General features: G+C 45.7%; 2 long non-coding RNA genes across 2 annotated transcripts; one reads left to right on the top strand and one right to left on the bottom strand.

The window, feature by feature from the left end:
- The first annotated feature begins 14,444 nt into the window (after positions 1-14,444).
- LOC148007798 (uncharacterized) lies at positions 14,445-42,695 on the top strand. The gene is made up of 3 exons (XR_015647446.1): positions 14,445-14,680; positions 15,455-15,580; positions 40,000-42,695. It is a non-coding gene; the product is annotated as an uncharacterized LOC148007798 (long non-coding RNA).
- On the bottom strand, positions 17,110-30,280 carry LOC102547978 (uncharacterized). Its single transcript, XR_015647443.1, has 3 exons — positions 30,193-30,280; positions 29,630-29,786; positions 17,110-17,554 (listed from the first exon to the last, which is right to left on the bottom strand). It is a non-coding gene; the product is annotated as an uncharacterized LOC102547978 (long non-coding RNA).
- Positions 42,696-62,757: the final 20,062 nt, after the last annotated feature.

Raw genomic sequence — 62,757 nt, 5'->3', positions numbered from 1 at the left:
CCTGTCAGGCTTCTTCCTCAGAATACTGGAAAGTTCTGATTCAGTTGCTTCCCTGTGGTCTAGAAGTGTTCAGGTTTCAGCACATAGTCCCGTGGTATTTATTCTAGATTCCCAGAGGGTGCAAGTCCAGGGAGGGTTCGGAGCCACAGAGCCACTGCCTCAACCCAGGGATTTTTAAAAACGATGTCTTGCCCCACTTTGAGAGACAGGAAGAGAGAATTCCTGTTATCTCTCCTCCCTCCTACTATACTCAAACTTTGCCTCTCCCCCCCCCCCACTCCTTTTTCCCCTCTGTCTCTTCAAAATGTCTGTTACTGGGAGCTCGGTGCCAGTTTTCCATGGCTCTGGTCCCTCCCTCTCATTAAGAAGGTTGAGCTTCCCTGAGCACACCAACCACTCAGGAATCGTCCCTTTTCCTGTTCTGGTCTATTTGATATTGCAGGACATAGAACATCTTATAATCAACTATCTCTTACATAAATACATAGTACAAAATGTGGGGAGTGCATGTAGAGCCAATTTCAGACATTACTGGAGCTTGTCTTAATACCAAGCCAAAAATCATTCTAGATTTTTGAATTATTTTTAAACTCAAATCAGAAACTCAAATCGTGATATTTTTATAATCAAGTAGTTTAGCACACTATAATCTAAAGATATACTTACTTGATATGTGTTGAAAAATGAAGCTAGGGAAATTAAAAGTTTTTTTTGGCATACTTAAGCCATTATGTTTCTATAAGAACAGAAAAGTTTGTATGTACAGTAAAAGCGCTACAATTCATAGCCTAAGTCTTTTAAATGTCTATTTATTTTTGTGTGCTTGTGTCCAGGTGTACTGGGGGTCAAGCCCCTGCCACAGTGCACCTGTCAAGGCCAGAGGACATCTTAGAAGTCGGTTCTCTCCTTCCACCAAGTAGGTTCCAGGAATCGAACTCAGGGCATCAGGCTTGGTAGTTTGTGTTCTTATCTGCTAAGCCAGCTCACTCCCCTCCCCAGTGCAACTACCTTAAATCTGAACTGAGGTATTGCAGGCAGGCATTACTGTTAGTGAGAAAGCCTTCTAGAAGAGACTATCCAGACGTCATAAGACTATAGATGCCAGTCTCTCTGAAGCTTGAGGTACAACCCAATGCTGTGTCTTACTCCTAATGTAACAATACGCGTATTCTTAATGTAGCACTTGGGGTGGTGTAAATGAGTGTGGGTGATAATAAAATATATGGCAGGAGTGAAAGACTTCTGAATGTGCCATGACAGAATTAATTCAGGGTCAAACATGGGACGATCCCACGGTCACACAACTTGACTGCAGCCTCAGTTTTGAACGGAGAACATGTGAACTATGCAAGCTGGGTATGAGCTCTGTTTCTTACCTCATGGGTCTCTCCAGAAAGCTGCCAAAAGTTCTAGAATTCCCCACCCCAGCCTGCACCTCTGGGACTGCCTTTCCCAAAGCCAGTGACCAAAGCTGATGAGAACATGATGGAGCCAGGCTGTATGTTGTAATCTCACTTGGAAATGATATTCACAACTTCTCATGTGTCTTACTGGGCAGGCCAGGCAATCATGGTACACCCAGGGCAGGACTACACAAGAGTGTGAATTCCAGGAAGTGGGGACTCATGGGGAGCGTTTTGGAGGTAGTTATCATAACTTGATGAAGCCTGGGACTTGCCCTGGGGTTTGGGGTGGGGCCCAAGGCTTTTACTAGCAAGTCCCCGGGTGATGCTGACATTATTCAGCTGGGAGCCATGCTTGGAGAGCCTCTGGTTGTACTTCATGAATTCAGGTCCCACAAACATGAGCAAAATGAGGAACAGGGGGAAATGTACACAATGAATACTTAGAGAGTCTCTAGTATGTGTTAGGCGCTAGGTGGGGATCTCTGCTTTTGTCTTCTGGTTTTAGAACAACGAACCCTATATGTTTATCACTCACCATTTATGGATGACAAAATTAAACCAAGAGAGAAGAGGCGGCTTGCCCAAGTTCATCTGTACAGTTATCAGAAGGGAGAAGACTGGAACCCAGCTCTTTGACTGCCAAGCCAAAGTGTTCTGCACAGCCCAGTAGCCCACAACATTTAAAAAAAATTCTAAATAGATTTCCCCTTAAAAGAAGGGCACTAGTTGTGTTGCCGTGTCCCTACCATGGTATAATCATGCTCTAAATTGTGCCAACTGGATCTGTGGCTAAAACGTAACCTTGGTTTCACTTGAAGAAAAGAAGCACAGTGTTTCTAAGCGCAATGGAATATATGTGATATATGCACAGCCTTTTTGTTGTTAATTGTTAGAGACAATGTCTTACCATGTGACCCCCGGTAGCTTTGAATTTGCTTTGTAGAACAGGCTGGCCACAAACTCACAGAGATGTGTTGTAAGCAGTCCTTTGCAAAATGCTAAGAGCTTTTATTTGCCGGGTATCGTGGTGCGTGCCTTTAATCCCAGGATTCAGGAGGCAGAGACAGGAGGATTTCTGTACATTTTGGGTCAGTCTGGCTACATGGTGAGTTCCAAGTCAGCTAGAGTGGCATCATGAGGTCCATCTCAACAAACAAACAATAGGAACCCTGCTAGACATGGTGGTATCCACTTGTAATTCCAGAAACTTGGAAGGCTAAGGCAGGAGGGACCAGTCGAGGCTAAATATTGAGACCCTGTCCCTAAAAACAGCCAACCAAAGAAACTGATAGTTAACTATTAGTGAGAGCTGTCTGGACTCCACTGAGGGGAGTAGGAGTTTTGTTAGTTTTTTATACACTGCTTTCTGAACAGAATTAGCTTCAGAGTAAGAATTTTTAAAAGGATCAAAATGAAGAAAAAAAGGGACCAGGGCCCTTATCTAGATACAGTGTGTTTATTGACTTTTTGTAGAAGGAGCTGAGGGTAAAGTTGACATGTCAGTTTTAGAGTAGAAACTGAGGACAGAGGATGAAGTCATTGGTCTAAGTAGGGGGGCCAGGGTTTCACTTTGAGGTCCCTTTGTCACAGAAATTACATCTCTGTAAGGTAGGCAAGCTGGAGCCTTCCAGTTTTGTGGGATGCATCTGCTGTGATGACTGGCAGCCTATCTCGCTACCAAAACATTTGGAAAGCTGCCGAACCAGGAGGAATGACAGATCCCTCTTTCTCAAGATGGGGCACGATAGACAGACTGGTAGAGAGGCCAGGAGCAGGAGGAGCACAGGCTGATGATTCCTGTTACTTGGAGGCTGAGGCAGAAGGATGGAAAGTCCAAGGCCAGCCTGGGCTACAGGTAAGTCCATGAAATTTGGGCAAAAAAAAAAAAAAAAGTAAAATGTGAGGGAATAAAAACGGTGACCTTAGGGATAAAGCTCAACGGTAGAGCGGGTGGAGCGCTTGCATACTCGCACACTCCCTAAGTTCAACCCCCAGTATTGAGAGGAAACAGAAGGAGAAAAATCAACCAATCAATCAATTGATCCAGATCCTGATATAGAGTCAGATTGTTGAACTTTTCCTTTATTGCTGGTGACGGGGGGCGGGGGGGGGGATGGTAAAGAGGTGACAGTCACTTCAGAACACTGAGAAAATGCAGCTGTCACTAGGAGGCAGCATGGGTCAATTGGGAGCCCGACTGGGAGTCTGGAGCATCAACCTTGTAGATTAGAAAACCGTCCTCAGAGTCGTTATAAGAGACCTATATTTGATGGTCACAAACTCTTCTGAGCTAGATGGAGAAAGGGGGTCTACACATCGAGGGGACTTCATCAGCTGGTTGACACCCAAGGAATCACTAACCAGTGAAGCAATCCTTGACTCTATACTATGCCTTTATCAAGTGAAGAGACTTTTGTTAGCTGAGCGGCAGACAGGACAAGTCACCTTTGGTGCATTCCTGGCAGATGAAGTCTGATAATAGGCAATGGGCTTGTTGACTGTTGGTTGACTGTGTAGAACCAATGAGTGGAAGCCACTGAGATATTTTAGCTCCCCCCAAGGGTGATAGCCTTAGGAGAAACTGGATGGATCATGAAGTAAGTCCTTCTTTTTGAGTGTCAAGAAACAAACAAACAAACAAACAAAAATGTATGCTTCTCCGATGAAGAGTGTTGGAGTCTCCAGCACAGCCAGTGCTCTGCCCAGATATCCCTGTGTCCCTTTACTGTTTGTCAAATGCCACTATCAGCTTCTGCTCCTGAGGGCATGACTGCTCTAAGTAAAGGGTTAAGGTTTTTAGTTTTTTGGGTGTGTGTGTGTGTGTGTGTGTGTGTGTGTGTGTGTGTGTGTGTGTGTATGTATGTATGTATGTATGTAGAGGCATCTAGGGGAATTCAGAATAAATATAGCCTGACAGAACTGGGCCATGTGAGGAGAGATGGGGAGGGAGAGCAAGAGAAGAGGCTGAGTTACATGTGGAAAAGCAGTTGGAGGAAAGGCAACCCAACTCCTGCTCTGGAAAGGTTTAGGGTAGGAGGCAGGGTATGCCAGCTAGGAGGTCCCAGCAACAGGTAGGGACTGAGGGATTCTGGGAGAACCAATATCAACTTTGATATGTTAATAAGCACCTTAGCCATTTGTCCTGGTTTGAGACCTAACAGACATCAGCTTTCTGCAGATAAGTAAGACAAATTCTCAGAGTGTCATCTGTCTCTCCTTGACTTTCTGTCATCCCCTTGGCTTTGCCCTACTTCTCTTCCCCCCTTTTTCCCAGTTTCTCCTGAGGGTATTTAACTCAGGTGCAGACAAACCCTGCTCTTTCTAAAGAGGCAGACACAAGCTGTTGGTAAAGAATGCATGGATCCGCACTCACCCACAGAGGGCTGTTTCCAATGCAGTAAAACAGTAAAGGACTGACCTGACACACCTGAGGCTGCTGTCACCCCAAAATCTTCAGGATACTCATCCTGACCTGTCTAAACTCAGGGTTCACTGCCAAAACCTGAGGAGGTTGAGCCTCAGGTACCCCGGGATTCATCTGCAGACAAAGGAAAGACATGGAAGGGGTTGAACAGAGAAAATGACAGTGTAGACACTGGTCTCCAAGCAAGCCAAAAAAACAGAGCAAGTTAAAACTTCACTTCCAAACCAGAAAACAAACTGCAGCCTCCCCACCTCCTGCTGAGGGGAACTTGAAAACACATTAGAAGCAGCACCAAGGTTTGGTGAATTTAGTTCATCAGCTGGTGTCATCCAAGGCGAAAACAAGACAAAACCCAACCAGCAGCAACAACAAAAAACCTCCCGTTGGCCGCATATTAAAATCGGAAGTGTGGAGTGTTGTGGTTTGGGGAACATACCTGATTCCACCAGAAGTGTCCCATGCTGGACTTACTGAAAAGTAAGTTTAGCTTCTCGTGCCATTTCAGGGTTTCATGTCAATGGTGAATAGTTTTCTAATAGACTCCATGCTCTGGTTGGGACTGATATGGGGCAGGGGGGTACCAGTGAGGACAGCTGTGTGCCAGGTGTACAAAGGCTACCTTCACAGCCCCCAACCTCCCTACCCCACCCCATTCTTATAAAATCCTGTGGAAGAGATAGCATTAGTGTCATTTGGATTTGGAGAACTGAGCTCACGGAGGTGACCCTAGGTCATGAGTTAAGGTATAATTCACACACTTCAAACAATAACTGATTGAACAACGCTGTCTGTGTCGGGGAAGTGGTGCAAACTGAACTGCCACAGAGGTGTAAACAGAAGAGGCAAGGCACTAAACCAGTTTCACAATGGACGAAGAGCAGTCAGTCAGCTTGTGGGAGGCCCCTCTAACTCCAGCTTCTTGGGAAATAGAACATTCCTTTCATCCGAGTACTTTTCTAGGCAGATATTCTAGACCTTTCCTTGATTATTCCTGTAAGTTCTCCATGTGTCGTGTGGCAGACTAGGAGATAAACCCTTTCATTCTTTTTATCTAAATGAATCCTCTCAATATCCAAAGATATTGAATATAAGAAAGGTGTTCATCCTTTTAGTTAAAAAGTGATGCCCGTTTTTTTGTTGCTATGACCGCATTACTGGTACTGGATAATTTATTTTTTAAAAAAGTATTTCTTACAGTTCAAGAGGCTGGGAAGCCCAGAGAATGCTGCTGAAACCTACCTGGTAAGGGTTTCCCTAGTATGTACCCCATTCTGTATCTCAGTTGGGCCTCTCTTCCTCTTCCTAAAAAGCCGAGACCAGTTCTATGTACAGCTATAACTCGGTAGGCTCCTCTGGTCTCAGTCACCTTCCAAAGGCCCTACCTCCCGCCCTACAGAGCTTGGAGATTCAGTTACATTTATTATTATTATTATTATTATTATTATTATTATTATTTACACCATACTGAGTGGAATACTGATAATCTAAAGTGTCTCTCTCTCCCTCTCCCTCTCCCCCTCTGCCCCTCCTTCCCTCCTCTCATTTACAAGCTGTCTACAACCTCGAATTCTCTAATCCTGAGTCTATGTGTAGAAATTATTGTTTACTTACATAGCCAGTAGATTAGTCTCTGACTGCTTGTCTAGCTGGGGAATTTACTACTTACTTTGTGAGTTTGCTACTCAGAGCAGAGCATGGTGCATGATCATCTGTGTCCTTGGCTAGCACAGATAGCCAAGCAAGAAAGCTTGGGTGGAAGGGTCTTTGGGACTGTGGATCCAGATGAATGGCTCATACATAAGAGAAACAGATCTTTTCAAAGCCCCAAATAGTGAGAAACACTGCTCTATTCATCCAGTACCTATCCCATCTCCCAGGAACAACCCATCTATTCCCTACCCCGCCGTGGCTTTAGAGTGTACAGACTGTGCTTACTGTAGCCAGAATAGTGGGTTAGGAGTAGGCATGAGACAACACTCATGACAATTAAATCAGTGCCCTGTGATTTTCTGAACTGGAGCTTGTTAAGGGGTAAATCTCAGCCTGCACCCGGACAGAACACACCAAACCAACATGGCTCCATGTGGAGAGGTTTAATGAGAGAAGAGGGGGATAAGTAAAGGAGGCTGGCCATGGGCACGTGGAAGGAAGGGAGGGGATGGGGAGAGAAGGAACGGGGAAGAGGGCAAGAGCAGGGAAGAGAAGAACAAAGAGAAAGAGGAGGGGCAAGCAGCCCCTTATATAGTGTCAGGCACAGGTGGCTGTTGCCAGGCAACTGTGGGGTGGAGCATACCTGGCTGTTGCCAGGTAGCTGTGGTTGCCAGGTAGCTGTTGGGGGAGGAAGTTTTTCTTGGGTGATATGCGCAAAAGGCAGGAGTCTATAACTTCTGGGAGCATTGATCAATTCTTGAAAGAAAATTATGTTAAGGCAATGAGGATATAGAAACAGAGTCAACAGGTCTAAAGGAAATTCCAGTTCCCCAAGCCCCAAAGGCAGTCCAAATACCCAGAAATGAACTAAATCTGGCTTATAGGAGGAATTTTGATGGTTAGAGCAAAACCAGCATTCCTCAGGACCATATGAAGCTGGCTCCCACCTGCCAAAAGCAGTCATCCTCCTTACCCCTGCCAGAAGGACACATCAAGGTACATGCTGGCCTCCAGACTCCCTCAGTAACACAAGTACCTGAGACACATTTCAGAGTCATCCAAGCATCCTAGCCCTTTCCAACTCCCCACAGCAGCAGGTACTCCCTCTCCTTATAACTCTGCTATTCTCAATACTCTCTGTCATCCTCTCCCCCACAATTCCCGTTTCTTTCACCATGTTTTCTTTGCTCTCTCTTCCCTGCTATCTCCTTTCTCTCACAGATAGCCCGGGCCATGTCTAGTCTTCTGGCCATATTCAGTCTACTTCCCCCCCACCCAACCCCCCACTCTAGACTCTTCCAAATGCCTCTGGCTCTTCTCTTTTTCAGACCTATAATAAAAGCCTTTCCATTAACCATACCACGCAGTAGTCATGTCATTAGTTTACACAGGTGATGTAGTACTGATGGTCTTAATATTTCTTATCTTCTACATTCCATAGTTCAGGTCACCCCTTGGTTATGTGAACCAAAGACTGTCCTTTTATTGGCTTAAGCAAACCCAGATGATTCTTCTGTAACCTAAACCAAGCTTACATAATATAATCTATTTTTTCCTATTGTTTCTTCTCAGCTTGAGATGTAGACGGTAACTGTATTTATTGTTTTTCTTGTTGCTGTGACAAAAACAACTTAAGGACAGAAAATTTTATTTTGGCACACAGTTCAAAGATACGGTGTATCTTAGGGTTTCCATTGCTGTAAAGAGACACCGTGACCAAGGCAACTCTTATAAAAGAGAAGGATTTCATTGGGGCTGGCTTACAGGTTCTGAGGTTCAGTCCATTATCATCAAGGCAGGAGCATGGCAGTGTGCAGGCAGGGATGGCACTGGAGAAGGAGCTGAAGGTTCTACATTTTGTTCTGAAGGCAAACAGGAGAAGACTGACTTCCAGGCAGATAGGATGAGGGTCTTAAAGTCCATGGCCACGGTGACACCCTTCCTCCAACAAGGCCACACCTCCTAATAGTGCCACTCCGTGGGCCAAGCATATTCAAACCGCCACACAGTGTATTATGGTAGGGAAGATGGAGGCAGGAACAAGAAGGAGTTGGTCACATAGTGTCCACAGTCAGGAAGCAGAGAGCGATAAGTGCTCATATTCATCTTGCTTTCTCTATATTATTCAGCACGGAAGTCCAGCTTGCAAGATAGCACTGCCCACATTCAGGGTGCGTCTTCTCAATCTAGTTGAGAAACTCCCTCACAGTTCTCCCAGATTATTTATTTGTAACATCACACGTGTGGTGTGTGTTCAGGTGCTCTTACCTCTGCAAACATGTGTGGAGACCAAAGGATGATGTTAAGATATGTTCTTAAATCTCTTCTCTACCTTGATTTTCAGACAGGGTCTCTCACTGCACATGGAACTTACTGTCTCAGATAGACTGGCCATCAAGCCTCGGGGTGATGTGCCTGTCTCTGCTCCCCAGTTCTGCGTTACAGAGGTTGACCTCTAGACCCTAGGTGATTCAGATTGCCAAGTTGACAATATTAATCACTACAGTGCATGACCTTAAATTAGCAACTTTGATTGAAGCTTGGTCCCACATAATTGCTGAGAAACAGACTTGAGCACATCCTTCAGGCTGGAGTGACCACATCCTGTTATGCTCAAGACACCTCTAGTTTACATTTGTTACCTTGGTGTTGATATTTGTAGGGTTCCTTTTCAGTCTTTGTAGGGCCTGGCTTGGAAAATAATAATGTAGCTACGTGAGCTACCTGAAAAGAGTTTCTTTCAACTCTTTTCTTCTTGAAAACTATTAAAATGCCCAACCTCTTTCCATATCCTTAGAAGGAGTCCTTGGAAGATGGGGGTGAGATGCAATGTGTCTGTATGTCTGGTCCAATAATCCTGGTATGGCATCTTACATTTATTTATGGTGTGTGTATGTGTGTGTGTGCGCGCGCACACGCGCATGTGGGTGTGGTGTGTGTATGATGTGTATATTTGTGTGCATGAGTATGCATGTGTGCATGTGTGTGTGTGTGTGTGTGTGCATGTGTGCATGTGCATGTGTGTGCGTAGGTGCCACAGTGCATGGATGGAAGTCAGAGGACAACATGAGAGTGCCACTTCTCTCCTTCTACCATGTATGTCCCAGGAATCAAACACAGGGTCTTTGGTGACAGCTGAGTTCTTTCTAACCTTTATATTGCGTCTTGCCACAATTGTTCATGGTTTTAATGTTCCTTTTTTCTTTGGGACAGGTAATTTAGAATCACTGAGACATATTAGTCATTTAGTGTGATTTCCTTGATTAAAAGAATTATAAGTGACTATTTGGAAAAAACTCAAGGAAGATTTCGTTCTTGGATTAATGTTAAATAAAACATGTACTTATGACTTACCTCTCAAAGCAACTGGCTATTCTTTAAAAGTTCAAACACAGTAAGAGGAGAATAACCACATCATTAGGGCTCAACTAGCAGGGGGCTCAGGGTGTGGGTTCACCTGACCACGAGGGCAAGAAGGGTTTTTCCTCATAGAGCAATTTTGGCAATGTCAGAAAGATGTGCATGCCAAAAATTTTTATCCCTGTGGATTGCAAATTGCCTTTATAAAGACATGACGTGTTAATTTCATGTGCTCTGAAGTCATTTAGTCAGATTGTGTTCTGTGTGTCTCTCTAAGGTGTCATGTTTTCTTTGTTTTGTTTAGGAAGATGAAGTAAAGCAGATTGTCTCTCTTACATGCCTGAGGTTCACAGAATCAACCAGAGGCCAAGTCTGGCAGGCAGCTGCCCCTCCCTGTGGTGGTGGAAACTGATTGCCATCTTGACAAGCTCTAGGATCGCTTATGGGACAAACCTCTGGGAGTGTCTTGAGGAAGTTTCTAGATCAGGTTAATCAGGACAGGAGAGTGGCTATAACTATGGGTGGCCTCATCCACAGATTGGGGTCCTGGGCTGCACACAAAGACCCAGTCAAACTTCCTGACTACAGGTACAGTGTGTCCAGCTGCCTAACCCTCCTGCCACTATGCCTTCCCCACTGGGATCTTAGCTAAAACACACCCTCCATTCCTTAAGCTGCCTCTACCATAGTAAAGAGAAAAGCAACGATTACACAGACTGCCTCTCACATCATTGTCTCTGTACTAGATCACCCCCCCCACCTCCCACCCCACCCCCATCCCCACCCCCAGGCTAGAACATAACTCTTTCTGGATCAGCCAACCTTTGGACTTGAACTTGGGTCTCCAGGCCTCCAGTTTGACAACTCAACCTGCAAATTTTGTTCATCATCCTCTATAATTTTATGAGCTAATACTTTATAAAAATATTCACACACACAAACACACACACACACACACACACACACACATACACACACACACCTATTGTTATTTCCCCTTTTGGATAACAGACTAATAAAGAAAGAATAAGAAATCACGCATCTGCTTCAGAATGAAGGCACAACCCTTTACACACATCTGCAGGTAGTAAGAAGCCCTGGGTCCGATAATGTTGGCTTTTCACCATCAGGAGATGTAGGTTAGGGGTCGTGTCTTCCTTCTGTAACAGATGACTATGCTGAGAGAGACACAGACAGACAGATTTGGGGTCTTTTCATCTTCTCAGAATGTATTGACAAACAGTAAACTCACAAGTTACAACTGATTTGACCAGAATTCACCAGAGAATTCTGATTTCACTTGATAGCGTGACCATTGGCAATCACAGGTTCTTGATGCCGATCTTAACTGTTAATGTTAGGTTGCGGGTCACAGTTAAGCATCACACCTGATGTCCAGATTGCTACAGAACAGCTGCTAACGAGTGAAAGCCCCTTCATCCCCTGGAGACCACAGGAGGCAGAGGCAGAGAACAGACTCTGCAAAGAGAGTCAGTGTAGGTGGTTAGGTAAGTTATTGAGGACTCTGCCCAGAGCTGATGGAGTCAAAGCAGGTTCCTGGCAATGGAAGGGAGGGAGGCCAGGCGAAGTAGCAGTTCTCATGTGCAGAGCAGCTGGGTCTGTGTGAACTACAATATGAACGGGCTCTGTCAAGCAGGGGACCGCACTGAGCAAGGCCTGGGACAGGGTCTAGAGGTCATTACCCATCATTCTTATCATCTGTGACACACACACCAACTGGCCTGATGACAGATTTAAGGTACTGCCACTCCTCAGCACTAGGCTTCTCCTCTTTGACATGGTCCAGGTTCTCCTTTGTGTTAAGATTTCTTAAGAGAAAACTAGCCTAGCCTTGTGGGTATTAGGCCAGAACACCTGCCCCAGACTCTGGGGAATCAGGGCCCCAGGATGAATGAGGAAGGACAGATCTCAGGCCCAGGTCTGGACAGATGGCAGAGAACTAGAGCTGTGTGTTCTCTGCTATTTCTTCCCATGCCTCAACCCTTCTCTCATCTGTACTCCATGAATGGGAAGAGGTCTGCACATGAGCCTTCCTGGAACCGTAAAGAGAAAGCCCACCAAGCCATCAGATGCCCTTGTTTCCCATTTGTCTTTGCCACTTCCCCCCTCAAATGCCTGTTAGACTCTGTGCCTCAGTTCCCTGCACGTGAAGCACAGCTGTCAACTCTGTTCTCTTTCCTTGCACTGATATTTGGAGATTCTACAGGTCAGATGGGCCAAATCTCCTTGAAGTACAGTTAGAAATTACTGGATTATCTTCTAGAAGTGGAACCATTCTACATGGCCGTCACCAAGGTTCTAGAAGTATGGCTTTGCATTGAGAGGGGAGCTGGAGGGAAGGCAAGAGAGATCTTTTCTCAGACGTAACACTTTGAGAGCGCTTCCCACAGCCATCCAGAGGAGCCTCTCTCACATTCCCAAACTCTGCCTTCCCAGAATAGAATTCACTTTGGAGGCACACAGACGGGTGCTGTTCTTGGCCCTTGCCTGCAGTAGAGTTCTCAGTGCAGAGTAGGGGCTGTCAGGTGAGAACAGGGGAGCTGAGGTCTCCACATAACTGAGTCCTTGTGAAAGACCTTGTATTACTCGTCCTTTCCTGCTGAGTTCTGGAGTAAACTTTAATCTCAGCCACACACTATTGTTTTTCAAAGGGAAGTGGGTAGTGTTATCTGCATCTGTTCAACTTGTTCATAGGAAAAGATGCTAGATAGCCTACTGTTGCTGTCTTGCCAACCAAGAGCTTGTCCTGAGGGAAGTAGACACCCAGGAGGAGAGGTGAGATCCTGGGTGAGATCCCAGGTTCCTGCTCCTTGCTCTGCTCTTCTTTTCTCTTCCACCACCTCCTCAGGCAAGCCCTGCAGTCTGCTCGCCTACCCTTAGCTGGAACCTCCCATCGTCTGTGAGGTGTGGCAGGCCATCTTTAGGAAGCCTTCCTTCACCTTGAAAGTAGGTTCCAGCTAGATAACCCTGGATCCCTAGACGGTTTCTTAGTAGCCCTCCTCGCCATTCACTTCCTTCTTTTCCTTCTCCTTTGGAATGCTTTTTCTTCCTATGGCTGACACAGGCTGAGCCCGTGACTCTTCTAACAACGGGCCCTGTTAGCACTGAGGGAAAGGAGAATGCAACTCCCAGGGGCCTTCAGGGGCAGAGGCCATGCTAACTGTGTCTCAGGACATGCCAGTGGGCCCACTCAAGCTTTCAAACATACGCAGGAGCCGGTAACACCAGTTATTAGGATGGATTCCAGCACGAGAGGGAAGCTAGCTATGTGTGGACGCGACTCTAGGGAAACACAGGCTGACACAGAAAGCAAACCATATGCCCTCTTGAAAATGGGGTGTCCAAGTGTGGAGAGTCCTCCCCCCATCAGAGGTAGCTAGCCCACCAAGAGCCAAGAGTCCATAAATCTCCCCTACTTTTTTAGTCTCTTCCACCTGCTAAAATTTTGGTTTACTAAAAGGCCCCTCCATATCCCAGAACTTCCTACTCTTTCCTCTTTCCTTCATTCCCATGGCTTCAGTTCTTTCAAAACTAACCAGTCGTGCCACTCTGAGGTCAGAGCCCAGCCAATGGGAAAGAGTCATAGTCACCACCTGTGTTAGAATATAAAACCAGGGAATGTCCTCCCTGCCCACCCCATCTCCAACCCGTGTGCTTGCTAGCATGTGCTTGGGCGGTGGTGTGACCTTTTTGTAAAAAGAGATGGCCTTGTCAAGCTTTGTTCACTTTGCCCCTGTGTTCCTCCTTGTTTGTTTCTAACACAGGAGAAGCTCTCAATAATCGAGTTTATGTCAGAAAAAAGATTTCTTTGATGGGCTCTCCTTCCTGTTCTACCACCTCCATCTCCTCTCCTTCCTCTTCCTCCTCTTGCTCCTCCCACTTTACAACTACCACCCCCGCCTCCTTTTTCATATCTACTTATGGTATTCCTAGTTTTAAAAATTAAATTGTATGCATTTGTTTGTTTGTTTACCGCTTGCAAGCCTAGTACCCTCAGATCCAAAAAAAAACCGTGTTGGATCCTCTGGAACTGGAGTTATAGACAGCTGTGAGCCATCGTGTTGGTGCTCGGAATTCAACCCAGGTCTTTTGGAAGAGCAACAAGTGCTCTAAGTCACTGGACTATCTTTTGAACCCTTCCTGGACCCTCCTTGAGAGTTCCACGCACCAGCCATGGCTCTTGATAGGCCTTCTCCTTAGAATCCTCATATTGTCCACCTGCCTTCCTCCATAAGTTAAAACTTACCACAGGAATCCCGGTTATCTCTTAGCTGCTAGCTCTCTGTTGTATCTTCACTTACTGCTGGATTCCACCCTCTACAGCCCCCACATCAGATCTGCTAGCTATTGTCCCCAGGTGTCCCCAGTCTTTACCTCGTCTCCAGCATCTTCCCTGTCCAGACAATAGAACCTAGGGCATTGGACTCTTATCACAACACCCCCAGCCCACTCTTCTGTCCCCACCCAGTACCAGCACAGTGTGGAATGTGATTGCGACAGAGAGTTGCTTGGTTGCCCCAGCACCGACTCGGGCACGTCCAGGCAAGCCTAGGCAGGTCATCAGGGGTTCTGTTGACATGAAGGACAGACAGCTTTCACAGAGAAACCACAGATGGAGACATGGCCATATTAGAAACCAGATCCTTACACTGTTGTCTTCAGGGTTTAGAGGGATGGTTAGTTTGAGGTTGAATACTCCTTCGGGATGCCAAGGCCCGTTTGTCAGTATATTTGGAGATGGCAGTGGGGCACAGGAGTAAAGTCCTATCAGGGAGTGAAAGGTCATGGGGAAGAGGAGACTTCAGGAACCAGTCCTGAGGTGAGAAACAGGCCTCTGTAGCCTGCCTTCTCTCCTCCTCCAGTGTCTCCTTGGGCAAGCACTGCAGCCTTCTAGACTGTGCAAGGGCCACTAAGCTGCAAGCAGTGGGCATCTAAACCTCTTACACTGAAAACAGATAGTGCTCGAGAATGAGGAGATACTCCGTTCTCTTTATAAATGTTCCTGAGTGAGGGTCAGAGCATGAACCCCAATAACCTCCCTAATGAACCAGGGTTAGGTTTAAATAAGGCTAAGCAGCCCTGGTCAAGGTGTGGTCCCGCCCATCACCATTGTTTGGGCTTCCAGCTCTGCTGCAGGAGGTGTTCTGACAAGTTGATAGAACGACCTGAAATTAGTCTTTGGGAAACAAACACCCTCTCTGGCTGGCACTGAGGCCCCAGCCTTTTCCTTCTCCCAGCATGAACTTCTTGAGGAAAAGTTTTGTGGTCCATGGTTAGAGTCTCTGGAGATTATCTTCTTTCCTGACAGGACAGTCACGAAGAGGTCATGTTGTCCTAAACAACCATCGCTATCTGCAGTGAGCACCTGGGAACTGCAGGAAATGACAGTGACCCTGGCTTGGTGTGGCCAACAGAAGGCAGAGGAGAGATACTCATGATTACATAGTGAGGACACCCAGGAATTCACTAAACGTCACATGCCCAGGAATCTCAACAGCTCTACAGAGCTCAGTGTACAATGGTCTCTAGGGGAAGGTCTGGGCGACTGACATGTTTAATTTGATGTTTTCTGTCTTCTCCCACACCCATGCAGTTGTCAAAAACCAGAGGACAATATCTCCAACTCCTCCTCTTTCAACAATTCAGTGATTACTCCCTGAACCCAGGCACTGGTGAAACAGCCCTGAAGATTAGTCCGACCTCACGCTTTCTAGATTGTGTAAGTTGATGACATGACCTCTCTGTGGTATGGTTAAGAAGAAAGTTTTATTGTGAAACTGGTTCCCATCTATCAAGTCATTTCCTTTACCCCTGGTAGAAGGGACATGTGGGAGAGAGAGAACAGCCAGGTGCATCTGGAAGAGTCCAGAACACAGAGAGACAGAAGTAGACAGAACATGGCCAGCAGACTGGACATGGCCAGGGCTTCGAGAGAGGGGGAAACAGCATGGGGAGATAGAATAGAGAGAACATAGTGAGAGAAGGAGGGGGAAGGGACAGAAGGAGAGGAGAGGAGAGGAGAGGAGAGGAGAGGAGAGGAGAGGAAGAGAGAGAGAGAGCAGTAAGAATAGCAGGGCTATAAGGAGATGCTTGCATAGACTTTGAAACGTGTAATCATGGGTACTTGTGATAATGAGTGAGCCCAGAGACCAGCATACACTTTGATATGGTGATAGGCACCAGGGGTAGTCATGTATCCCTTCTACCTGTGGTAAGACAATGACTCCTTTGGTAGATGGGAGCCAGCTTCACAAATTCCTGAGGGATGCTGGCTTTTCTCTAATTGCCAGAAACCCTCCTAAGTCCAGGTTGAATTTTGGAATTAGTTGGGGAAGTGGGTAGGTTGTGTGTGGGGGAAGAGTTGTTGTTTTCTTTGGACCTGACATCGATGCGGGGCACAGGTACGCAGAGGAAAGGTTGAAGTCCCAGTTGCTACCTTCTTGGAGAAAAATTAGCAGAGGATTGAAAACAGAATGCTGGCCAGGAAAGGGTGTGTGTGCCTATTTTGTTGTCTTTGGAGACAGTGTCTGTTCAACCTCATTTGTTTGTCCTGGTGTCTGGGTGCTGGATCCAGGATTCCATGCATTTAACATCACACCCAGTTCTAGGAGTCGCTAGGGATTGAACTCAGAGCTTTGTGTCTGACAGGCCAAGCTCTCTACCTACTGAGCTACATCTCCAGCCCCTGGTAGAGATAATTCTATGTGCAGAAATCATGTGTCAGAGAGGATATGGCATAGCAACATGGTTCTGAAACCAGAGAGTAAGGAGAGGGCAGGACAAGGGGAGTCTGCATTGGCAGGTGAGACAAGATCACAGGGGGATGAACCAAGGCCTGTCCAGGGCGGCTGAGGAGAATTTTAGCTATATTTTTTGAAAGCTTCATCCTGACCATGGTGTGAAATACTTTCAAAGTGACCACTTGGAAAGCCACAAAAACCAGAGTAAGAAGAAGTGTGGGAGTTCAGACTAGGGAGGGGCTGTGTCACTTCTGATAACCCGTCTCCCTGCCTTATTCTGTAAAGGGGACCCTGAGCCTGGAGACTTACGTTAAATAAACTGATGAGGGCTGGCTCTGAGTCCATGCTCTGCTGTGCACGGGAAGGCACCTGCCCCTAGGCAGTGGCTCCTGGGCCTGTTAGGTTCTATTATTTTATGAGATGAATTTTGTTGTATTCTCAGGGGCAACAGAAGCCCGTGTTTGTACAGGGAAATGGGGACAGGAAGCAGCCTGAGACACATTGTGAAGAAGTTCCTTTCTAAAATATTTTTTCAAATGTAGACAGAGGTGAATTAGAGAGCCTGGGAGTGTCCTGGGTCCACACCCACAGGGCTAGCTTCCTACGTAAGAGATGACACTGGGCTCTGATCCTGATGCAAGGATCAAGGTAAACTCAAGACCTTTTGGACTCTCAGGGGGTGCTGTCATTTCTTCTTGTCTCTGACACTCGGCCAGGTAATGAAAGTTGCATGGGATGGCGATAAAGTACAACAGATACAGTCCTCTGGTGTTCACCCCACCTTGCCATATCAGGTGACCAGCCTTCCCAGTGAGGCCATCCACGGACTCAGCCTCTTATTCTTGGGCTCAGTTGAAACAAAGGCCTGGCTTTGGGTTCACGAACTGCATAGCTCAGACAGGTGTGCATTCTGTCCCTCAGGTGACATCACTGTAGCCCGATGAGGACGGCCTCTGGGTAGGAAGAAAATGTCAGGTTACTACTTTCCCTCTCACGGAATTCAGCCGCAACAAGTTGAGCTCGCCTCAGTCCCCTGAACGCAAGTCACTTAGGAGAGAAAAAGTGGGAAATTTTACCATAACAAAAATGATGGCTGCCTCGTGTCAACACAATGTAAAGCCATACCTCCTTTTAGAACCCAGAGAGCAATAGCACCATGACCACAAATAAACGGCCATTTTCAAAGTGTCCCTTGGTTAATTCAGAGACTAACCAAAGGGGAACCAGTTCTTCAGCAGCAGGAATCTCCTCCTCGACACGGAATGTCCACTCACCCTGAAGTCCCCGGTGATGCAGCCTGATCCCATCAGGGGACTTCCTCCCAGTGCAAGGGCAGGGCCATTTTGTTGCTGTACAAACAGTTTGCAGAGGGCAGTGCACCTGGAGGCCTGAGAGGAGCTGGGGGAAGGGTGACAGGATGTGGGCCAGGGTCAGCACAGAGGTAGAACATGCATTTGTATCTTGGACATACTTTAAAAGTAAAGACACCAGGGTTGACAGATGCAGTTGAAGAGGGAACAGAGAAGAGCTAAAGTGTGGTTGGATAGAATGGCCACCCACTGCCACCACATTCCCGATTAGGAAGTGAGCGCTGCCCCTTTGTTGGCCTAGCTGAAGCCTGTGACTGTCACTTTCTGACCATGAAGCTCAGTTAGGAGCCATGGGCGCTGTGTTCCCTTCTGGCTTGTTGAAGCTTATGTTCATGTCTTAGATAATGATATAGTCACTTGCTGGGCCAATAAGGAAACAAACATTTTTATTACACAAAGTAACGGGTTGCACTATAATAATTTAAAATGTGCATCATTGTATCTCCTTGTATTCGACCCTCTCTCTGCCTCCCTTACCTCTCCTCTCCCCTTTCTCTTTCATGTCATATAACATACATACCTACAGTTAAATCTAGACTCCATGGAGAAACACGGGGTATTTTGTTGTTTTTCTATCCCCATTATCCTCTTACCACTTTCTGTCCCTCTAAGTCCCACCCCCCACAATCTTTTAATGTCACGTGAGAGAAAACACATGACATTTCTCTCTCTGAATCTGGCCTGTTTTGCTTGGTATGGTGATCTGCAGTTTTATCCATTCCTCTATAAATAACATTTCACTTTTTAAAAACTGACTAACCCCCCATTATTAACTACCTTGTTTTCTCTACTTACCTGTTGGTGGGCATCTAGGCCTGCTTCATATCTTGACTACTGTGAATGGTCCAGCAGTAAACAGAAATGTGTAGGTGTCCCTGAGGTCTGCTCACTTAGGTAAACAGCTTTTAAATTTTTTCATAGGCAGTCGTTCTGATTATGACCTAAATGACATTCTATAACATTTACTTCTTCATTTCTGTAACAAAACACTTGACAGAAGCCATCAAGGAGTGGGGGTCTGTTTTAGCTTATACAGTCCATCATGTCAGGGAAGCTGCTGCTTACGGGGCTTGGGACAGTTGGCCATGTTGCACCTGCAGTCAGGCAGCTGTGAGAGATGAATCTGCATTGTGCCCTGAGCCCCAGCCTATAGGACAACATCAAAACAATCATTCACCATGATCAAGTAGGCTTAATCCCAGGGATGCAGGGATGGTTCAATATATGGAAATCCATCAACGTAATTCGCTATATGAACAAACTAAACGGAAAAAAAAAACACATCATCATCTCATTATATGCAGAAAAAGCATTTGACAAACACCCCTTCATGTCAAAAATTTTGGAAAGATCAGGAATTCAAAACTGTAAATTGCTTTTATTATGTTTAGGTATGAGCCTTGAATTCCTGATATCACTATTTGCAGATGATATGATAATATACTTGTGACCCTAAAAATTCCACCAGAGAACTCCTACAACTTCAGAAAAGTGGCTGGATATAAAATTAACTCAAAACAAATCAGTAGACTTCCTCTACTCAAGAATAAACAGGCTAAGAAAGAAATCAGGGAAACGACACCCTTCATAATAGTCACAAATAATATACAATATAAAATATCTTAATGTTAAAATATGAAGGAATTTGCCACCAAGCCTGAAGATCTGAGTCCCATCCTCAGAACTCATATGGTGGTCATCTCTCTATATCTATATATATTGAGACAGAGTCTCTCTGTGTAGCCCTGGCAGTCTCAGAACTCACTATGTGGACCAGGGTGGTCTTGAATACAAAATAATCCACCTGCCTCTGCCTCCTGAGTGCGGGGATTAAAGGTATTCACCACCATCCCTGGAGACCTAAAATGTTGTTTTAATTAATTCATTGACAAAAGTAGGGGGAAAGCCAAGGGAGAACAAGAATGCAGTGAAGGTGCGCTTATTTGCTAGAGAAGGAGCCTACAAATTTGTGTAAATTTGATGGAGCAAGATAGAGAGGATTAAGTATGCTGTTTAACGATAACCATCAGAAGAACTCAATTAAGAGTGCCATTAAAAAGACGAAGGAAGAAGATTGGGAAGAGAAGTGGGAAGAGCGGCAGGTGTGCTGATGTCCTCATACTTCCTGCCGAAGACTCAGCAAATGCCGAGATGGAGAAAGCACAAATTAGATATGTGAGGATGGATCATGGAGCTGTGGCGATAATCACAAGAAGTCGAAAGTCATGGAGTTCAAAGTTCAACAAATTCAAATAGTTCAAAGAGGTCATTTCCCAAAAGTGAATACGGGAATTATATTTTGTACCTTTATGCTATTTGGACTTTAAATATCAGTTACTAAAAATAGTGGCGGCTTAAGAGTCTCCTAAGGGCTCGTGGTAATCAAAGGCTTGCTCTGCAAAGGGGCAGCATTGGGAGGTAGTCTTTAAGAAGGTGGGCTTAATGAGTATTGAGAATGTAAGGCTGCCCGTGTCACCCCTTTGGTGGTTCTTGTTTTATCCCTTTGGGGTGTGGAAGAGAGAGAGAGAGAGAGAGAGAGAGAGAGAGAGAGAGAGAGAGAGAGAGAGAGAGAGAGAGAGAGATTATGAAAGAACCAAGCCTAGCTCTTTCCATCCTCTTGGCTGCCTGTTTCAGATGTAGCCACTTGCTCCTACATAGGCTCCTATCATGGGTCTCCCCCCTCTACCTCTGTAGCTACCTCTTCTTAGAATTCTTTGTGTGTGTGTGGTGCTGGAGATTAAACCTGGGGGTTCTTGTTCACATGCTCTGCCACTGACCATTGTGTTTTGGGGACAGGGTTTGCTCCATAACCTCAAGCTCACGTTATACTCACTGTGTATCCCAGACTGTTCTCAAAACTTGGCCTTCCTGCTTCTACCTCTTTAGGCTGGGATTGTAGGCGTGAAGAATCATTCTCAATCCATCTCGTATTTCTTACTTCAATATCTCTGTGCTAATAAACTTGTTTGTTCATAAGCAGCCCATGCCGGGTATTTTATTATAGTCACTAAAAGCTAAAGAGCCCTCATGAATGAATGAATGAATGTGTGAATAGATGATGGATGGATCAATACATTGGGATATTTTGGGAGTAGGGGAAATGAAAAGTGTTGTTCATGAGAGAGAGAGAGAGACAGAGAGAGAGAGAGAGAGAGAGAGAGAGAGAGAGAGAGAGAGAGAGAGAGAGAGGGAGAGGAGGGGATATGTTTGGTGGATGTGTGATAAGGTGTGGGGAAAGGGGTTGCCTCCGTGGGCCCATGCTGAGGCATTCTGTCCTCTTGACGGACCAACCACATGACAGTATAGTATAGAATAGAGTGTATTCGGGGCATGGGGAGGGGAGTGAAGAGGGTAGTAGAGGCAGAGAAAGGCAGAGGGAGAGGAGAGAGGAGAGAGGAGAGAAGTAGAGGCTGACCATGAGCATGTGGAGAGAGGGGGGGGGAAAGGAATGGGGAGAGAGGGGGAAGGGGCGAGGGGACAGAGTGGGAGCAAGAAGGCAAGAGCAAGAGAGAGAGGAGGGGTCAAAAAGGGGTCCCCTTTTATAGGGAGTCAGGCATACCTGCCTGTTGCCAGGTAACGGTGGGGTGGAGCTTAGACAAAATGCTAACAAAAAATATTCCCTGGTAACACTGTGGTCAAAGAGAACATTTCATCTGATAAGTTCTCCATTGTAACATCAAGCTGTTGTGACCAAGAAGATTTTTGTCTTCTACTGGCTGGTTTTCATGATCCTACAGGATGTAATGCATGATACTGAAGGGGAAAAGTTACCAGACTCACCCCACTGTGACCCCTAAAACTACAACCGGCCTGTTGGTAAAGTAATGGCACAAATATTATGGGAGTGACCAAATGCTTTCTGTTTGCATCTAAAGCCCACTCCATGAGATGGAATGTATACCTGGCACTCTTTTTTTTTTTCTTTTTTTCGGAGCTGGGGACCGAGCAGGGCCTTGCACTTCCTAGGCAAGCGCTCTACTGCTGAGCTAAATCCCCAACCCCCTACCTGGCACTCTTAAGGGGACAAGAACCTGTGGCTAGATAGGTCATAGGCTGTGGAGAGAATCCAGGACTATTACTCTGCTAAATAAACATCATATTAGGATGACTCCTAATGACATTGATATACCCATAGTTCAGAGCATCTCTCAACCCTCATCAAGGGAGCTTCTCCTTGCAGTAGATGGCAGTTAACATAGAGACCCTTGATTGGTCAACATGCAGAGAATAAGATACTTGGAGTGCCCGATCCTAAATGGGACACATGCTTAACACAACCGTCCTCTTAAGGTTGAGGGATCTTCAACCCCAGATGCAGTTTAGGGAAACAATGGGTGATCTAGCAATTACCATCATCTAACAGAGGGGGCATTGGGCAGGAAGGAGTTCCAGAGGGATGCTCGGAAGGCAGCCAGGCAGGCATTTCAGCTGCAGCAGGACTGGCACAGGCAGTAGACCCCACATCCAAACTAGAGCCTCATTTCCTATAGCAGGGGGACAAACGAGATCACAAGGCTGCTCCATTTAGGCCTGAGACATGTGGCAGTGTGGCTGAGCGCTAGATCTAATTTGCTTTCACAACCACACCACCTTCATTTAATGGAGCTAGAAGGCATTTTTTAAAAAAACCCTTCTTTTAATAGAAACACAACACAGAATTCATTTTCCAAGTTGCTCTTTCTTTTTAAACATAAAATTGTTACACATTACTCTTTTCATGTAACTTTGACTTATTGGAAATTAAATTTTGTCTCATTGATTTTTTTTTCCTAACAATATAGCATTAGGTTCCTTGTCAAGGTTGAGGTAATATACAATAGAAGTCACAGAAGTTCGGCCCCACCACCTCCTTCCCCTGAGCTCTGAATAAATTGCTTTCGAATCTCCTCTTCATTATTTACTAGGCCTGACAAGTTGTGTTATTTAACAGCCTAAGGTTCATTTTCCAGTACTAAAAGGCAGAAGTACTTTTATTGATTCTCAAGGTTGCTATGAGGATTAATTGAGATAACTGTGTGAAAGTTCTAGGAACCTTGTATATAACCTGTAAATACTGGTACACAGACAATAAAACCACAGTCAATTGTGTCTTCCTGGTGAGACAGCATCCCCCACCCTTGTGTTCAGGAGAATCAGGGGAAAGTGGCTAGTGACTTACTGAGGCTGCATATATCAAAAGTGTCCCCTTTAACAAGGCTTGACATATGCAAATTGTGCAAAACACTGGATCACCAGATGGTGTATCTAGCATCCCCAGGGGTTTCTTGTTCCTTCCCACCTGCCTGTCTCTATACCTTTACTGTCCTGTCCCCAGACTGCCACCAAGCTGCCTTCTGAAACTACCCAGGGTTTCTCAGGACTGTGAAGAGTTTTTGCTGTGTTTGGTGGCACATTCTTAACAGCAATGCCATTCTCAAGTGTATTCTCACAGTCTAGGACTTCAGTCTGGCTTTGTCTGTTTTCCTGTGATTGAACTGAGTGCGTGGGATATTGAGAGAATTTTTACCAAGGTGAGATGCTCTTCTCTCAGAGGTCGTACATAATATTGACATGATGCAGACCTTGATCACTTGGTTAAGGTAGTACAAGCAAGATCTCTCGTGGAAAACTTACTTTTAATTATTTCTTCTAGATTTATTTTATGTGTGTGTATGAGTGTTCTGCCTGCATACATGATGCACACTGTGTGCATGCCCTGGTGCCTGTGGAGGTCAGAAGAAGGCACTGGATCCTTGAAATTGGAGTTAATTCCAATTGTGAGTCATTGGATGCTGTAATAACCTGGATCCCTCTGCTAGAGCAACAAGGGCTCTTAACCACTGAGCCATCTCCCTAGCTCCTGAAAAGTTAAATTTTAAAAAAGGTTTTTATGTACTTGTGTATGTGTTGAGTGTATGCATATACATGGATGTATGTGTCTCTGTGTGTGTGTGTGTGTGTGTGTGTGTGTGTGTGTGTGTGTAGGTGTATACCTGTGTGTGTATAGGCCAGAAGAGGGCATCAGATCCCTCAGATCTGGAATTTCAGATGCTTGTGGATTGTTAATAAGGGATGAGATCTGAACTCTGGCCCTCATCTCTATACAGCAAGCACTCCTAACCATTGAGCCACGTTTCCAGCTTGAAAATCTACTTAAAAAAAAAAACAAAAAAACCTCTTCTATATTCTATTCTTGGGACGTTCCAACCAATACTCAATGGAAAAAGAAGGAATTAGATTCTCTCCTACAAGGAGGAAGAACTACATGTATCATTTGGACAGCCCTACCAATAAGCTCACTCTTGTCTCCAATTACTTATTTACACATTCAGCGTCTGTATAGTGAGGGCTCGTGGATGTTCAATTTACTTTTAGGTTTACGTTTTAGGACAGTCTTGCTTAGATTTAGTAACACAGGTAGATATAGTCATACAGGATAATGACATGGCAATGAAAACCCCAAACGGACCCCTCACGTTTATGGCATATTGATTTTGGGGAAGTGTTTCATAGAATAGTATTTCTGGCAGACAGTACACAGCTAGAGAGCCATGTGTGGAAGAATGAAATGGAACCCTTGACTCTCACAGTCTACAAGAAGACTACATGGCGGGGCTAAGTCAATATGACTAGACTGTGTAGGTTAAGGAAGACGATGGCGCAGGGTCTAGAAACAGTGATGGATTGTAGGCGATGCTTAGGGAAGGGTGGAATGCTATTGAAGGGCCAACAAACGCATGTCTTGCTCCTGGTGCTCAAATCCCGGCTAAACTACCTTTTACCTGTTTGACCTGCTTGACTCAACTTCTCTGATTGTGCCTTATATGAAAAATATCATACTTGATGACATTTAGCTTATCGTGAAGTTTAAATGGAAAATTGTGAGCCACACTCCACAGGCAGATGTGTTTGGACACTTGCTCCCCAGCTGGGGATGCTGCTTAAAAGGTCGTGGAACCTGTAGGGGATGGAGTCTCATTGGAATAAAGAGATCATTGGGGGACGGAGGAGCGTGAGGTTTAATAGCCAAACACTACTTCCCATGGCCTTTGCTTGTGACAGCTGCTGTAATGTCACCAGTTGCTTCATGTTCTTACGAACATGTCCTCCCCACCACTCCCATGACATCCGTGACATCTGGCACTCTTTTTATACTGTGAGACCTAACAAGCCCTTCCTCCCTTAAGTGACTGCTTGTCAGGTGTGCTGTAGTAGCAACAAGAAAAGTTAGTGATGTATGCGTGAAGAACTTGCTGTGTAGTTTCAGCTTACTTAGGAGTTTTGACTGTCATTAAGGACAAGACTAATGTGAGCTATTATTAACCTTATCTTGATATTGCCATTATCATTGAGTGGAGATGTTATGTCTAAAGAGTAAAGGAAAGTGTGGTGGGGACTACAGGACACTACTTTTTGAATTAACTGACGGGAATTTTGGTACCAAAATTATCACGATCCAAAGCCATGGTCTAGGGAATACAAAATGGCTGCAGAGACCAAGGTCTGCTTATATCTGTGCTGGACAGACTCTGGGAAGAGGCACAGAAACCTCTAGAACTCTGACTCATGAACGAAACGTTAGCCATCCCCCCAGTCAGCAGCAGAGTATGATGAGATGGCCTGACCCTGCCTCTGAACTTCAAATCCTGTTTGCTCAACACAGCTGGCAGTGCCTACCTTCCCATCTGCTGGAGGGAGAGAGGAGTATAGATCCTGGTAGGTAACGCAGGTCTCTACTCAATATGCTCTTTCTTTAAGGAAAAAAAAAAAAACAGAGGCCAGGCTTTGTTTTGTTTGATAATTGCATATCAAGCTGTCACCCAGAGCTTAGGGAAGGATATGAACAAACTCATAAATTATCCAGTATTCAAAAGCAATCTTGATACTGCTATCAGGAGCCTCTTTATGCTCGGAGGAGCGTGCAGTATTTTGCAAAGGCAAACACTCCGAGGGAAATATCTTAATGAACCTAGGGTGCTTGGGTGACTGCAAAAGACAGCTGGTAGATCCCAAGAGTGACTCAAGGGGGAACATGAATGCACCTGCTAGGTGTTCCATTCACACTACAGTAGTGAGGCCTGGGATCATTTCACACTTACAAGAGGCTTCCCGTGGCAGCAGTGCATGTTGTTTGGCTTGGTTTGGTTATTCATTTTGCTTGTGTGTAAGGGTGGGGTGTGGTTTGAGAGGAGAGCGCCCACTTTGGGGGTGGGTATTCATGGAGACCAGAAGGGGCTCTGGAGCTGGAGTTAAGATAGCTGTGAGCCACCTAACATAGACACCTGGAACTGGACTCTGTTCTTCTGTGCGAGCTGCAAGAGTTCGAAACCGCTGAGCTATATCTATGGTCTTCTGCCTCAAGGATCACTATGCCCCGCTCACAGTGGAGCTTGAAGGGCAACTCAGGGAGTTATGACTTTTATTTATGTTTAAATATTTGTTTTATGTATGAGTGTGTATGTTTGTGTCAGTGACGGTGTGTGCGCACATACGTGTGGAGGTACTTGATGAGGCCAGAAGAGGGTGTCAGTTAGAGTTACAAGTTAGAGTTACAAGTGTGATCTGAACTCCAGTCCTGGTGGTTGAGCAGTGAGTGATCTTAGCCACCAAGCCATCCCTCCAGCTCCAGTTCCTGACGTCTGTGTTCACAACAGCATTCGGGCTGGTCTCTTCTTGTTTTCTCTCCTCCTCGTGGTTTATTCCATTGGCACTTTTAACTACAAGGTCAGGCACGTCTCAAATTGAGCCATTCTCAGCTGGCAGGGTCATGCCCTCATCTGTCTACCTACCCTTTGGTCAGCTCACAGCGACAGGCACCATCCAAAGGGTATAGGAAGCATGGTCCCTTCCTCACAGTAGTTCATGGGTTACAGCTGGAAACCGTAATCTCCAGTTTGCCTACCTGTGCCCTGCCCTCCCCAGGGACTTTGTCTCTACCTAACTCCAGCTTACTCTTCAAGCCCAGTCTCAAGAACTCCTCAGCCCAGCCTCTGCTGCCAGAAAGTCTCTCCTGCTTAGCTTTCAGGCCAAGGGGCTTTGGAACTCCAATACCTAGCCCAACAAACCACTGCCGTGCTACACGCTCGCTCTGGGTATCTGCTGAAGTAAAGGGGTTTCTTCAGTTCTCCATTGGGTTGAGATGAGTGCATTATTTACACAGGCTCTGCTGGGGGGGGGGGCTCTGCTTCTACCACCAGAGAGGAGGGGTCTTTGTAGGAACGGAAAACAAGCATCAGTCACTCCGGGATTTTTTGCTTTGTTTCTTTTGTTTGTTTGTTTTGTTTTTGTTTTCGTTTTTTGAGTCTGATTTAGTACATTTATCCAAGATGTTATGCAGCATCCCTTAGGGACAGCCACAGGGAGAGGGGTGTAGGGTGCCAGGCAGTGTCGACCAATGACTTGTAAGAACTCAGAGGGAAAGGTGGATCTTGCTGATGTCGCCGGTAAGGCTCCCATTTCCCCTGCAAGTCCTCACCTTTGTAATCAGCCCAGTTTCTCAATGAGCCATTTGGCAACTCTGCAGTTGCCAAATGCAGTCTTCTCAGCATCTTTTCCTTTCCCCAGCAACCCCTGAGGCTGATAGTAATTGGACCTTGAGGTTTCTGGGATAAGGGTGGATCTCCCACCTTGCTGTGCTGGAGCAGGAGCTGTGGGGGCTGGGACTGTAGGTGTCATGCTCTCAGCCAGATAACTGCCTGCCTCTTTTATACCTGTTGCTTAGTGACACCGAGGGACAGAGGCTTCGGATCTGCTTTCCTATTGGTCTGGTGGTGGTGTTGACAGTGGACCGGATCCCTGGCCCTGGGCTCTGTAAGACACCTGAGGAGATTGAGTTTCAAGCTACTGGCTCCTGAAAATACACATCCTTAACTCCTTGTGTCCCCTGAGACTGCCAGGGCCCAGAAGTGGCTGCCCGCTCCTATAGCAAGGCCAGAGTCTCTTCTGCCTGGCCGCTGTAGCAAGACAGCTTCCTTCTCGCCTCACTTCTTGTGTTTTCCTGTACGACAGCTTAAACAAACGGGTGGTAGTTTAAGTCATGAGAGTTGAGCCAGGACAGGCTGTCAGGAGACAGTTTGTTTTATCAATGTTAGGTTAAGATTGAAAGTCTTCCTGGGGTGGCCAGGAACCTGATTGCCAGGACCCACCCCTTTCTTGGATAGAGCTGGGGTCTGGTAGGAGAAGAGAGACATGGGAGGCTGAGGTGACTATAGGGATGTGACCAGGGTGAGAGTTAAGACACAGAGGAGTCTAAATGCATGCAAGGTGGCACCTGTGGGATCCTCGAGTGACCCCATGGCGTAAAGGGGCAGTGCCTTTAATGGAGGTCAGTTCTCTGCTTGGTGAGGGGCATCTGAGCTCTACCTCCTGCCTCTGTGCTTTCTGCCTCTGTCTCCTTCAGCTGAGAGAGAGGCTAAGAGTGAGATAAGCCAGGACAGCTGTGGTGAGGGATAGAAGATGCCCAGTTTGGGCTGGATCCTCCAAGTGCTCAGTTCTGTCTTTCTAACCCTGGTGCCACTTATAGAAAGCAGCAGGCCCCAGCCCCAGACAAAGCCCCACCTCTTACCCCTCACCCCTCATCTCTTCTCACCTGCCACCACTAACAGAGTTACTTGCTTCATAGCAGGGAAAGTGGAGGATCTTGCAGGGGTCCTCGGTTGAGTCAGGAGAAGGTACTGTTGGGAAATGTTTTCATCCCTTCTGTTGAGCCTGGCAGTCACCTACCTGAGCTCTCTGGCTCATACTCTGAGAGCATGCCTGAAGAGAATCTTAAGGTTGGTGACGATGTAGTCAGGGCGCTTGAGCAATTTCTTCAGGATTAACTAACTGACCTATATCTACACCAGCCAGCTCTTACACAAGAAGGGTTTGAAGTGGGGGAGAAGCTCCAGAAAGGACTCCATGACCAGGGAGGCATGATCGGGTTCTAGTAACTCATAGGACCCACTGGAGCCCGTGTCCTGTCGTCTTTGTCTGAAGGGCACCAGTGAGTGGGAGGACTTTCTCTCCCAGGCTGTGATAGATCGCATTCACACAGTTCCACTCAGTTCTTGAGTCATCATCTCCCTGTCACAGCTGTCATTCCTCAGAAGATTTAGTGCAACTCTAACTTTTGTTTGCGTCTATGATCTGAGGAAAATGATCCTTTTATGTCCAGTGAAATTGCAAAGTGTCTCCTAAGAACATGGCGGTAATTTTGCTGTCGTTGGGTTCTTCTTCCCTTTGGACTATAAGAATCCATTGAAAACGTCAACTACAGGTGAGGTTTAGTTCTGGCTTTGGGTGTATTTCCAGAAAGAAGAGACGAATGCCATACGTCCAGATATGATGTGGATGTGTTGGATTTTGTTTGTTAGAAAGGAAGAAGGCTTGAGATAAACATGGTAAGATCCATCCTGGTGCAAAACAAACATAAAATACAAAACAAACAAAACTGCCCTCCACAAAAGGAACTCATCTAATTATATCTGCAACAACCTTATTTCCAAATTGAATCACATTCTAAAATGTTGGGGTTAGAACTTCAACATAGGAATTTGTGGAGAACAGAAACACAACAGAGACCTTCTCAGGAGCTCGTAACTTATTTGCTATTTCTTAAAATCAATGTGGCTCACTAAGGATCAATCTTGTCTATCTGATTACATTTCTTACTGTCAACAGGATGGGTAACCAACTCACCTGGAAATGAACAGAACCCAAAATGCTGCCCCCTAATGGCCACAACCGGAATCCATGGTTGGTTGTTGCATCATAATGAGGCTCAGCCTTCCAGGCTCTCTGAAATCCACATAGGAAGGAACTCCAAAGAAGTTAACCTCAAGTGGGTCCGTTTGACCTAAGGATCAAGAACTTGTTACTAGAATGGCAACTACGTGGGTCAGACAAAATACCAGAGAAAATCAGCGTGAAGGGAGAGAGATTTTTTTTTTTTTTTTGGCTCAGTTTTAAGGTTTCAACCTATAGGCAGTTGGCTTCATTATTTTCAGGCCTGTGGTGAGGCAGGTGGTCAGAGTGTGTACTAGAGGAGGCTGCTTACCTCACGGTGGTCAGAAAGTAACAAGGTCAAGAATGAGATACTGTCCCCCAAAGGGCACACCGCCAAGGACCTCTTTTCAGCTAGACCCCACCTCATAAGTTTCCATCTTGTCCCAAACCCATCAAACTAAAAAATCCACTCTCAGTGGATGGCTTCATTGATGAGCTCTGAACCCTCTTGATCCTAACACTTCCCAAAGCCCCACCTCTGAATACTGCAGCCCTGGGAACCAAGTCTTCAACCCAGGAGCCTCTGCGCGATGTTCCAGACACAGGCTGTAACAGCCACCACCCCACACCCACTGACGCTGCTCTCTGACTCTTTTGTAACTAAATCCCTGAAGCTGGGCAAACAATCTTCAATTTCCCTCGTACCACCGCGTTTCCACTTCCGCTTCGTTCCCAGGCTTCATTCGTACCTCTTCCCACACGTCTGCTTTGCCAGAAATAACAGTGCAAAGGAGTGTGGGTGGCAGGATCCCAGCACCGAAGCTTGGGCTTCCATTTCCCTCCATTGTTCACTGCAGCACTAGGCTGTCCTCAGGGCAGTTTTTCCAGATAAAGAAGGGCCTGGTTGACTGCCAGTGATCGGGCAGGTTCACAGCCCTGGCCTCCTGATGGGCATGCGGCGATTCCAACTCAGATGTGCTCTATCTCCTCTGCTTATCACTTGTCTTCAGCTGCCAAGAGATAGACAAAGGGGTAGAGAGGCAGCTCGGTGAGCCAAGCCTGGGGTATTCCCCGGGGGAGTTTAGAGGCTTCCAAACAGCCAAAAATGGCAGCCTCGCCGAGTCTCTCTAGACAGGGATTTCATTTCAGCAGCCTCGCCGAGTCTCTCTAGACAGGGATTTCATTTCAGTGTCTGCTATTTTAAAGAAGCAGGGACTCCGGGGCTCCCTGGAGGGATATGACATCTCCTTAGGGCTCTAACGGTAACAACGCACCCACTTTCTTCTTCAGACCTGCAATTTCTAAACCCCAGAATGTCAGAAAGACTCAAAGTATTCCAAGAACCTTGGCTTTGAAGGACTAGTCAGAAGTATTTCCACTTCTGTCAACCTTATTCAGTTTTGAAAGTAACCCCATGTTAAAACTAACACGGGCTGACTAACTCCAGATTGTTCTAATGCCAATCCCCAAGTTGACATTTGATATTTGTATTACAGTTTTGTTCCCCTGGGGGAAAATTGAGTGAAAATTATTTTTTTGCAACTTGTTATGAAATTAAGAGCTGCTTCAAAGGAAAAAGCTGTGGGGTTTTGTGTATTTTGTTGTGTTATCTTGGATGGACAAGATAGCAGCCAGGGAAGGAACGTGTCACCTGTCAGGTCCAAACTCTAAAAGGCAGTCCAAGTACCCACCCAGAAATGCGCTCAACCTGGACTATAGGAGGATTTCTGGAGGTTAGATAAAAGCCACCATTCCTCAGGAACTTGTAGAGCTGGTTTCTGGAAACCAAATGAAGTCATATCCCATTCCTCTGGCAGAAGGGACTTGTGGTACCTATTCGTATCAAAGCCCATGCTCGTGTGCAGGCTCCCTCAGTATCACACATACCTGGTATACAGAGTCCATACTAGCATCCCAGCTCTTCCTACCTCCTCCAGCCCCTGCTTCCCTCCCTGCAGCTGCTCCTGCTTCTTACAACCCGACCATCCCCACTATTCTCTGCTCTCGATACTCTAACTCGACTTTCTCTGTCCTCTGTCTCCTACTAATCTCCCCTCATTTGCAGATAGTCCTCACCCTGTCCAGTCTGCTGGCCATGTCTAGTCTACTTTCCCTCTGCTCTGGACTCTTCGAGATGCTTCTGGCTGTTTTCTCTCTCATATCTACAATAAAACCTTAACCATGCCATGTAACAGTCATACCAGCAGGTTTTTTTTATCGTGCCCCCTTGCATATATCTGGTGCCAAACCCATGAATATGCCACAAAGCCTGACAACTCGTTGATTTTTGGATTCTACATGGTGGTAAGAGAGAACCAATTCTCTCAAGTTTCCCTTTGACCTCAAAACACACGCACAAAAATTAAAGATTTAAATGTTTTAAGTAATTATGTTGGTTTCTCCAGAGCCCAGCCTATATAACCCAGAAAAAAAAAATAATCACAGGCTTGGTGCTGTAACTGCCAGGGCAGGAGGAGAGACAACATAAAGAGACACTTTCGCACAACCCACTTCAGCTATGGAAACCTCAAACCCTAAAGAACTAAAAAATTCCCAGGAATCTCATGGTGGGAAGGAACCAGCTGAAGCCTGATACCAGCCAGAAGAGGGACTTGCCTCCTGAGAAGAGGTTTTGCTAACTTACTGGTCTACCTTGCAGAATAGACTGAGCCATGACAATGATGGCTCAGTGATGAGCAGGACCACAGCTTGACCAGGGCTGTTCAATGTACCTCTCGATCTCTAGTTTGGCCCATACTTCTTGTCAGAACCACAAAAATGGTCACTTTACCTCATCGCAATGTGTCCACACTAATTAACTTTCCTACCTCTTATTACCTCTTGTCTCTAGTTGGCATCTTGGGGTCAGGTGGCTGAGCCTATCTTGTTGGAGCTGACAGAGGCCAGGCTTTGCCACCAAATCCTCCAGGAAGGGGACAGGCAGAGGCCTGGGCATAAATGCAGGTTCCATTGTTAATATGCTGTTTGTCCTGGAGCAAGTGTCTTAATTCCTGTGAGCTTTATTTCCTTTATCTAGAACGTAGATCTCGGTGCTTTCCAGACAGGACAGTATGAAAATGAAGGAGACAACTCACAGAGAATATCTAACAAAGTGAGCCCTGAGCCTATAGGAAAATCCCCTGGACTCCGCTGAGAGTTGTGTCTGATTTCCCTGGGTGTCCAAGCTTGGTAGCTACAGTAGGAATGAAGGAATACAGAGGATCAACTGCAAATACCCATGGAAAGATGGATAGCATTCTGCCTCAACTCCCCAAACACTGTGCACCATCCAGAGTTCCTAGTGTAGAAGTGGCTCTGTGGAACAGTTGACCTGACTGGATGTGCCGCCCTGCTCCGACCATCTTGCCACTGTGGTGCCTGGATGGGAAATGGAGTGGGAAGAGCGGAAGTGATCCCCAGCCACGAATCACTGCCCACTGCCTGACTCACGCGAGATACCTGGTTAAAAGAACTGCAGGAAGAAAGGGGACACCTTGCTTGGAGGAAAACTCTTGGCCATCCATCAACCCCATCAACCCTCCTGGGGATTTAAAAAGAGATCCAAAAGCTCGCTCTGGCCATGCACTTGCTCTCTCCCCTTTCCTTCCAGCTCTCTGCTCCAGACGTCCTGGTTACTCATCGTTTCTCAGACACCGCCTGGGCTTCTCCAACCAGACGGTCCATCCACCTGGACGGCCCCTCCCTCCACCCACACCTCCAGGGTCACTCCCTTTCTACAAATCTTCCATCAAATACTTTATCTTCCTTGAAGCCTTCCCTGCCTTGCACCTCAGAGGCCATCCCTGCTCCTTTGAACTCTCCCAGCCTCTCTTTCTCTTGGGCTGTGTCAGACTGAGTCATCAGAGATCTCCTGTATTGTGTGACAAACAGTCTGTGTGCAGCTCCACAGCTGTCGTGGTTGTGCGTGCACACATCTGGGTTGACGTTGGAGAGACCGATGCGAAGTAACCACATGAAGGAGCATCAGTAATGGTGCAAAAAGAATCCTGGTGGGTGCCTCAAAGGAACGTGATGAAAAAGAAGAGACGTCGCTGGAGATGAACGTTTAAACCGAGACTTAGTGGAGCCATGAGAGGAGAGAAGGATCAGAGCCTTCCAAGAAAATCAGTAGATCCAATGACTGGGGTGGTCTAATCACCAGCACACACGCACACACACACACACACACACCACCACCACCACCATACACACACAAACACAAACACACACACACACACATACACCACACACCACCACCACCACCACCACCATACACGCACACACACACTCACACACCACACACCACCACCACCATACACACACACACACACACCACCACCACCACCACCATACACACACACACACTACCACCACTACCACCACACACACAAACACACACACACACATACACCACACACCACCACCATACACACACACACAACAACAACAACACCATCATACACACACACACCACACCACACACCACCACCACCACCACACACACACACACCACCATACACACACACACACACACACCACCACCACCATACACACACACACCATCATACACACACACACAACAACAACAACATCATCATACACACACACCACCATACACACACACACACACTCACACACACACACACACACACTACCACCACCACCACCACCACCACCACCATCTTCACCACCTTCACCACCCTTACCACTGCCACTGCTACAGCCACATAAACACATGGAGTTCACAGGGCTAGAGAACATAAGAGAGGCCAGTGTGGCTGGGACAAAGAAGCAGAGGGAGTTAGGGAGAGAAAGCACCTTTATGTAGGGCTTGATTGAATTCTGACTCAATTCCCCAAACATCAATATATTGTCCAGAGTTCCTAGTGTAGGACTAACTATGAAATAGTTGACTGGGCAGGATGGGCCGCCTCACTCCCACCAGCCTCCCACTCTTGTGCCTGGATAGAAGATGGAGTGCAAAGGAGTGGGACGGAGGAGAAAGGAGCAGAGGTGAGGAGCTGAGGTTGTGCTTGCAATTCTGAATGTTTTCCTAGGTCAAACAGAAACCATGAATGGCTTTTAAACAAATAACACGACCTGGCACAATTTGTCGTTCTGGGCTGATAATTAAAGAGTAGAAGCTGGAGGAAGGGTGGATTATCAAGAAAAGGCTGTGGCATCTGCAGAGGTAAGAGGGTGGTGACATCAGTGACAGGGGAAGTGGAGAGCTCCCAGATCTCTGTTGGAGACCTGCCATTGTGTTAGATGTGGGACCGAGGGAGAAGCAGGTGTTCAAACTCACTCTCAGGGAAATAGACTGTCTAGAGGGCCTCAGTGCCACCCAATGGGAAGAGAAAGGTGCAAATAACCAAGGTGTGATTTTAGGCTTCCAGTTGCAAACAGAAGGGTTGGGAGTGTGTGGCCTTGTGTGGAGCATGTGCCTAGTGCATGTAGGCCTTGGGGTCAATCTCTGATGCAGTTCCTCTGGAAAAAAAAATGCAGGCCAGTCTTAACTGCCTGTATTTTATGATCATAACAACAGGCAGCTCTTTATTTCATAAAACCAAATACTTTCCAATGGGCAGTGCAACAGACATGTGTGTGCGTGTGTGTGTGTGTACGTGTGCATGTGTCTGTCTGTCTGTGTCTATGCGTCTGTGTGTGTATCTGTGTGTCTCTGTGTGTCTCTCTGTGTGTGTATGTGTGTGTCTCTGTGTGTATGTGTGTGTTTGAGTGTGTATGTGTGTGAATGTGTGTCTGTGTGTGTGTGTGTCTGTGTGTCTATGTGTATGTGTCTGTGTGTGTATGTGTGTGTCTGTGTGTGTGTGTGTGTCTGTGTGTCTATGTGTATGTGTCTGTGTGTGTATGTGTGTGTCTGTGTGTGTGTGTCTGTGTGTGTGTGTGTGTCTGTGTCTGTCTGTGTGTGCGTGTGTCTGTGTGTCTGTGTGTGTATGTGTAGTGCTAAGGCCTGAACCCCAGGTTGAGTTCATGCTAGGCATGCATTGCACCACATGGCTAAAACCCAGAGGCTCAAGAAATTGGTTTTGTAGACCGAGAAGTAGGGGAGAAGAAAGCAGGGCAAATGGCAAAGCCCAGATCAGCTGTTTCAAAGTTTCCCTTGTGTGTGTGGTGATGGGAGGGGGGCAGGACAATAGAAAATTACATTAGAAAATTACATTCTGCATCAGTTTCCTTCAGGTTGCCTTTTTAGTAAGGATTAAAGGATTAAAGGTGTAAGGATTAAGAGAGGAGGGAGTTCCTTTGCTGTATTGATTGGCCTGTTCAGGAAATTCTTCTGTCTTCTGATTTCCTAGAAGGTCAGATAATCAACAGCTTAGTGAGTTGGTAGTCTGGCTGGTCCACCAGCGGCCAGGGTAGGGTTTGTTCAACTGCAGTGGCCTTTTATAGATTTATTATATATACCATACAGGCAACTGGGTGTATTAATCTGGAAGGTTAAGACTGGAGGCATACATTTAGAAAACAACTGATCTTTAGGTTGGAGTCTCAGGAATGAATGAAGTTAGCTTACACCTCAGTGTAGTCAGGGGCCTTAGACTGTTTAATCTGCCCTTGGGATGACACTCTCCCTCTTCAAGAGTTAATCTCTTAGTAAACTAACCGCCTCCTAAAGGTTCCCCCATCCAGTACACCCCAAAAGCAATTAGCTTTATTTTTTATTCTATCTGATTGTAGCAGGATCTCAGTTTTCTGGACTGACTTCCACCTTAATGTACAGTAAAGGATGACCTTGAGCTCCTACCTCCCAAGTGCTGTAGTGCTGGGGTGCCGGGCCCTGGTCACCACACCCAGTTTTATGCAGTGCTGGGGGCAGAGCCCCCACTCTAACTTCACTTCACCTTCAGCCCAGCAATCACATCTCAGTGTGTTTTCTACTTTTCTTATCGTTTGAAACACAAAACAAAAGACTTCTTTTTCCTTCCTCTGAGCAACTTACCTCTCATTTGGTGAACAGCCCCACTCCCCAAAGCTGTATTTCTGAGGTACATTCTGGGATTATCATATTGTTATGATAAACTTCTCCTTAGGTAAACTGCTTTGGGGGGACGGCATCCTGTGGGTGTGTAGTCATGTGCATGGGTGTATGTATGTACACACGAGTGTGAAAACCCAGGTCTTTCACCCCCTCAGACACTGGCTTTTTTTTTTGTTTGTTTGTTTGAGATGGAATTTCTCACTGGCCTGAAGCTCACTGGCTGGCTGATAAACCAAACAGATTTGCCTGTCTCTGCTTCCCCAATCATAAGATAACAAACACCTACCAAATTACCTGGTGCTTTTGTCTGGGTTCTGTAGATCAAAATCAAGCCCTCATTTTTTTTAAATTATGTTATGTGTATGAATGTTCTGCCTGCATGGATGTCTATTCACCACAGACATGCCTGGTGCTATAAAAAAGCCAGAAGAGGACATTGAATCCTATGGTACTGGAGTTACAGACGGTTGTGAGTTGTTATGAAGGAATTGGAATCTGGATCCTTCTGGAAGAACAGCCAGTGCCCCTACCCACTGAGCCATCTCTCAAGCCCAGATCTTTATTCTTACAAGGCAAACAAACAATCACTTGGTCAGCTTAGCTAAGACCTCAGCCCCAGGTAGCAATTTTTACCAGTGGACTGAATTTCTTGGGGCAAATCAAGGTGTTTTATTCACCTCTGTATCCCCTACATCCATCACAGTATCCAGACAATAATATTCAGGAAACGGCTGCTTAAAAAAAATGAATGAACGAGCAAATGATTGCTTAGTAATAAAGTGCTCAGATGTGCTAGGTGCCAGATGACTATAACCCAGAGGGAGTAAGAGAGAGGAAATCACGGTCACTTCCAAATGAGGCAGCCGCAGATAAGAAGAAATGGATGCTGGCCTCATGGGCTGAGATAACGCATGCAAAAGCGCTGGCCCAGGGCCGACCTGCTGGTGGGTTTGAATAAAGGAGAATCTGGTTTGGCCACATGGAAAGGGGTGTGGAGGACTTTCCATGGGGACAGGTGGTGAAGACAAAGGTATTTGAAATTGAAAAGTACAATGCAATTTCAGGGGTGGAGGTGGGGTCAAGAGACTCCTTTGACCTTTTGGCCTGTGGCAAAGGATTTACTGCGAGCAAAGCAGTAGGGTGGGAGAGGAGGGAGGGAGCAAGGAAGACTGCACCAAGAGATGTGCGGGCAGCGCGCCCCTTGCTGCAGAGAGGCTAGTGTGCAAGAACCACATGCTGACTGCTCCTGCCTTTTCTCCCAGCCAGATGTGCAGTTGAACTTTAGAGAACCTCTGAGCAATGCCAACAAAGCGCTTAAAGAGTGCCTTCCAGGTCGTGGGAGAGGGGCAGTGTATGCTGTGGTTACCTCATGTCTTTGTGCCAGCAATCACCGGGATTAACCCGGTTAGTTTTCATTTTTCTCCACATTTCCAGTTTTGCCAGAATTAAGAGCCTCCTAAGTGACCTAGGGAAAAAAGTTACTCTGAACAGGAAATACAGCAGGGAGGAGACCGGGAAGTCTAAAAACCGTGCCAGGAGAGCGAGCGGCCAGAGCCGTCAGGCTACAAAGAATGGGGCCCCTTGTCCCACTTAGCTTCTGGTCCAATCTTGAAAGCAGCTTGCCTGCAAGACGCTTGCCAACACAGGATAGGGACAGGGTCACGTGGCTCGGAAATCCCCACAGACTGTCAGGAGCTAACACTATATTTGTATCCAGAGGAAGGGGGCTATGGGGTGGGCAGCACACGGAGAAGTTGCTCTTCATGATCTCCTGCATCCACTGCCCAAGTCAAAGGAGGCTGGGCTGCAGCAACAGAGCCAGGGAGGGAAATTCAGATTCTAACAGCAAGCTTCTGAGCTCCGGCTGGGGCTGGCGTCTATGCCTCTGTTGGCTCGCGAGGTCTCCACAAGTCATTAGATGGCTGAGAGGAAGTCTTCTACTTCTACAAGGATTCTCAGGAATAAGGGTGGAGGGGGTGGGGGGGATAAATTCAATTTCTCTGGTCCTGTTACTCAGTGCTCTGCATAGAAGCCGGCTGAGACCAAATGGATGTGGCATTTTCCTACCCAGCAAGCACTTTACGGCTTCATCAGTTCAATTTGCCTGTACTTCTGACTAGCTGGCTGCCTACCTATAAATCTGAGCCCCCACTATCCTTTCCTAGAACTGCATTAGTTTGCCAGGGTGGGTTATAAAACTCATGGAAACACCTAGTTTATTATAAATGACACGACGAATAGGGAACGATGGTGCATGCCTGTAACTCTAGCACTTAGGAGACGTGGCAGGAGGATCGGGAGTTCAAGGTCACCCTTCACTGTAAGTTTAAGACCCGCTTAGGCTACCTGAGACCTTGTCTCTAGAAAAAGCATACAGATGCAGGCCAGATGAGGATGTGGCTAGGGGAACGTACAGGGTAAAGGTGCTTCCAAACACCATCTGTCAGGAAGTTCTCAAAACCTAGTCCTTGTTCCAGATTTTAGGGCAACTTCAATATGTAGCTGTTCTTGAGTAAACCATTTGCCATTGCAGTCGACCTGACCTGCACCCGTTTCTCCTCCAGAGGCTGGAGATGTGGATGAGTTTCTATCCTTTGTGTGTGCATCAGGACTTTCCAAAGAAATCGCTCCATTAGCACCATTAGCATTAACTTGGATATGTTTGAAAGGGTACCTTGTACTGAAGATGCTTTGGAATTTACTTCACGAATCAAGATCAAAACATACATAGTTTAGCAAAAAAGGATGTGTTTCTTGCTCTAGTCTAACAGAGCCCTGAGCCAGGTACCAAACTGAAAAAATAAGCAAGCAAGCAAACAAACAGACAGAAATTGAAATATATGCAGCTGCCTCTCTGTACCTGGGCAAGAATTAGAAGTGGAACAGGGCTCTGGTAGGGTGGGGAGCAGGGACTATTTCCAGGATCTCCGAGGACACTGACATCTGGAGATGCCTAAGCGGTTAAGTCAAATGCGGAGTATTTGCATGTAACTTATATGTATCCTCTAGTGAGCTTTAAATTCTCTGTGAGTTACTTATGTAATGTGAGGAAATGCTACAAAGTTATTATACTGTATTATTTAGAAAACAATGCCCAAAATGTCTATGTGCTCAGTTCAAATGCAACTTTTTAAAAATGTATGTGTGTCTGCCACATGTGCACAGGTGCCTTCAGATGCCAGAGGAAATCATTGGGTCCCTCAGAACTGGCGTTACAGGTAGTTGTGAGCGTCCTGATTTCGTTGCTGAGAATGAAAGTCAGGCTCTCTGGAAGAGCACAAAGTCTCCTCCCACACAGCCATTTCTTCAGCCTAAGATGCAACTTTTTTTCTTTTTTTTTCAGGTATTGTCCCTGTGTGTTGTTTGAACCCATGAATGCAGAACTCATAGGCGTGGAAGGCTGTCTGCATATCATAACATCACAACAATGTGTCCAGCTCTTGAGAGTTCTATGGCCATTCTTTGACCTGACTTCAGTCTGGTCATCTGGTCTCTAATTCTTATACCCGGTTTCACTTCTCCCTCTTTTCCACCAAAGAACCTTCTCCACATTGGCCCTATCTTTTCTTTCCTCCGCTCCTAAGCTCATGTGCTGTCTTCCACTCAAGACTTCTTTGTCATCTGTCTCAGTTCCATGTTTTGACATCTACGGCTACCTTGCTAGGACAAAAACCTAATCTCACATCATGAGGGAACATCGATGACTGAGGAGTTAGGAGAAAAGAGGCGAGTACTGACTTACACTTTTCTTCAGTCAACCTGCTATTGTTTTAAGGATAATGCAGTTTTGCTGGTATCTGCAGGCTGGAGAGATCTTAGATCTAGAGAGACAAGATTTCACTTCTACCTGGTGCTTCCAGATTCTTCTTATAGACAGAGAAAGAATTTAGACACAAGGCAAGGTAAGTTGAGAGGAAGCTTTATGACAGAGCGAAAAAATGCAAGATATGAGGTTAGGCTTCTGAAAAGAGCTGCATCTCCCAGGACTTTGCACAACATCTTTTGGACAAACTTTAGTCAGGGGAGGCGTGCTAGTTAGTTGTTTTTTGTTTTTTATTTTGTTAATGTTTGAGAGGTCACATGATATCCTAATATAATACAGCTCTGTGGTCACACCAGCTGCTAGGTAACATGTAGTTTTCTTCTCTTTTCTTTGTGTTTATATAGCCAACCTCAGGAGCAAAGGAAAATGTCTCCTCTGCTCCCCAAAGCTTCTTTGAGTTCTTTGAATAAATGGCTAAAGAGACTTAACTGGAAAAAAGACACACAAACATAAGACTTGCATGGTCATAACAGTGTAGAACCCTAAGCCCAATGTGACTCAAAAGCTTAGAGACTTTAAAAACATCATTTTCCTTTATTTTGTATCTATAGGCCATGAAGAAGACAGAGGGTTTGGCAACTTAGGGAGCACTGAAATGATTTTTAGGGGAGTTCAATGAATGGAGAAGAGTGGTCTTGGAGAATATATTGATCCATGGATCAGAAAATCTTTGTAAATGATTAACCAAAACAGAGCCGAAGTCGTGTGAGGACATTCTCAGTAGGCCGGTGGCAGACTAGACTTTCTTCCTGTGATATGAATTTAGTTAATGAAAGCCCGGGTAAGGGACAAAAGGTGATTGTTCCAACTTTGGCAGGCCTAATCTTTGGAAGCTGGAGGACACTGTACAAAGCTTCTTTCTCTGCACCTGGGGATAGGGACAAAAGCAGGCAGGATGAGATAAACTTGATTCTGAGTTTGCTTCAGTAGCCTTTTCACTTTCTTTAGGTCAAATTGTTCAGGACCACTGAGCACCATAGTTTATGAGTGTTGTTCTTTGAGACCCCAAAAGGATGTCAGTCTTGACCCCTCCCTCCTTCCCTTTCTGCCTACTTTCTCCCTCCCTCCCTCATTTTTTTCCTCTGTATTTGTGTATGATGTAGGTGCATGTTCACATAGATGTAGGTACATATATGCATGTGTGCATATAGAGAACAGAGGCCATTTGACTAAGCCAGCTCAATCAACAGGTTCTCCAAGGCAGGAGCAAAGATTAAAAAAGAAAAAAGACATTTAGACAACACTGTAGCATGACCCTCAGTTCTAAGGCTGAGGCCGGTTTAATTTTTTCCAGTCTGCTTTTATATCATTCTAGGTACAAACAATATGGTCAGTCCTCGAGAGCACAATGTGAACAGCGGCTCCTTGTGGTGTCAGGTGTTTTCTGGAATGAGATGGTGTGACCATTGCCATGGGTATAGTTCAAAATAAAAACAGGGCATGGAGCCTTTATGGGGACAAACGTGTATATGGTGTGTGTGGTCATCTACTCCCACCTCCTCCCTAATGTGAGGGACACCTTTGAAGGAGGGAGATAAAGCCTTTCAGGAATAGAGTCAGGAATACAGGAATATAATAAATACGGGCCTCAGTTGGTGCGAAACTGTTGCTAATACTGCTTCCTTCCTTTGAGCCAGAGCACATGAGTACAGTTAGCAAGGCTCTGGTGAGACACAGCACGGGCTTCCTGACCACAGGGAATACTGTCTTCCATCAGGCTGGGCTACGTGCCAAAAGTGACAGTCAGGGATCCAATGAGGAATCTTGGTCACTTAAGTAAATTTCATATTGCCTTTTTTATCTTTGAGAAGTATTTGTCATAAAGGTTTAGAAACAGGTCATTCCTCCCTATTTTTCTTGCTTTGGGCTTAATAGTTGTTCATAATTAGTGCTGAACACTTGATTACAGATAAACTTATGGAACTTCCAGCTGTAAATCTAGAATTCTTGAGTTTCATCATAGCTCTTCAGTTGTGCTTACAAATGTTGTGAATATGTATATATTTTAGTTCTTTTCCTAAATATAAGCACTCCCTGATAGAAGTGACTTTGAATTATTGATAAAATTTTGTGTTTGATTTTATATAACAAGTTATTAAATATATTTTTGTGGAAAAAAAGAATATGGTCAGTCCTTAAGGCACAAACAAAATAGTCAGGAAACAAACAAAGCATAAATAAAGTAGTCAAAGAACAAACAGGATAAAAATCAAGGCAACAAATAATGTCCTGTGGTCACTATGTTTAGGGGTTTATCAGAATCATCCAGACACAAAAAATACAATAAACTCTCCAGCTGTATTTGCCTTGAGCCTATTTCATTGTCCCAGCCCGATATCAAATTCCTGCCAAATTCCAAAAAGTGGCCCCCAAAGCGCTCCAAATCTCTCCCTTTTTTATTTTATAAACAAGACTGCACCTGTCTTAGGTCATTCTGACAAGAATGTCTTCCTTACCTGTTGTGGAATATGCATTATCAAAAGCAATGCATTTCTGTCTTAGGTTAGTAAGGCTCCGTACAGACTCTTACCTGTCATTGGCTGCCTATTAAATCAATAGCTCTGGGGATCTGTTTTTAGTTTCAAGACATGTATTTTGTCTGCCAACATGTTGATGTTATTGAAGGCAAGTCTTATCACAATGGGCAGGAATAAAAGTATTCCGAGGACAAGAAAGGCTAACATGATCAAGCTATATATGCCATTCTTGAAGCTTGACCAAGATGGAAATATTGACCTCAGGCCATGAATTAATTTTATCACCAACATCCACAGCATCAAAGCTCAGTGGAGCAACATTCTTTAAATTCATAATCTCAGTATGCAAAGTTAAAACATCCAGAGAGGTACTAGAATTATGCCAGATATCCTGCAATTGTATTTGAACTTTCTCCCAATTACAGTGACTGTCATTATAAATTTTAGAAGTGACACAAATCCATTGGTATCTAGCATGACATGTGAGATGGCTTCTTACTCTTAAACTTAGAACTTCCTCTCCAATAATTTGAATAGTATCATAAAGAGCATCAATCTGTTGTTCCAAATGCCTATCTAAATCCTCTTTAATATCTAATACTCTGAGTATTAATAACATTTTTTTGCTAAATGATTAACAAGTTTCTGTCTTAACTTCTTGTATCAAAGCAATTGCAGAAGCAATGGTGCTAGCTATTAATGTGATCAAAGAGGCTATACCAGCAACAATCAAGCCCATTACCCTCTTGCTTCTGATTAAAGCCTGGCTTCTTCCAATGTCTGCAAGCTCTTTTCAGAATACCAAGGTCCTGTAATACTCACAGGCAATAAAACAAAAGCTGGTTGATAAACCACCATAACAGACATACCAGATTTCAGCACACTAACGCAATTAGAAAGTACACAATCAACACAGCTTACATTAAATACTATAGAAGAAACAAAAGTAATTTTAATATAACTAATTAATAAACTATTAGGAACCTTAACACAAGCACTAACATCTGTTCAGAATCCAGATCCTGTCCCAATTTTATCTATTGCCAACGTTAACGTCATAGAGAGCTGCAGCTAATTTCCAGATATGCCTTTGAAAATGGCCTGCTTCTGATTGCTAAAGACCTAAGGACATCTCCTTTTGCCAAATGTTTGATTAATTCCCTGATCAATCAACAATTTGCATATTATTAGAGACGTTAAATCACATTGGTGGTTGATTATGACATTCTAACATTTTTGTTAAATGCCAGGTCCACGTTCTCTGTGGGTTCTGATCCAGGGGGTCGTATCTCACGAGGATCAGGAGTAGATCCTTCGTCTCTGTGCTTTGAGTTATGCTTTGTGAAATGTTTTTCCTCCAAGTTTGAGTAAACATAGAAATACACCCACCATTCGTACTATTCTTCACAAAGCAAACAGGATCCCATCACCAAAAGCGCTGTGTCTTATTATAAGTTGACTCCCCTGTCCAGGGAGATCCAAGAAGTTGAGAATTATTATTGGTCGCAAGAATGTCTGGTCTGGACCACACTGCTGCATGTATCAGTGGTGAGTCAGAAACATAGGCCCAGTAACCTTCGCTGTGGGTGGGAACCATCACCGCCATCAGTAAGGGAATCAGCAGGATGGTGACACTGTTCCATTTGTCTCACCACCCTTTCTGGCACACCTTGCCCCATTTTCTTCTTGTGATAAAACATAAACATGACCTCATCCTTATATGAGTACAGGGTCAGGTCCCTGCCTGTCACAGGATCCTCCCATACCCTTGAAGCCTCTGTAGCGGAAATGTGAGGATGTCTGTCCACTTCGTTTTTTGATACAGGATTTCTCATGGACCTGAGGCTTAAGACTAGGGTAGACTGTCTGGCCTGTGAGCTCCATGTGAGGGATCTATGTGACCTCACTTCCCCAGTGCTGGGATTACAAGCACACACTGCCATGCCTAGTTTTTATGTAGGTTTGGGAGTTCTGGGGTTCTGAGTTCTCAGGTTCTCGTGCTTTGAACTGCAAGCACTAAGAACTAATTCTTCTCTCTAGTCCTTACGGATTGCCTTCTTGTACAACCCTACAATAGCAAGATAAAGAGAGAACCATGCCTATCATGAATGTCAGTGATTATTATTCTTTTCTACCCAGCTCTTATACCCTCTAGACCCTCTAGGCACATGTGAATAATAGTAGCATGGCTGTGGAGGCCTCCACTATCTCAAAGGCAGAGGATTTGAAAATACACATCTTCATGAGTCATTTGTTGTTTGTCCTTCCTTCTTGCTTGTTTCTCTTAAATTTCCAGTGGCCAGAAGACTTGCTAGTCAGGATCCTAAGCATGCCTCAGTGTCTACTCCACAATCTATGCATTAAGAAAGGTGCCACTAGAGATTTCACAGTTTTTGTGAACATTACAAACCTAGATGGTGTGGGAACCTAGATGGTGTTGCAGTAGATGCAATCACAAATTGTAAACACACGACCCAAAGCTCCTGTGGATCTGTTTACAGTCAACTTCATATCTAGTAAATAAGAATGTACTCTATAGTAATGATCAAATGTGTAGCAAAGTAAATAGAAAAAGCCCAGTATTGTGATTGCTTGCTGTGACTGTCACACCGTGCACTACTCATGTTTGTATTATTATACCTGATGTCGCTAGCCACTCAGAAGGTTCGTTCATACCAGCAACACACAAGCAATGACCTGTGTATTACCATGTCACCAGTTGACCATATAATCTTACACAATCACCCTCATGTGTGTGGTCCTTTGTTGGTCAAATGTTGCTACGTGGTGTGTGACTGTATTTGCAGGGATTAAAGATTGTTGTAGGGTAATTTTGACTATGCCTCTTTTTTTTTGTCTTGCGTACTGGCTCTACTCACAACCTTAACAGTTACTATACTGTATAGGCCTAGGTTAACAATAAGAACAAAACAAAACTAAACTAAAATGAAAAACTAAAAACAAAACCTTTTCCCTTGGTTTTTTTTTTTACATGTTTGTTTTTGTTTGTTTGTTTTTTGAGGCAAGGTCTCGTCAAATATATATATATATATATATATATATATATATATATATATATATATATATATATATATATATATTTGACTAGCTTGAAACTTGCTATGGAGACCAGACTGATCTCCAGTTTGCATGATCATCTTGCCTCAGAATGGTTACAAACATGAGCCACCATGACCAGTTTTCTCTGGGTTTCTGTGGAGACAAAGCTGGGGGCAAAGCTGAGGGCAAACCTATACATAATTTCTAGCTTCTCTTGCTTCCAGTTACTTGAATTTATGAGCATTTTTTTGACAACATAGCTAAACAATATGGTCCCTCATCTTCATCTCTGGCGATGGTCACTAGGGCAACAATTGATCAAGGTGTTGAGAAATCTGGAGGTAATTTAAATTACCCACCAGCCCTTCATTTGGACTGGTGTAGGGTTCAGATGGGTGACCATATGATGTAAGATGCCTGAAACCCTACCCTGTTCAGAGGGTACCAGTGCCACCATTTCCCTAGCATGCATGCATCCTAGGAAGAACCGTGACGTTTCACCAAACATGTACTAGACACTCATCACAGCTTCCTGACTCCGATCACATCCATAATCATCTCCTCGCTCATACCAGCTCATTCCTCTTTCCCACAGACACCCCTAGGCCTATCCAAGACAGACAGATTCTCTTGGGACTCCCACTATGCCTGGCTGCCTCGTGAATATGCTCTTTCTCTTTGGATAAACCCTCTGTTTCTGTGACTGGCATTTGTTGGGTAACCCTTGAGTGGGACATGTCAGAGGTCTGTCCTAGTCAGGATTGAGTTCCTCTTGGTGTCCTTGCTCTGCCTCTGCTCTCAATGGTGGTCCACAGTGCCAGTGCCAATGTCTTCAGAACTCTCAAAAAACGCCAAGCCCCAAATCTTGAAGGGCTGACTTTCCAGATGAATTACTCACTGTTTGGCAATTGTGTTTCAGCAGCCTGTGAACTACTCATTATTATGGGGAAATGTAAATGAGGTGCTCTGAAGTGGGAATCCCCAAAGCAGAAGGCCTCAGAGATGCAAATGGCCAAGAAGAGACAAAAGAGAGCCCTCAGAGCCATGGTGGCGTTGGGTCAGTGGGACCACTGGGGAGAAAGCTGCCTGGAGAACCCTCCATGTGGACTCAGTGAGAAAGGCTGAGAGAACGTGAATCTAAACCCCCTGAGGCTTCCAGGAGTTGTCAGAAGTCTAGCCCAGAGAACAGAGGCTTTCAAGGAGTCCAGTGCCCGTGTGGATTCTTGTTTTCTCTCTTCTAATAAAAGCAACACCCAATCCCAAGACTCTTTAAAGACGCAGGTGGTATTGCTAGAGTGACTGGCTCTCTCCCCATTGGAAAAGGGGCTTAAGGGCCAAGATTCATGGTATAGATCTGTAATGTAGCACTTGGGCACTTGGGCAGGAGGATTGAAAGTTTGAGGTTAGCTTTGGCTATGCAGTGAGAAGGAGAGGGGAGGGAGAGGAGCGGGGAGGGGGAGGAGAGGAGAGGGGGAGAGAGAGGGAAAACAGGAGTAGTAGAGCACTTGTCTAGCATATTCAGACCTCTGGCTTTGATCCCCAGCATCCAGGGGAGGAAGGCTTAAAGCTTCAAGCATCCAATACTTAACCAGTAGGGTTGGACATGATTTAGGAACTCCTGGGAGAGGCCCCTCAGTAACTAGTAAATATTAAACTTGAAATCCTTGTTAGGGCTGGGAGATGGCTCAGTGCTTTAAACACTTGCTGTGCAATCATGAAGACTATAGGGTTTGAATCCCAGAACCTATGCTACAGTCTGGTGGGCACTGCAATCCACCTGCAGTTCCAGCTTCTGAAATGGCGTCAGGGATCTTCAGAGCTAGTGAGATCTGTCCTAGTGACAAGCTCTGGGTTTGATCTAGAGACCATCTCTTAATGGCTAAGGTGACAGAGTAATGAAGCATGGTTTCCCAAATTAACCTGGAACCTCCAAATGCAGACACACACATGTAGACTCACACATATGTGTGCCCATGCACCCCCACCACCGCACGAAAAAAAGGGGAAAAAAGGAAAAACCCATACCTGTCCCTGGGGCTCCAAGTCTCATATTGGAGCTGCTTATTTATACATGGGTGACACCCCCTGATAATTTTAAGATCCTTGAGGGTGGGTTACCTCAGCTATATTGTCATTCCCAAAGTCTCTCTATTTTACAGTTTACTCACAATTTTGTACCTATTTCTGTGTGTCATGGGCACACTATGTCAGACTTGTAGACACAAAGATATTTTTTCTTAGAAAATCAGAATTTATTGAATAAAATGAACTCACATGCTATGCTGTTTTTGTTCACTGTAATTTACTACCGGTTCTGATTTCCCTCAAAAGTGTGGTCATTTAGCTCTTTATTTTGTTCCAATCTTAATCATCAATTGTAATTATCAGATCACACATTCTATTCCATTCAATATTGGCTATGAAAGGGTTAAGGAGGCTATAGTATTCCAAGAGTCCTTGCTGAAGGCAAAGAGCTGATACTCAAGCAAAGGGAGTCACTGCAGAAGGTTACATAAAACATTAGAGAACCCAATTGGAGAGGCAGGTTGCTCCAGAATGCAGTCTGTCAGTTGGTCCAGGCGATGCATGGGACAATATATGCAAACTGGATGGGTAGATTGGTGAATGGGAGGATCAAATGGGCCTCTTAAGTGATGAGTACCAGGTTGAGCTGAAGCCCCTGGGAAAGGTTGGGTGTTCTCTGCTGTGTCCCTTGGCTCACAGGTACCAGGTAGCTTGATGACAATGCCATCAGTGTTGCCTGTTAATCCTTTTAAAGACTAGGGGAGAGTCTTGTATCCTTTGATAGTCTGAGTTTTCTTATATGATTTTAGTATGTCGTGTGTGTGTGTGTGTGTGTGTGTGTGTGTGTCCATGTGTTTCCCATCTACTTTAGTAATGTATAGGGAATATCTTTTAACTTGTAGAAATGAGTTACTGTCGTCTGTGCTGAGAAGGTGCTAGGGTCTACACACATGACTGAAATGCAGGGTCATCGTCCCTCTGCATTTACCCTCAAAATGGAGCCAACTGGCACTTTGTAAAGTGGGGTTATCAGGGCAGGGCACAGACTCAAAGCCACTGTTTCATACACTTAGGGTAGGGCAGGAGCTTATGGTGCAGCCTGACTTCCACACTATGTAATAAGCCATTGGACTTAAAACAGCCACAGCTTTTTATGCCTCATGGTTCTCCCTTTGAGCTGCTGCATGTGGCATCTGCTGAGGTCACACATTAGGCAGCGTCGCAGGTTATTTTGGTTGTGTTAAACGACTACACTGACGTGCCTGGCATTTACAAGCTCCTCCACAATCCTCTCTCCTTCTCTCTATTCACTGGTCTAGCCAAAGCTTCCTCAAAGCCTGACACTTAGGGTCCAAAAACAAAGCTGTCAGGCTTCTTATAGGCTACACTCAAAATGACCATAGTACCTCTTCCACCTGATTCCATTGGTCATCAAAACTCAGAGGGAAATGGGGATCCATATCATGGTAGGAACAGAGACATGCTTCTATCATAGAGGGGAAGAATTATGGTGGCTATGTAGGAGGAAACCACAGAGCACTTTGCCAGTACCTATTATATTTCTTTTCCAGATCAACATCCACAAATTTTAATTTTCTAGTAGCTTCAGTCAAAATGTTAAATGGAACATGTGACATAATTTTCATATTTTACTTTTATTTAATCCATTCCATCTCATATACATTATATCAACATGTTATTAGTTAAACTTGATTGGAATACTTCGATTGTTGTACTCCGTGACATGCTATTGGATACACGTAGTTTCAATTTGGACTTAACTTTATTGTGTATTGAGTAATCCACAAATGGTTTCTAGATCATGGCTACATAGTCTCTTCCTTGTCCTGGCTTCTAAAGTAGCTTGTGTTAAAATAGATATTTTAATGCACCTGTGAATGCAAATAAGAAATATCCATGAGACCACAAGGCTGCATACCATGTGGGCTCACTCGATATGGTCTTGTACAATGTTTGAACATCTAATTGCGGAGACTAGAGATATCCTTGAGCCCGCTCATGTAAGACTAGAGGACATTTATATTCTGCTTCTGCCGGGTGCTCCAAATATTTATCAGGTTTCCCATTTCTCATAATTTCTCCAAATCTTCATCTCTCTCTGTAGCTGCTCAGATTTCTTCCCCCACTGACCAGCACCCACTTCTCCCTGCTGGTTCACCACGACTGACCAACCTCGTGATAAACTGTGACAAGCGTCTGATAACCAGTCTCCGTGCTCCACGTTTCCCAATCCCCCATTCCCAGCAGAGGTAACCTGATTGGCCCAGCTCTCACCGCTTCATGCTGCTTCATGCCCTTGTCACCTGACAATTGGCTGCCTTGCCTTCAGCCCATCCCTGTTCTAATCAGCTGTGGCTAGGAAGCACCTCCTTGTGGTTCTCAGTATGGCACCTGGAGGTGAGGGTGGTGGGTGGGTAGTTTCCCTTGGAGGAGGTTGTCAGACAGATACTAATATTAAAATGCTCTATTTCCCTCTGTCACCGGGGTTTCCTGGCTGAGCTCATCAGTCTGACCCTATCCTTAACTTGGTACTGACCTTGAGCGACACAGCCTCACCTACACTAACAGAATTTATGCAAAAGGATGAGAAAGTCTGATTAGGCATAAGTGTTCAATCAGTGGATGGAGAATGCGTGGGAGCCTTCTGGAGTTCTGAGGAACCCATCCTGGTTCAGCTACTTAGCACAGCAGATGCATCTAAAACGCCAACTTTGCTAGTATCTAATAACCAGCGTGTGTTTGCGCTGAGGGTAGAAGATGGGGACCTCATCTATGTGCTTAGCATATTAAATAAATGCTCTGTCATGAGGCTCCAGTGTGTGTGTGTGTGTGTGTGTGTGTGTGTGTGTGTGTGTGTCTGTGTGTCTGTGTGTCTGTGTGCCTGTGTGTCTGTGTGTATACATGCATGTGTGTTGAACATATTTTGTTTGCTTTGGAAACTTCTTATATGACCTCTTTGTGTTAGAACTACCCAAAAAGAAAACTGCAGAGTTCTTTTCCCAACTTCAGTTACACTGTCCAGAATGCCCAGGAATATAGCCTAGGATCTGCATTTCTGTAAATCCAAGACAGTTGAGGCTACCCTCATTTGTTTCAGGTCGTATTGGCTTATCCCCTGGGCTCTGTGAGATTTCTTTAGGACACCTGACTTGTGGAACTTAGAATTTTTCTAGAACTTTCCAGGCAGTCTGAGTCTAATCAAGTAGCCATGAAGGCAAGTGTAAGAAAGACTGAAAGTTCTGGCCATCATCTTTTCTGACCCAAACCCTGGATTCACTCAGGGAGCACCCACAGTCTGCCCCTGACTTGACATTTCCCATGGGATGGCAAAGTGATTTACCTGGTAGGGTTGTGTAATAAATCAGCACAAATCCCCAGGCACCACCCTGGTTGGAGGCCCTGCTGGCTGAGTGCCTGAGTCACAACTCAATGGGATAAACCCAAAGGAGCCCCAGGCGGGCAGAAAGCAGTACATGTGGGACTGTGTCCCTGTGGAATCACAATGGAGTCAGTGTTTGCATGAGAGCCAGCCAGACAATGACTCCGATTCAAGGCATGGAATGCCAAGGCTGAAGGGTGCTCTGGGAAGAGGGGAGGACCTGGGCCTCTTTCTTGGCTCAGTCCCTGCCTGGAAATTAGTCTACTTTTGTTTTTAATCCCATTTGTCTTTTTTCCTGTGTCTAGGAGAAGGAATAAGTGGCCATACGTTGCTTTCAGGATAATCCCATCTCTTCCACATTTGGCTCCAGAGTTTGGACACTATACCGATCCAGCCTGTCCTAGCTCTGTGTGAGCCTGTGTAGCCTCTGGAAGCTGTAGTAATCTTCTTACGGTGACTCTGAACTGACATTGGCCTCTTAAGGCCAGGAAACTAGCAATTTTGTAACAGCCCCCCCACCCCACCCCGAGTGGCTCATACACTTCTAGTTTTAGTCACCCGTGGTACTTTAATTCTTTCTAGGACTTGATAGGTTACGTGTTTCCTAGAGGGTCTTTGCACCAAGCATTCATCTTTAACTGAGCCCGAGAGGCCTCAAAGGAGGTCACATGTCCAAGTGCCACTCTTACAGAACACTTGTTCATTCACTGAGTAGAAAACTTGCCATCCCTTCTCCTTCCCCGAAATTAGGTGGATTACCTTTAGGACAAGAGCCTGGGTAGCACTCACTCTAACAGGATGACTGAAAAGCAGAAATTTAATGTGGGCCTGGGAAAGTACACTGGAACCTGAGAGGAGAGTAGGCCACCAGTCTAGAGTAAGGGGTCGATTTTTCTCCTTCGGAACTAGACTCCCCACCTTTTTTGAGTCCTGAAACCTAGCCCTGGCTGGCATGGGACTCACTATGCAAACCAGGCTACCCTTGAAATTGCCCAATCCTCCTGCCTCTGCCTTCTGAGTGCTGGGATTATAAGCATGTGCCACCATGCCTCTCTTAAAGCAGATTTTTAAAAACATGCAATCAGACTACTTTTAGAAGTGATTTGTCTTGTGTTTCCTGTAAGCAACTATTGAAGCTACCCCACTAAATAGGGACAAGGGTTTGAGAAGACAGTAACTAAATGCGTGACTTCACGGCATTCAAAATGAGACAGTTAAGAACAAATATGGAAAAGAGTCGCCAAGATCAATCCCTCCTTTTCTCCTTCCTCCTCCCTCCTTTCTCCTTCCTCCCCTCCTCTTTTCTTTCTTTTTAGCAAAACCAACCCAAGTGAGTGCATACGTGTGTGTACGAGTGCATATGTGTGTGTATGTCATGTTTCTTCAAGATAGCCAACAGTTGCAAGAACCTGAACTTTAAACCTCCCCAGTGCTACCACCCCGCCCCCAGTGCTGGGTCACAGGTGTGTGCTTGCCTTCACTAGCTAGTGTGATGCAGGGGATTGGACACGGGGCTTTAGACATGTCACCTAAGCACTCACCTGCTGAGCAACCCCAGCCCCTCTCAAATATCTTCTTGTACCTTTTACCTTTGCCCCTAAAGGAGCAAGCTCTCTGTGGCCTCTCGTTACGGTCACTGCCATCTCTCCCCAGGTCACCATCATCGTTCCTCGTGAACTCTGGAGCTAATGCTACATGAGATGAAGGTTATCGGATGGGCTGGTGAATGACTCCAGGGGTAGAAGCATCCAAGCTGAGGACCTGGGTTCAATCCCCAGAACCTACATGGTGGAAGGAGAGAAATGACTCTCCTGTTTGTCCTCTAACTTATACAACACACACACACACACACACACACACACACACACACACACACACACACAGTGGCACTGTAACCTCCTAAAATACAATAAATATAAAAAACGATTTTTAAAATGAGGGTTGCCCGAACATAAGCACTGAGATACTGAGGCCTGATGACCAAGATGGCGGTTCATTGGCTATTAGGCAATATGCTGTCATTGCCCCTTCACCATGACAAATATGTCAGAAAAATATGTGGCTTCAGGATTTTTATGTTAATGAGTTCTGTAAGTATGAGAAGCCTGTGTTTTCCCTCATTCTTTCAGGCTGTACCCCCTAACCTACTAGGCCTCTTGGCAACTCTTTAGGACTCTGACATATGGAATCTAGATCTTGAGAAAAACTATCTTGAAGAAGGAAAGGCTTATTTGGAGAGGGAGGGCATTTTCAGAGACTTGGTCTGCAATCAGCCGGGATGCAGAACATCCCTGTAGCAGGGGTACACGATGGGAGAGGTGGCTCTCTTCACAGAGGTGGAGTCGCATGTCAGGGAAACAGAAGAAACCAGGGACAAGGTGCCTCATTGTGGTTTGAATGAGAAGCATCCCCTGCAGGCTCATGTCTTCATGTACTTGGTCTATAGTTGGCAGTGCTGTTTGGGAGATGTGGAACCCTTCAAGGTGGAGCCTTGACGGAGAAAACATCTCACTCATTTCTCTCTGCTTCCTGTGTGCAGACGTGCGATCCGACAGCTTCCTGCTTCTGTCCCCATGCCTTCCCTGCCTGTCACCATGTCACCTTTGTTATGATGGCTTCTTCTATCACTCTAGAATTCTAAGCCAACGTAAACCCTGTCTCCTTAAATTGCTTTTGGTTGTTTTTTTTGTTGTTGTTGTTGTTTTTTTTTGTTTTTTGTTTTTTGTTTTTTGTTTTTTTGTCACAAGTCTCCACCTTCAGGCTTCTGTCACCTGATTCCTCTAACTAGGCCCCACTACCTTCAGCAACACCATCATTCTATGAATCTATCACTGCTTTGGTTTATTGACTAGGTCAGAGTTCTCATGGTTCGATCACTTCCCGAAGCCCCAGTTCTGAACATGCTGTGTTAAGGCTCAAACCATTAACACACAAGTCATTTGGGACACATTTCATATCCACATACCAGGCTGGTTGCTTACACAGTGCGGAAACGCTGAACAAAAGGACGAGGTCCCAGGTATAGCATGAGATTTCGTCATACAGCATGAGACTTATTGAGTTTGTTTATTTCTGCAATCTCCTATTTACTTTTTGGAATCATTGTTGATAAAAGTGAAATGGTAGATAGAGAAGTGTTATACTCAAAACAGATACACACGCATTGTACAAATGTGGCCAGCAGCTTGAGAGCATGAACTATAAAGTGAAATGGGCAATTGTGTTATGTTGTTCAGCTAAAATTACCAGGAAAAGGAGCATTTCCCTCCTCACTTCTTGTACAGAAGGACACATTTGATACTTTAGTATATGACATCATGACGAAGGCAACTTCTAGAAGAAAGGATTTGTTTGGGGCTTACGGTTTCAAAGGGTTGGGGTTCATGATGGCAGAGCAGAGGTACCAGGTGCCAGGCTCCTGGAGCAGCAGCTGAGAGCTCACATCCTGAATAGCAAGCAGGAAATAGAGAGGGAACTGAGGATGGTACTGAGTCTTTAAAACATCAAAACCTACCCCTAGTGACACACATCTCTAACATGGCCACACTTCCATGCTTCCTTACTTCCCAAATAGCTCTACCAACCAGGGACCAAGTATTCAAAGACGTGTCTATGAAGACCATTCTCATTTAAACACCACAGGGGGGAAAGTTGGTGTTTATGTCTTAAGAGAGCATTAACTATGCCTCTGATTGTCTCTTATCGATTCACTGTGGGGTACAGCTGGGGGTTAGCTCTCAGCCAGGAGAGAAGATGTGCTCCTGAGACGCCACTTAGGGAAGCAGGCTGTGTGATCTCATAAGCTTCCCAGAATTACCCTCGAGCCAGCTGCTTCCCACCTTCTGGCTCACCTGACGATGATGCATGTGGTGACCTCTTCAACTCTGCCTTCCCAGTGTGTGCCAGCCCCAGTTCCTATACTAAATCTGTCAGTCTTAGAATAATTTGACAGTCATTTTCCTGACTGAATCCTGGCTGGGATGTTGGAATTTCAGAAGTCGTTTATAACTTAGTCAACACTCGTGGAACTGAAACAGAGGTCTAGCTTCCAGGTCACATAAAAAATAATAGAAGTATAACATAGAAAGTAAGCAGGAAAACACATCAGAAAAGCAAGATGGCAGGGTGGCTCTAGGCACAGCACTTATGCCAACAATGCTCGTGCTGGTAAGTCCCTTTGATAATGGGCAAGATTCTTGGTCAGAATAAACATCAACACAGCTATCCAATGGCTGCTCATCTGAGTTGATTGAAATCATGATTATAATTAAAGGATGGCAGAAATGTATCAAGTGAATGTAAACAAGAAGGAAATAAGATTTAAGATAATGAAGATTAAGTAGGAGGATTAGAATATTTCTTAAAGCCCATCAATGCAACTGTTAAATGAATTTATCTTCATTGTCCAAAGCTGAGGTAGTAGAGAATCAGCCTACATCAGCTCACAGAGAGAGCTATGCAAGCGTTCAACTCTTTTCTGCCCTTCTATCAGCAGCTAAGACTTTGCATACAGACTCCCGGCAAATCCAGATAAGCAGAAAGGTCTGTGTTTCCCTTTGTCTCTTTTTAGAAACAAGAAAATATTTCCCCAGTGTTCCATTATAATTCTTTTGTCTTATACCCATCACCCACATTGCCTAAAATATGCAAGGTGGATGGAGGGAGGGTCAAATGCAATGATCCCCATAAATTGTTTTGTTAGATTTTTGAATGCCTATTCACGTGTGTTTGTGTGTAGTTCTAGGCAAGGATCTAGCTTACTTTATTTGACGAATGTCTAAGTGTCTGAATACCATTATTGACTAAGCCATAGTTTGGTCCGTCAGTGATTTCAATGCACATTTAGTGCCACCCCTTCTCCACAAGTCTAGGTGTGTAGGGTACTAAAGTTTCCAAGGTTACTTTATGTAATATACCAAAGTCACCAACTGTATCCTGTTATCTATGTGAAAAAAAACAGCCTTTTAAAAAATATTTGTTATTGTCTTAGATTGGGTTTCCACTGCTGTGAAGAGACACCATGACTGCAGCAACTCTTATAAAAGAAGATATTTAATTGGGAGAGGGAGGGAGGAAAGGGGAGAGAGAGAGAGAGAGAGAGAGAGAGAGAGAGAGAGAGAGAGAGAGAGAGAGAGAGAGAGAGAGAGAAAGTCTGGAGATGGATCTGGATGTAGAGTTCCAAGTCTGAGAGGTTTGGCTTCCAGAAGGCTCTGCCTTTCTCAGATCTCTGACAGAAAAAGAAAATGTACCAAGAACAAAAACATTTAATTGCTCTAAAATTTCAGGAGTGTTGCTGGTCTGAAGCTATAAATCCTGTAGTTTATGACATCCATCTTTCTCTCTCCCCACTCCTTTGCCCTCCCTCCTTCCCTCACTCCTTTCCTCTCTTCCTTCCGTCTCTTCTTTTCCCAGTTTTCGGTGGTACTGTGGGTTGAACCTAGGGCTTGCACACTGCACAGTTTCTGTGAGGTAATGACCTAAGGCTTAAGACTTCCCTGTGCTGTGTACCCAGAAGTGTTTACATTGTTGTATCTAAGTGAGCTGCGCTTGAGTTTGACCAAAGATGTCTTCCTGTGACCATAAATGTCTAGAATGATGACTTTGTATCATTTTCCCTGTTACTTTCAATTTTTCTGATTAAAATAGTTTTCAGGCTAGCCGCCATGAAGCCTGGGCCAGAGGAAGACACTGTGGTGAGCAAGTCTGTGGTAGAGATGGGAGAGAAAGAGAAGTTGAACGTTTTGAGCACTGTGAAGAGAGGAGGAACTGGAGACACAAGGGTAGAGGAACAGCCTGATGTGAGTAGCCTGAGCTGCCACCTGAAGCCATGGTGATGTCCCTATGCTGCCACTGAGGCCCATGTCTGGGTCCATGGCTCATGTTACCAAAGGACATCCCTGGTCTGGGCTGCTGCCTGGGGCCTTGTTGCTATCCAAGGGCTGAGCAGAACTGACCCCACCCCTCACCTGGGCAGCATAGGAGAGCTGGCCATAAGGGTGTGAACATGTGAGAGCTGTCTTCACCCCTTGTCAACCATGTGGTGTCATGGGTATAGAAGAGATGCCCCCTCAACTCCCTGACCCCGCCTTTTGCTGCCTTTGGAAGGTGGGAAAGCTGGCTCTGCTGCTTGGGGGCTACAGCACTTGAAAGAGTGGGCCACTTCTTGCCTGGACAGCACAGTGGAACTAGACCTGGTGGTGTGGGCCTGGGTGGTGTGGGCCATGGTGAGCTGGCCCTGCCCCTTGTCAGGGCAGTGCTGGGAGAGCTGGCCCTGGTGGTATGGGTGCCAGAGAGCTAGTCCCATGGTATGAGCACAGGTGAACTAGTCCTGAGCCTTGCAGGCTGCTGCAGGCAGGAGAATGGTCCCTGCCCCTCACCTGGGCAAAGCAGGAGAGCTGACCTTGGTGGCTGGGGCACAGGAAAGCTTGCTGGCTGACCAACTCAGCTACCACTGAGGCCCAGACCCAGGGCTTTGAGTTGGCCCACCCTACATATAATACCCCATTAATGAACTGCTGGAGCGTGTGACCGGCAGTCCTGCAGAATCAAAGCTGTGGGATTTCCATGACACCGGGCAGCAAGAAGACATCTGAGAGGGGTCCTCGTGGAGATCCAGGCTTGATGGTGCAGCAGAAGCCAGAGGCCTTGAACCAGACTAATGAATGAGTCATTACGATGAACATTTGCAAGGTGAAGCTGTTTGGGCAAGAGGGTACACTGCATGACGCCATGGCACACTACAGCTTCCACTGGGAGATGCTCTTGCTTTTAATTTTGGGGTTTTTGTTTTTTCTTCTTTTGGCCAGAGGTTACAAAGGCTGATATGGAGGGACAGGGAGGAGGGGTGGGATTGGGGCGCATGCTGTGAAATTCACAAAAAATCAATAGAAAGTTAAAAAAACAGTTTTTATTGCACCCCATATAGCTTTTATTATGTCTCCACTAAGACAGTACCCAGCTATGACAATAAAGGAGCTGATGATTAGGTGACATAGGGTAGAGCCCCTCCCCCACACCGCTGTCTTTCTGCCCATCACCTTTAACTGCAAGCCTTCGTCCACATCCTGGTAACTTCCCTGTGACAAATGACTGCTGCCCTTCAAGGCCTCAGATCAACATCAAGGGAAGGAGACAAGAAAAGCAGCTTTCTTAGAAATCCATCTTTGCAGAATGGTGCTGGCTTGTTGTCCATGACTCTCACATTCTCCTCACTCCCCCACCCTCCCACCTCCCACCTCCCACCTCCCACCTCCCTCCCACCTCCCACCTCCCTCCCACCTCCCACCTCCCACCTCCCACCTCCCACCTCCCACCTCCCACCTCCCACCTCCCACCTCCCACCTCCCACCTCCCACCTCCCACCTCCCACTCCCCACCTCCCACCTCCCACCCCCCACCCCCCCTCCCACCCCCCACCTCCATGCTAAAAAATCTGGGAAAGCCGAGATGGACAGGGCTGTCTAGATCTGACCTGTTTGCTGCCTGTTGGTATAAAGCACTATTGGACAAGCCAGGACACACATGTGCATGTCACCCATGGCTGCCTCTGCTAGGACAGCAGAACTGAGCACCGGGGAAGTCTGCACACTGTTTATTGTGTAGGATCTTTACAGAAAAGCCTTGCAAATCCTTCAGCTAAAGGAGAAGGAAGGGGAAAGCATAAATATTGGAAAACTACAAATAAGTAAGGGGAAAACTGGGCACAATGCAGGCAGCCTGTGACCCCTGGGGAAGGTAAACTATGTAAATAGCTACACTCCACAGCAAAAAGGGCAGAAGTTGGAAACGCAAAATAAATACCTTCCTGTAAGGTTCCTGACAACCAGCTCTGTGGCTAGAAGGCCAGAAGTTTCATCTTCCACTCCTTTTGTATTCCCCTTTTGTTCTGTGCAATGGGGACAGACTTGTAATCTCCTCAGGTTTCACACAACCCTCTGGGGTTCTTCAGGAGGAGAGCAAGAGACTGGGCTGCCGAAGAAAGCTCTGTTCGCACACCTCCCGCCCTTGCCTTGCAAGCTAAACCAAGAGGAAATGGTTCTCACTGTATCCTAGCAAGTGTGTTGTGGTGGCTGACCAGACGGCAGTGCCCTGGGGATATACTCTGCAAGCTTTTGTCACAGGAACTGCTGCCATTCTAGGCTAGGTGCTCTGGAAGTGTCTAGGGCTCTTGACGTTGACCGTGAAAGATGAGTCCCAGGACCCCAACAGTGAATGCTGATAACCCTGCTTGACTTGAAGCAAAAGAAATCTGTGTCTCGGGCAAGCATGTTGTACTATTCTCATGCTGGTCTCTGGGTGAACTTGACAGTTGTATGGCATGATGCCAGAACAGGACAAGCAACCTTTGCCTACCAGGGAGCAGGACTTCTGTGGCTTCATAATTTGAATTTCAGATGTTTGAGGTCCTAGTTTTAGACTGAGGCTAACTCGGGAGATTGAGGGAAGAGAAGTTCAATCTTGGGTATAAAATAAAACTTTCAAAAACGGGTGAAGGTGGGGCTGGAGAGATGACTCAGTGGTTAAGAACATTTGTTACTCTTCCAGATGACCCAAGTTCTATTCCCAACATTCATATCAGACAGATTATAACTACCTATAACTCCAGCTTAGGGAACCCAATAGCTCTGGCCTCCACAGACAGGTACCTGCTCTCTCTCTCTCTCTGTCTCTCTGTCTCTCTCTCTGTCTCTCTGTCTCTCTCCCTCTCTCTCTGTCTCTCTGACACACACACACACACACACACACACACACACGGGAAATAGAGAGAGGGGGAGGGGTGGGGAGAGGGAAAAGGAGAAGGAGAGGAAGAGAGAGAACGAGAGAGAGAGAGAGAGAGAGAGAGAGAGAGAGAGAGAGAGAGAGGGAACAAATTAAACATAATAAAAATTCTTTTAAAAAAAGATTAAGGCCAGCAGCCATTGACTCATAGCTACAGGGAGCCCGCCTCCCTTATGTCTGCTGAGGTGTGTTTTCAAATGTAAATCTTATAAAGGAATGTCTGGGAGCCTCATCCAGAGTCTGAATTGTGCTCTTCTGTGTAAGCATGAGTCACTGTCACTGTGATATGCTGGCTGATACTGACTGACGGTGCCATCTCAGGCTCTTGGTTACCTGGGAGACAAGCTCATGGGCTCCTCTATGAGGGAGTGTCTCGATTGGTTTAACTCACGTGGGATAACCCACCCTAAATGTAAGTGACATCGTTCTACGGCTTGGGTCCTGGAGATGAGTAAAGAGGATGAAGTAAATGGACCACCGGCCAGCATCCCTCTCTGCTTCCTGAGTTCAGACACACTGTCCAGCTGCCGCATACTCCTGCCATGTAACTTCCCCACCACGATGGACTGCACCTTAGAACCAGGAGCCAAAGGAAAGACTTCCCTAAGGGTTTGTTGAGGAAAGCAGCTCACGTGGTTTCTGAGTGGGAGGGAGGCAGCCCTAGTGGGAAGAAGTGGTGTGGCAACTGTACACATAGCAGTTAGCAGAGAACTTGAGCTTTGTGCAACAGCTGCGCCAGCATCTCTGTTCTCTAGTTCAGACTTAGCAAAGCCTCCTTCAGAGACAACCCAACCTCAAACTCCCCATGACCCTGGTTCGGACTTATCCAGCCTTCTGCCTCTAGATGGAAACAGCACACACACACACACACACACACACACACACACACACACACACACACACACACACACACACGCCACTGCTGCAGTAACTGGCATTGCCTTTCCCTACCTGCCAGACTTCAAGAGAAACACTGTGGAAGCACCAAGCCCCCAGTACAATTCTTGCCACATCACAGACATTAAACGTGGTTGTGCCTTTAACTCCAAATTCTCTTTTCAGGTAGCTGTGGGCATTGCCTGGGGCAGAGACAGCAAGGGAAGTGCCAGTAAGATAGTGCTGAGTGGCTGCTGTTACTTTTAAATCTCTCTGCGTACACCTGCTCCTGTGGGAGCACATGCGTGTGCATTACACCAACATGTGCATGTGCAGAGGTCAGAAAACAACCTAGAGGAGACAGTGCTCTCCTTCCACTCCTGCCTCCAGGCATCACACTCAAGTCATTCGGCTCGTTCTACAAGTGCTTTTGCACACTCAGCCCTCTTGCCAGCTCCTGGCTGGGTTTTGAGGGCAAAGGAGACAATAGGGAGATGAAGCATGACAGGGAGCACTCTGGGAAGGGGAAGGAGCACTGTTTGTAAACACACTAAGAGAGCGCCAATGGGATGTGCCCAGGGAACTCTAAGGACTCTGCCATGGAGGAGCAAAGGCTAAAAGAGGCAAAGACAGCCTGAGCCAGCTTGTAGGAAATCTTCCGAGCTATTCTGAAGGCTCGAAACTTCATGGTAAAGTTGAAGAGGACAGTGGGGGGGGGGGGAGCCAGGATGGTTCCCATGTAGTACAGAGATCAAAGACTGAGTGCGGAGTGGAGAGGAACAGTTAGGTTGGTGTGTCCAAACCACAGGGTTGCTGTCTCTGGACACTATTAACAGCATCTAAGGAGATGCTCTGGGTAACTATGGCTTGGGGAATTAGGGAGAAAGTGTTGATTTTCATCAAGATCAAGCCTTCCAAACCAACTGTGATGGGCTCACACCTGTAATCCCAGCACTCACCCAGGAGGTGGACACCGAAGGCTCAGGGTTTCAAGGTTACTCTTCATGCGTGTGGAGCTCAGGGCCACCTTTTTCCTTCATCCATTCTGCATCTCCGCATGTAGAGTTCACTCTTGTCTTACTCTGAGCCCATCGGCTTCTCTCTTGCCTTCCTCCCTCTGTGGACTGATCTTGTTCTGCTCACTAATTCTCTTTTTCTTGGTCTTCACTATCCACTTTCTCTTCTTAGGGCTTTTAGGACCTCGGTTCTCTGTAGCACTTTTGTTTCTATTCATGTCTGTTATAACTTTTTAAAAGTTTTTACATTTTAAGAAAATTTTCTCAATTTTTAAATTCTCGCATAATCTCTGTTTGACTTTGTACTCATTTATAAAGCCTAGACAGGTTTAGAATCCTCCTACCTCAGTGTCTCGAGGGCTGGAAACATATATGTGTGCGTGCAAGGCTCCTTCTAGCCTGGTTGTGGCATGCCCCTGCCTGTTGTCCTACCATTCTGGTCCTTATCTGTTCAAACACTTGGAATTCCCTCCTTGGGACCTTCAGCCACACTCATTTTTCATTGCCTTTGTTACTTTGCTATTGCTGGGATGAATCACAATGACCCAGGCAACTAATAGGAAAAGGCGGCTGGTCGAGCTGACAGTTTCAGAGGGTTAGGAGTCCACTGTGGCATGGCAATATGGCTGTAAACAGCAGGCATGCT

Source organism: Rattus norvegicus, chromosome 1, assembly GCF_021556685.1.
Source record: "Rattus norvegicus strain SHRSP/BbbUtx chromosome 1, alternate assembly SHRSP_T2T, whole genome shotgun sequence".
NCBI classification, from domain to species: Eukaryota; Metazoa; Chordata; class Mammalia; order Rodentia; family Muridae; genus Rattus; species Rattus norvegicus.
Note: the sequence above shows the minus strand (reverse complement) of the source record. Positions and strands in the feature narration are given on the sequence as shown.